Source organism: Erpetoichthys calabaricus, chromosome 6 (assembly GCF_900747795.2).
Source record: "Erpetoichthys calabaricus chromosome 6, fErpCal1.3, whole genome shotgun sequence".
Classification (NCBI taxonomy): Eukaryota; Metazoa; Chordata; class Cladistia; order Polypteriformes; family Polypteridae; genus Erpetoichthys; species Erpetoichthys calabaricus.
Window position 1 is genome coordinate 193,564,989 of NC_041399.2, and position 60,948 is coordinate 193,625,936.

Sequence of the window (60,948 nt, forward strand, 5' to 3'; positions counted from 1 at the left end):
TCCCTGAACTAGCCACACAGCCCCACAGCATGATGGAACCTCCACCAAATTTGACAGTAGGTAGCAGGTGTTTTTCTTGGAATGCGGTGTTCTTCTTCCGCCATGCAAAGCGCTTTTTGTTTTGACCAAATAACTCAATTTTTGTCTCATCATTCCAAAGCACTTTGTTCCAAATGAATCTGGTTTGTCTAAATGAGCATTGGCATACAACAAGCGACTCTGTTTTGTGGTGTGAGTGCAGAAAGGGCTTCTTTCTCATCACTCTGCCATACAGATGTTCTTTGTGCAAATTGTAGAATGATGTACAGATACACCATCTGCAGCAAGATGTTCTTGCAGGTCTTTGGAGGTGATCTGTGGGTTGTCTGTAACCATTCTCACAATCCTGCGCATATGCCGCTCCTGTATTTTTCTTGGCCTGCCAGACCTGCTGCATTTAACAGCAACTGTGCCTGTGGCCTTCCATTTCCTGATTCCATTCCTTACAGTTGAAACTGACAGTTTAAATCTCTGAGATAGCTTTTTGTAGCCTTCCCCTAAACCATGAGACTGGACAATCTTTGTTTTCAGATCTTTTGACAGTTGCTTTGAGGAACCCATGCTGTCACTCTTCCGAGGAGAGTCAAAGGGAAGCACAACTTGTAATTGACCACCTTAAATACCTTTATATCTCATGACTGGACACACCTGTCTATGAAGTTCAAGGCTTAATAAGCTAATCCAACCAATTTGGTGTTGCAAGTAATCAGCATTGAGCAGTGACAGGCATTCAAATCAGCAAAATTACAAGGGCACCCAAATTTTTTTCTCTGCCAGTTTTTCACATTTGACTTAATTTCATATAACTAAATACTGCTTCACTAAAAATTTTTGTTCGGAATACACCGCAGTACTCAGATGTTCCTAGGAAATGAAAGACATACAACTGTTATCTTTTTGTTGAAAGTAGAGTCAATTATTATGCAGAATGAGATGGGTTCCAAAACTTTTTCATATGACTGTACATCAATAGATCATTTTTAAGTAGTTAGGTTCAACCATAACCTCATTTGTTTGGAATTCAAAACACCCACGTATCCCAAGAGTGACCCTACAAAGACCTAAGGTGGAAGGTGGCATGGCTCTACCTAACTTTCAATTTTATTACTGGGTGGCAAATATTCAGGCTATAAATAGATAAAAGGTAACAACTGACATTTTTGTCTGTTAATCTACACTCTATAACATGTAATGACAAACTAGAAACATGGTTTCAGAAAGGTTCCCAACTTTTGTTTCTTTTTCTTCTGCCATCTTTGTTTTCCTAAGCCTCACCATTAATTGTTATGGCATTGCTGGGTGTGTTGTGTTGAGGTGATCATCACTATGAGGTAAAAGACTGGCACCATGTGCTTTCTGGCCACCCGAGTTAATGGATAAATCAAAAGGAATCTCTGTGTGTGATTTTGAGTATTCCTTTATTAGTGTAACAGACACCATTATTGGCTTTGACTTTGATATTTAGGTTTGGATGGAAGCAAGGACAGATTCTTGTTATCAACTATTTATTGGTTTTCTGACTGTTCTCCTCCTGGTCACCCTCCATTATTTGTAGTTTGCTTTGTCTTTCTTTTGGCAAACATAACAAATGCAATAAAAATAATAAAAAATGTAATTCTTGAAAAAACAAAATTAACAGAAGCTTAATATAAAATAATTAATCATCCTCAAACCCACTGTGATGGTCCAAGTTAGCTTCAGCTGCCTTATTCCTTGAACTTGGATGCATCAATAGTCATAAATTGAGATGAACCTGTGAAAGGGAGGGCTAATATCATAGCAATACTGAGCTGCAAAAAGTGCTAGTGCTTTTATTTCAAAACAGAGTACCCATCCATAATTAAAGAACATTGCAAATCTTCAACATAAATAAATAATCCACGATAAAAACAGGTATTCTTAAAATAAAACCAGTAATGAATAAGTAAAAAAAAATCCAATTATAAAACCATCCAGATATCGGGTTCTTATCTGTCAGCCCAGCACACCCTGCTGTCCCACTCTCCCTAGCTCACCCAACGTGCCTTGTCAGAGATGCCACCAGGTCTCGTCACGATTGCCACTGTCAGCGTTTGCCATGATGCTTGCAACTGGACCTCTATTTTCCTAACTGCATCCTTGGCATCTTCAACATCTCTAGGAGGCTTTTCCATCCCCCCAAATCCTTTAGGTTGTTCAACCACTGAGACGATCCAACCCTTGGAGAGTTGTTCACTTCACTCCCTCATGGGTCTACTGTTTGGTGTGTCCCTCTCAACTATACTTGGTGTCATTTGGTTTCGTTTTCTGATCTGATCTCTTCCTGTTTTTTTTTCTTTCTAACTCAGGCTCTCCTTTAAACCTCTGTGGGTGTAGCATGTTAATTACAACCTGAAAAAGTCAATGGAACCAACCACACAATGATGTGTAAGAACGATTAGCCCTAGTCTCACCATTAAACTTTCTGGGGCCACATGAGCACGCACACCCATGGAGCTTGAGCCACACCACTTTTATTTTTAAAAAAATCCACTGCCACAGACCTTAACATACGTCATCATACATGTATTATTGTAGTGAGCAGATTTGCTGTCATCTAATATGGGAGGATGATGGGGAGCATTATGGAGTTTGGTGTTTATAACAATTCCTATGTAAAGTTTTTTTTTCATAATTTCCAGTTCTGCTCTAAGAATATCAAATATTAGAATACACACCTCTGTCTTTCACTCACATAAACACTGGTCGCACTTACAAAAGCTTCCCAGAACTCAAAGGAGCCCCTGCATAGCACTCAGCATACAACAAAAAAATGAAGCAGACCACTTCATAGTACACACAGCACTAACCAGAAACTCTACAGATTCACATCAAGATAACCCAGACAGATTCTATTTATATCACGACTATCCAAGGGATGTTCCCAAATAGGTCCTGACTGACTGCTTTCATTAATTTGAGTTTAAGGCAAGTTACAGAAAGGAAGTCAGACTTAGCCAAAGTTAAAATACGATCACTCAAGTTATTAGACATAATGTGTACAAAGTCAGAAGGTTTAGGGCCTATAGTGCATTTATACTATCCTGTACAAACAATGATAACACAAACAGAGAGACACGCAAATTTCACTAAAACAAATCATTGTAGGGTTTTATCATGTTTTGGCAAAAAACATTTGACTTTTTGTTTGCTGCTAAATAATTAAATGGAGAGATATTAAAAATGAGTTTTTACCTTGTAAAGCCACAGGTCATTATGGGTGCAAGTAGAAGTAGTGTCAACAGAGACCATCGAACAAAAGCCCAGACCACCCAGAACTGCCAGCAGAAAGAATTCTTTGGAATACTAGGGAGAACAAGAGGAGAAAACAGAAACATATACATGAGGTAAACAAGAAACAAAACTTTTAAATTGTTTTTTGAGGTCTCTTCACAATATATATATATATATATATATATATATATATATATATATATATATATATATATATATATATATATATATATATAAAAAAATATGCATAGGTCTGATCACATCTGATAATTCCGTGGTCACCACTTGTGGTTGGTCGGATCATGTCTACGATCTTTTTCTCGCAACTGAGAGTATGGTGGATATCTGCTGACTGAACAACCAACCACAAGCATTACCTAGTAGGTAACCTCCCCAATAATCACATTGTGACACAGAGGAAGTGCTTCTCCTGTGCTAAAATCCTTTCGCCTGGATGTGTGGCTTATAGCGAATCTGCTTAACAATCCTGAAATGGTTTGGCTGTCAGTGTTACCTGGTAGGTGACCACCCAAATATCAGATATGATCAGACCTATGCATATAAGACTCCAATCTACATCTTGTTAAATAAGCGAACCAGCTGCCATGGCCATGGCCTAACATCTGAGGCTTTGCCTTGGGCACTGACCTTCAAGGTTCGATCCCTGCAAGGGGAAGCAAAACTATATACACCTGATGAGCCCCAATTAGGGCGAAACACATATTGTGTTTGGCAGGTACTACATATCATATATACACTATATATATGTATATACAATGATAATCAAAATTAGAAAACAACTTACACTTCCTAAATCACTGGTTATACCTATTTGAAGTTATCCTAACTGGAGTAGAAGGGCAGTTTTTAAAGCATATTTCATAATTTAAATAGATTCTGAAGCACAATTTAAAAATCTTAAACAAGAAATTTGAAGGAGAACTCTGATCAAAATTAGAGAACACTCTTTGAATACATTTTAGTTATTGGTGTTAATCTGGCACCTGGTGCTAGTTTCCTTACTGTACCTGTTCTAAATCCCCTGATCATATCACACCTATTCTCTCCCAACTTCACTGGCTCCCTGTGTACTACCGAATACAATACAAAATACTGTTCTTAACATTTAAAGCTCTCCACAACCTTCATAAATGTAAGATTTTTAGAAGAGGTACCTGATGGAGAGTTAAGATACAAGGAACCCTATAAGACTTGGCTGATGTTAAGAGTGGTGTTCCACAGGGGTCAGTGCTGGGACCACTGCCATTTTTAATACACATAAATGATTTGATGATAAGCAACACTCTGGTTAAGTTTGCAAATGATTCCAAGCTAAGTGGAATGTCAGAAAATCGAGAATCTGTTGAATCATCATAGAGGGACTTGGACAGCATAAAGGCTTGGGCAGATTTGTGGCAGATGAAATCTAATGTAAGTAAATGTAAAGTATTGCATGTAGGGACAGCAAAAAGTAAAAATGTTAGGTTTGAATACACAATGGGAGGTCTGAAAATCGAAAGTACACCTTATGAGAAGGATTTAGGAGTCATAGTGGACTCAACACTATCAACTTCCAGACAGTGTTCAGAAGCCGTTAAGAAGGCAAACAGAATGTTAGGTTATATAACATGATGTGTGGAGTACAAGTACAAGGAGGTTACACTCAAGCTTTATAATGCCCTGGTGAGGCCTCATCTGGAGTACTGTGTGGTCTTCAGGCTACATTAAGGACATGGCAGCGCTGAAAAAAGTCCAGAGAAGAGCGACTAGGCTGATTACAAGGCTACAGGGAATGAATTATGAGGAATGATTAAATGAGCTGAGCCTTTTCAGTTTAAGCAAAAGAAGATTTAAAGGAGACATGATTGAAGTGTTTAAAATTATGAAGGGAATTAGACCAGTTGATGGAGACTGTGACTTTAAAATGAGTTAATCAAGAACACGGTAACACAGCTGGAAACTTGTTAAGGGTAACACAAGTTAGAAAGTTTTTCTTTACATAGAGAACTACAGACATATTGAAAAAGCTACAAAGGAATGTGGTGGACAGTAGGACTTTTAAAACTAGACTTGATACTTTTTAGAGGAATTAACTCTTGGATTGGCAAGCTTTTTTTGGGCTGAATGGCCTGTTCTAGTCAAAATTGTACTTATGTTCTAAAGTGCTGAAGTCTCTCAACTATAGCTAACTACTTTTCCACCATATGTGTGACTCAATTGACATTTCAGTTGTTACTTGAGAACTCCATGAACAACCTAAAATAAATAATACTGTATATTTTATCCATTATCCATCCTTCAAGGGTGCTGAAGCCTAATGCAGAAACATTGGATATGAAGCAGATACCAACCCTCAAAAGGGTTCTAAGTCCATGGCAGGGCACACTCCTACATTTGCCCACACTTACTCATTCCAGTTCATTTTAGAATTGACCGTATCACAGTACCCATCTTTGGGTACCTGGGATGACCAGTCAGTGAGTTTTCAAACTCCTGGAGTTATGAGAGAGCATCACTGCATCACCATGTTTCTTATGAAATAAAAAGCTGTAAAAAATTCAGGAATTTATCAACATCCTGAACAGCCACCACTCCTCCATTAAGCTCAAATTCAGCCCAAGCCAAACTGAGATACATTTCTTGGACACTACAAAAGGTCCTTCTTTTGCATACGTGGGTAAACTGGACATCAAGGTCTATTTTAAGTAGACCGATACCCACGCTCTGCTCCACAAGGACAGTCACCATCCCAAACACACCTTCACTGGGATAGTGAAATCACAACTCTTGAGATATCAAAGAATCTGCATTGGATGAGAGGACTTTGAACAACGACTGCTATCTTGTTTAAAGCTTTCAGAACCAGGGATTCTTCCTGAGGAGGATTAGATAAACCTTTTTGAACAGAGGGTAAACGATGGAGCACAGCAATAAAAAGATCATACCGTTCATTTCCAGATACTTCCAGAACAGCATACATGCCAACAGGAAGATCAAATACAACATTCAAGAGACTCTGGGTGGCAATATGCTACAAGAGTATAAGGTGATGGCGGCGTACAGAAAGAACAAAAGTCTGGGAGATACCTTGGTGAGGAGCAAATTACAAACACCTGGGGACATTCAACCCCGAAAGTGGCCTACATTTTTTGAAAAAATGCTGATTTAAAAAACCCATGGCAATAACATTACATTCAGGGGGCAGCAAAACCTCTCCCTAGAGGACACAAACTGTATTTATATAATCAAAAGCCATAGGTGCAATCTCCTATATGTGGGGAAGTCCAAAAATGCAGTCAAGGTCAGGCTATCTCAACACCTCTACACCATAATGAACAGGAAAGAAGTACAGAGAAGGTTGGTGGCACATTTCTTATGCCATGGACTGGCTAATCTGAGAATCTGTCTGATTACACAGGACCAGAATTGGACAGATTGACAGAGAAGGCTGAAGGGAATGAATCAGAAAAGTGGGAACTGTCCATCCGATTGGTCTAAACATAAGAAACCGCGGCAGAATAACCAACGCGGCATAAAGTAACCTTTGTGGACTGATACACACAAAATAAAAAGTCCTGTTGTTAGAATTATCATGTAAAAAATGTTTTCTGTGATAATCTCCAGAACTGTGAAGATACCTACACCTGCATAAACTGCAAAGCACCCTGGAAGCCTAATTTGCATGGACCCACAAGGCCTCATGGGTGGCTAATTTTCATGGAAACAGCAGAGTATCATGGGAAGGAAGAATTTGCATAGAAAATGTAAAGCACCGTGGAAAATCGAGAAATACATAAGAAATGGGACTTTGCTGATGTTAGATTTTATTGCCAAAAAAAACCAAACATGTGTGACTCTATTGACATTTCAGTTGTTACCTGCGAACGCCATGAACAACCCAAAAAATATATAGATTAACTTATCCATTTTCCATCCTTCAAGGGTGCTGGAGCATAATCCAAAAACACTGGATATAAATAATAAGTCAAAGAAGACTTACCACTGTATTGTGCTGTTCTGTTTAACTGCGACATCTGCAAAAACATACATGACCATGAATATCTCTCAAAATGCATTATATGTAAATGCTAGTAGTGTACTGATGTAATCTGAAATAAATAAATAAATACAATCAGTAACACAAAACACAAGATTTCTGCATGAATTGAAATTCATCTTGTCATGCATGTCAAACTTTTCTCAGCTATATAATGCTACCTCAGGCCAACAGGGGGCGCTGCCGCTAACAACTTTGTCGTGTTCTTCATCCACAGTTCAGAGAAAATGACTGGTGAGGGCAATTAACCCTGTCCCTTCTGGTCCCAGGGCATAAAAAGGGACAACAACCCGAATAGAGATGTCTCTTGATCAGGGAAACGATCTGAAGACAGAATCTTCTTATTCTAACTTTACATCATCGGCACAAGCCTGACAATCAAGGCCATCTAACTACATGGCAGTGATTCTGTTGTATTCATGCCATTTTGCATTTTTTTTATTTATAAAGGATCTTTTACTAAACGGGGAGAGACGTTTTTGACTCACTGATTCTTCTTCAATCAACAACAATCTGTACTGCTGCAGAATGAAAACTGGCAGGCACTAGGGCAACAGAAAAGGACCGTGAGATGAAAACTTAAACCAAGACACAAGTGGGATTGATAACCAGATCATATAGAAGTCTGTAGTCACATGGTAAAGGCTTGAATAAAATATCCACAACAACTTGGACAAGTGCATACATGTAGCACCAGCTTAAATATTCATCACACTGATTGCGTCACTGCCTATGAAGAAAGGGGCAGGAATCCTTGTTGGTTCGTCAGAATCATGGTATGGATTTGCTTGATATTGTCATCTGTAGTGGGCAGCACGGCGGCGCAGTGGGTAGCGCTGCTGCCTCGCAGTTGGGAGACCTGGGGACCTGGGTTCGCTTCCCGGGTCCTCCCTGCGTGGAGTTTGCATGTTCTCCCCGTGTCTGCATGGGTTTCCTCCGGGCGCTCCGGTTTCCTCCCACAGTCCAAAGACATGCAGGTTAGGTGGATTGATGATTCTAAATTGGCCCTAGTGTGTGCTTGATGTGTGGGTGTGTGTGTCCTGCAGTGGGGTGGCACCCTGCCCAGGATTGGTTCCTGCCCTGTGTTGTCTGGGATTGGCTCCAGCAGACCCCCGTGACCCTGTGTTCGGATTCAGCGGGTTGGAATATGGTTGGTTGTTATCTGTAGTGGATGTGGATGAGCATCCCATTCTTTCTTCTTGCTTAACATTTGTCAAATCATTTTTGAACTTCTGAATCCATCTGTAAACATTCTGCCATTGTAAAAGATTGTCTCTATATTGTGCAGAAAGCCTTCTATGGATTTCTGCCCCACTATGGACAACAGAGCCATGTTTAGTTTGATATACATATATATATATCTTTTCATATATACATATATATATATCTTTTCATATGACCTTTGGTGGTCAGAGAACCCTGGTGCAATTTTCAGGTTAAGAGCCTTGCTCAAGTAGGGTCCCTAACACCAGTAACGGGATTTGAACCAGAAACCTTCCAGATACCGGCACAGATCCTTAGATATCCTAGACGCCAACAAAAGACTCACTGATCAACACTGAAACTTCACCATTGTGACCATAAACACACCATTTTTCCACATGTGTGCAGGAAATGCTGTACAGCCATCCCTAACAGTCATCGATTGTGGAGGGTCTGTGGCTGCCCTGCCTGGGATTTGTTCCTGCCTTGCGCTCTGTGCTGGCTGAGATTGGCTCCAGCAGACCCCCGTGACCCTGTGTTAATATATAGCGGGTTGGAAAATGGATGAATGGATGGATGGATGGATGGGTCTGTGGCTAATTATATCACATATCTCTTAAACATAAAAGTGCAGATCACAAAGTGCGGAAAATTTTTGACATATCCTCGTAATTTTTGGTTCCACCTTATCTCCTAGTCAAGTTACAAGAAAAATAAAAAATATCTTGTAAATGGAGTGTGATGTGTGTATTTAATTTATACCAACCACTAAAAGTTTTAAGGTTCCTCCATTTCTTCCAATGTTTCCTTTACCTTGACATAAACCTAAAAATGATTCAGTAAGGAATTAGATAAATGGTCACCTACCTTCAATTTTAATCTCCAAAGAAATCCCCACTTTAACTCCATACTGTTCAGCTGTACACCAGTACTGACCACTGTCACCCTCCTCCACATTGCTTATGTTCATAGTAAAGGTTCTGTGGATGAAATCGTCTGTCAATGATATGTTCTCTCCAGCTGGTACAACGACACAGGAGGACCATGATGTCCCCTTACACCAGGATTTCAAGTGATCTTTGTATTCTTGAATATAATAACAATGAGCGGTGACAGCTTCCCCTGCCTGCCCAATGATCAAAGAGTTATTTGTCCATAGACGAGATGGAGAAGCTGCAGACACAAAAGAAAGTTATTTTTCAATGTTTGTGAGTGCTGAAATCTGATCAGGCAATGGTCGGCAGTGCCACTTCTCAGAATCTATGAACTTATAAGTCCTGTATTCCAATAACATGTACACACCATTTCTCTGGTGTGAGTTACCATAACTCAAAAGATGTTTTTAGTCTTTTAAATGTGGACAGTGCAGAGACATATAAAAAGATACAGTAAATAGACTTTTGTAAACAGATGTAGGTCTAACAGTGAAGTGTCAGCATGGAGTCTGACTGGCAGCAGACTTCGTTTCACTGGTGTGTTTGCATCTGAAGGAAGAGCAGGCTGTTTATGCTGCCACTCCATTCACTGCAGATTTATGGACTGAAGTTCTAGCTATGCACTTTTCATTAAGGGCAAATAGGACACACTTAACAGATGGTACTGTTGTGCAATAATTTAAAGAGTTGCAAACATAGTGTTAAAACATTTGTAGCAAACTCAGCTTTGTCGTCATAGACAAACTTTTCTAAGATACGGTCAATGCAATTTCTTATCTAGAAAAAAGTTTTTTTGTGGAGTAAGTGAAATTTTCTTTGTGCCTGGCCCTACTTGCCTATGTCTGGGTTCTAACATTGAACCCTAGTCAAGTCAAGTCAAGTCAACTTTATTTATAAAGCACTTTACATACAACAGCCGCTGACCAAAGTGCTGAACATAGGCTAAAATAGATTTTAAACAAAAACAAAATAATAAATAAGTAAAATAAAATACAATAAATGAAACTAATTAAAACATAGTAAACACAAGTAAACAGAGTTAATACAGAGTAAAATCAACTGCTCACACAGGATCAAACGCCAAACCAAAGAGGTAAGTCTTAAGAGCAGACTTAAAAATGGGCAGTGAGGAGGCCTGTCTAATGTGGATCGGCAGTGAATTCCAGAGCCTTGGAGCCACAACGGAAAAAGCCCTATCCCCCCTGAGCTTTCGCTGAGTCCCAGGCACATCCAGAAGCAGCTGACCAGCTGATCTGAGTGAGCGGGAAGGAGAGTGCATATGCAGCAGCTCAGCGAGGTAGGGCGGAGCAAACCCATTTAAGGACTTAAAAACAAATAAAAGAATCTTAAAATGAACTCTAAACTGAACAGGCAGCCAGTGCAGTGAGGATAACACAGGTGTAATGTGCTCATTTTTTCACGTGCCAGTTAAAAGGCGTGCAGCAGCATTTTGCACCAGCTGGAGCCGAGACAGGGTGGACTGGCTAACACCAACATACAACGAATTACAATAGTCCAGCCGGGTTGTAATGAAAGCGTGGATTACTGTTGTAAATTGATCTTTGGAAAGAATGTTTTTTATCTTCGCCAAACGTCTCAGCTGAAAAAAACAAGATTTCACTACCGCGCTGATCTGACCATCCAGTCTAAAATCCTCATCTATTCTGAAACCCAGATTTGTAATGACAGGTGTACCATATTGTGCAAGGGGACCCAAATCCACAGGAGCAGAAGTAGAAATAGACCCACTGGTGCCCCCAGGACCAAAAACTATAACCTCTGTCTTATTTTCATTAAAATTTAAGAAGTTTACTGCCATCCAAGCTTTCACCTCTTCTAGGCACATAACCAAAGTTTGTATGGAGTAAGCATCCTTGCGTTTGAGGGGTACATAAACCTAAGTATCGTCTGCATAACAATGGAAAGCAATTTTATGCTTTCTAAGAATAGAGCCAAGAGGCAGGAGATACAAAGAAAATAGCAGAGGACCAAGTATGGAGCCTTGTGGAACCCCACATGAACCCTACAGGCAGAACATACAGTATCAGGTTCGTCTTGATCCTGTCCTGTCTCCTTTTCTCTTCACTCTGTACACCACAAACTATAAATATAACACCAGGTCAGGTCACTTGCAGAAATTCTCTGATGATTCTGCACTTATGGGATCTACTGATAAAGGGGGCTGAGAGAGAGGAGAGGAGTCAGGTGGAGAACTTTGTTTCTTAGTGAAAAGAGAATTGTCTGAATCATAACATCAGCAAAACCAAGGAATTGTTCATTGACTTTCAGTGCACCATGACGCCTCTATGTCTGATCACTATTCAAGGAGTGGATGTAGAGGCGGTGCACTCTGGCAAGTACTTAGGGGTCTACATTAATGGCAGGTTGGACTAGTCTTGGAACACAGAAGAATTATTTAAGAAAGGGCAGAACAGGCTCTTTTTCCTTAGGAGACTGTACTCCTTAATGTAGGAAATTACATCCTTCACATCTTCTACAGCTCTGTGATGGCCAGTGTGATTTTCTATACTGTGGTGTGCTGGGCTAGTAACATCACGTCAATGGAGGCCCACCAGATCAACAGGCTAATTAAAGGGCAGGCTCAGTCATGAGATGCACTCCGGGTCCCATGAAGGTTGTAGCAAAAGAGAGAATTAAAACAAAACTGAGCTCCATTATGAACAATGTTGCACATCCTCTCTCTGACATACTAACACTGAGGACTTTAAGCAAATGAATTATTCAGCAGAAGTGTGTCAAGAAATGCAGCGGAGGGCTCCTTTATACCAACAACAATACAGGATTTCTGCATAATGATTCACTGAGACAGCCAAGTCAGAACTTTTCTTTCTTTTGATTTTTCTTGCTTTATAGTCATTCTGGTGTGTGTTCAGATCGGAGAGTGTGTGTGTATATTTATTTATGTATGTATTTATTCATTTACACAGGTCAGGTGAGGTCAGGTTGGGGAGCATACACTGCACATGTACAGCATGTTGTTGCATCCACCACACGGCAAAACAGCTCGGGATCCTGGATGGCAACCCCCAAGGCAGACACGCGGTCCAGTCCCACCTTCCAGAAGGATTCTCTGAAGAGACACAGTACCAAAGCAGACCAGTCTTTGTCTCCGGTCACTGGATAGCATCCATATCTCGCAACGATATAGCAAGACAGGAAGCACCAGGACTCTAAAGACTTGGACCTTTGTCCTTTTGCATAGATATTGGCATCACCACAAACTCCTTTCCAGCGACCTCATGACCCCCCCATGCTCTCCCAATGCGTCTTTCTATCTATCTATCTATCTATCTATCTATCTATCTATCTATCTATCTATCTATCTATCTATCTATCTATCTATCTATCTATCTATCTATCTATCTATCTATCTATCTATCTATCTATTGTTATGTTATATTATTTTTCTTTAATAATAAGACAAAAAATACCAAACTTTGGGAAGTGTACAAAAGAGTTAATTCACAAAGTTTGATATGCAAGACTAGTTATTAACTTTAAAGCAAAAGAGCACTAGTAGTTAACTCAGTTAAAATAGTGTGCACTAACTGGAGAAACCAGATTACTAACATCTTACCATCGACCCTCAGCTCCACGTGCACTCCTTTAGATATTCCTTTCCTCTTGACAGAGCACCAGTAATCTCCATTGTCCTCAATCTCTAATCCATTGACACTGATAGTGAAGAATGTCTGCTTAATATTGTCAGCAAGCGTCACCTTCTCTCTGTCTGACCACCTTATGGTATCACAGGAGTTCCAATCAAACCCTTTGCACCAGCTTTTTACTTGGTCTTTGTAATCCTTGTGGTAATGGCACTGGAAGCTGACTGATCCACATTTTTGAAAGTGGATTAATGATTTATTTGTCCACAGGTAGGGAGAGGCTATAAATATGAAACAAAGAATGCTTTCATTACATATATACTGTGGACACAAACATAAATTGGTAAGTAAAAAATATATAATATTTATCTAATTTCTAAGCCTGCTTTATCCTGAACAGGATTGCGGGCAAGCATAGGGCACAAGGCAGGAAGAATCCCTGGACAGGACATCAGTACATCACAGGGTTAACACCACACACACACACACACGCACATGCACACGCACACACACACACACACACACACACACAATCATTGCATTTGCATGCACCTTGATAACCTGGTTAGCCACAGAAACCCAATGTGGTCTACAGTGATGGCTGTGAAAAATTCCTTTTGAAGAATAGAGATAATAAAGTTTTGAATAAAATGGAGACCTATGGTGACCAAAGCTGGACAACAGCAAGCAACATTAAAAACATCCATGAAAAAATCTCACATATTGCATAATTCATAGGTCAAGCCATCTAACTGTATGCTCACAGCATGTAAAATACATGCATTTTTTGCTAAAATATTGTTAAATAAGTAACTCCAGGAAATGAAAGCACTCCGCAAACAGGATGCTTCTTCACACTAGTTTGTGCTTTTTAATTAAAGTCCCACCTGTCCCTGTCATTCATTAGTTAAATGGCCTGTATTCAATTAAAAACCGCAATTCTCTGTGAAAGGGTTTCCTGTAAGCTGCCTTTGATAAAAATGTCAGCTAAACATATATAATAATAAATATATAACTTACCAAAAATCCTGAAGTCTATAGGTGTCCCTTTTTTAACCCCTCTTTTCTCAACAGCACACCAATAGTATCCAGAGTCTTTTATTTCCAGTTTACTCAGACTCACAGTGAAGACTCGCTCTTTCTTGTCATCTCTGAGGGCCACTTCCCCTTTAGAACTTTGAGCACCCGACTGCACCAGAATTTCACAGGAGCTCCATTCCATGCCTCTACATAAGAATTTTATATGATCTTCAAATTCAGGAGTATAGTAACACTGAATACTGACAGATCCTCCTTCTTGACCAGTGATGACTGTTTCATCTACCCACAAGTTAGATGGGGCTACAAACAATCAAGTAAACAAATTCAGCTTTTTGTATTACTTTGAAAAATTTACATGAAGTCATTTGAAATTATTTGAGATGTCCCAGCAATTATTATATTTCAAAGGATACTGTTGTGGAAAATACTCAATAAATAAAGAAGAGTCTTGAGCTATCATTACATATGAACTCTAAACATGGACCTTCTTTATTTACACCTACACGTGGATTCACAGATTGTATTGTTAACGCAGCTTGGCAGACTGAAGAAATCCAAAAGAAAGCTTCCTTTGATCAGTTAGGTTAATTTACATATAACAACTATGGAGCATTTCAAACAACTCAATCAACATACAGATAAATGGTATGGTCCAGAAACCCACCTCTGCTTTTAAGTATTATGTAAAGTCCCCAAACAGTTAATCATTTAGAGTCATAGCTGATACCTGGCTACAAAGAAATAAGGTTTCTTATATGTATATGTAGCCAAAGGTGTGCTACTTTGATCTTATAAGGCTTATTCCATAGACATTATTATATTTAAAATGGGTGGCCATAAATAAATATAGCTGAAGCCATGCAAACCATCTGACATGGAGAAAAAACTACTATAAAGTAAGAAACCTGACAGGGAAATGTGAAGAGACACATGGAAGCAACTCAGGCTATTAAAAAAGTGCTGAGGTGCTCCCTGTTTCGTGATGGCCAATACATGGTCAGGAGCTACTGTCTGCAATTTGTGGGCAAAGAATGAATCCCATGTTTAGCAAATGCATGTTCATGTTTTGGAAACAATGACTGTGAGAAAAATATGAAAAACTGGCAACTGCAATGGACATTAGATCTCACCTATGGATTGATAGAAGACATCACTCCTGCTTGTACCTAGGAAACAAACCTCCTCCACTCTCTTGAAGCAAGCCAGAGCTGCCTAAAGGTACTGCACACCTGTACTATTATGAGTGTGTAGCCAGTATTAAAAGAAGCTAAGTGTATCCTTTCTTTAGTGTTATTTTTTATTTTTTCATCATAGAATTTCCACTCTACCACTAGGAATATATAAATATATGGTGTCCCGACCAGAATTTATGTGGGATCCTTACCCAGACAGGATGCCAGTATTTACAGAAGGACAGGTGAAGACAGTATATTCAGCTTAATGTCTTCCCCTATACACTAGGTGGCAGCATCCTTGGGCTGCGATACCCATTCAGACACCCACAGGGAATGCAGGGAATTATAGTCCAGGGGTTCAGTAATGCTCCCACTTAGCGTATACAGGAAGACAATAAGCTGAAAACACTGCCTTCCCCTGTCCTTCTGTATTATTCGTGTCCCGTCCAGGTAAGGGACCCGCATTAATTCCGGTCAGGACCCCTGTCCATGTGTGTCATCCTTCTCATTGCTCCCACCTCAGCTGAGCCTTGTAAAACGAGGTGTTCCAGGGTATTCGAGGGGTATACTGTTCCTTAAGTATTTGCCACATGGTTTGCCAGTCCATGACATTGGCCTGTCACTTTGACCCAATGCTCCGGTTTTTCCCAGTACAGCATATGGGCAGCATATCCATCCATGTTCTGGATGCCGGCACTCATATCACCATGGCTTCCCCCTTGGTAGTCATGTCCTGTGGGTATGAAAAGAGGAGGGAAATTCTACTCAGGATGCTGGTCCCCTTGTGTCATCCTTCACTACATATATAGACTTTTGGTTTAGTAAAAGCTATACTTTCTAATGCACATGTTCCCAGGGAGCATGGGCCCCTGCTGGATGCAGTAAACTGTTACCAGAGAACAAAATATAAAATATACATGATATACATATTCATGATGTCAATATCAAATTTGAATATGCTGTGCTTGGTGTGTGGGTGTGTTTGTGTGTGTCCTGTGGTGGGTTGGCACCCTGCCCAGGATTGGTTCCTGCCTTGTGCCCTGTGTTGGCTGGGATTGGCTCCAGCAGACCCCCTTGACCCTGTAGTTAGGATTCAGTGGGTTGGAAAATGGATGGATGGATGGTATAAATATCAAGATGTCCTAATTAAATAGGCAGGCAGTTTCAAGAACATTGATTCATATCACTGGAGGTTGTACTCGTATTATACATTACTATTTGAAGAACATTTCTGCAATGTAAAAGGTTTCATTTATGTAACTTAAATATTACCTTATAGGTCATGTGTCTCATTTTGTTTGCAGGAAGGTGAAGTAATGTAGTATCAAGCATATAGAAGCTTACAGTATCAATCATGGGGGCCCAACTACTAGCAGTGTAACTGCACTGGGGCAACACTTAGAGACAATGTGCGGCCATCTTACTGATTCTGACCTCTCTAGAACCCCCCATCTTTTCCCATGTCTTTCTAGGAAGTGCTATCCAGGGATTGAGCGTTTGGAATATTTAAGCAGGAGTGCCACAAGAGTCAACAGGTCTGGTGTTTCAAGTGACAGGAGTTGATGACGGGAAGCAGCCTGAGGGAGGAGGACCTCCAAGTGGATGACAGAAACAATACAGAGGAGCCATGTTATTGCATGCTGTAGGGGTGGAGTAGGAGACAGGAGTTACGAGCCCAGATGCATGAAATTGCACTGTGAAGAGGTGGCCACCAGTTGGCAGGTGTGTGACTGAAGAAAAGCCAGGTGTTCATGCATGGTGTGCAGGCAGAGGGGACAATGCAAAGTGAGGCAAGAACTGTCCATGTGTTTAGTTGCGTATTTGTTGTTCTTGGATGGTGTTTCCCATGGCCCTTAATAACGGGGAAGTTTGCAGAGGCTTGTTAGGGTTTATCAAACTGTCTGTTCTTTGTTTTCATCGTAAACAATTAAAACACCTTTCTGTCTGAGGATTCAAACCTGAACATCCTGTGTGGTGTCTATCACCATGACTGTGGGTTTACCTGAGTCTTTGTTCCTGTGTTCGTTATAGTACTATAGCAAATATGCACAGTGGTCAAGAAATTTGTGACAACACCTTCACTATATTTCTGAGTAGGCGTAATGTTCCAATAAAAGACAGATGTTTAAGATTGGACTGACTCAGTGGAATAATTTACTGTGTGGGTGCCTTAGATGGCGGCAGAGATGACATTTTTCTGAAAAAAACTCCTTTGAGTTATACTTCAATACAAAATCTGTATTAGTTAACACAATATTTAATCATTGTAAGAGTGTTGGAATAGATAATACAATGGCTGATTGAGCAAGAAATGACTGACAATACAGAAATACATGATATTCATTCATTTTCCAACCCGCTGAATCTGAACACAGGGTCACGGGGGTCTGCTGGAGCCAATCCCAGCCAACACAGGGCACAAGGCAGGAACCAATCCCGGGCAGGGTGCCAACCCACCACAGGACACACACAAACACATCCACACACCAAGCACACACTAGGGGCCAATTTAGAATCGCCAATCCACCTAACCTGCATGCCTTTGGACTGTGGGATGAAACCCATGCAGACACGGGGAGAACATGCAAACTCCACGCAAGGAGGACCCGCAAAGCGAACCCGGGTCTCCTAACTGCGAAGCAGCAGCGCTACCACTGCGCCACCGTGCCGCCCAATACATGATATTGTAACTACCAATTCTATCTGTCATTTAATGCCTGAATGAAAATGATGTCAGCTACCTCAGCCAAGTATTTACAGTTCACTTCAAGAAGAATATGTTGTTCTAACAAAGACTGGTGACTGAATTTCTTCTGAAGAAGGAAATCCCTGTCACTGCCACAAAGGCATGGCTTTAAATACAGGAACACAGACATTGTAGATATTGTCAATCAGCTCTATGGCAGTCTAATTGAGCTCATCACAGGGAATCAATGCACGTCAATCAGAAAAGTGAGTCTGCCCAGGTAGCAGTGCATCATCGTCTGCACTCAAGTAAAATGAAGTTGCACCTGTATGGGGATCTTCAGACTTTTAGAATGGTGGCAAAATTTACATTTATCTAGATTGAATTTCACAGAAATGTAAAAAAAAAAGGTATGTAGGTTTTATTAGCATTTAGTAATTTCCTATTCACATACAGTATGTCTGTATAGCCTGCAACTTATAAATGTCAAAAATACCAATAAGCAAAGGCAGTAGTACTTGTAGTAGTCCTTTCAGAGCACAGTGACATTATAATCAGTCAGTATACTATCAGGGAGATGCTGGCAAGGATATGGCATTACCATTGGATAAAGAGTGAAAAGAAGACCCATGCCTACAATGACCCAACATCTCTGAATGCCTTGTAGCACAAGAGCCGGAGAAAAGTGTGACAGAATGGGATGGACTCCTGGCCAACTCAAACTAATGGAACTTTTGGGACCTTCAAAACATGAGTTGGCATCATTTTGAACAAATGAGGTGGGTAGGACTGATGAGGTTCCTTGGGCTGGATGGCCTGTTCTCATTATACATTTTCTAATGTTCTAACTATGACAGGCAGACCAGAAGCTGCTAGTTACACCTTTATCATAAAACACATCACTCAGCCCCTTCAAACTACTTGTCTAAATGCCATCATATACATCAATTCAGCAAATAAATAAGTATAATGTATAATAAAAGATAATGCTTAGATAGAACACTTCTTTGGCAACAGGGGGCAACACATTGTGCCAAATAATGAGAAGTCACTGCATGTTTCCTTTTTAAAAGTACGGACTGGTAGGGGGAATACCATGAGTCTCCAGTTTGATAATTAATAACACATGGTGTTGGATTGTAAAGATTTGAATCAGTGCCTCTGATTATTGAGACTACGTCATTTAAAAACAAAACTGAGGACACCAGAAGAAGCTCTGGCCTGATGTCTGTTATTGTTTCATACATACAGTAAATCAACATAAAATGTCTCTTGCTGTGCATGCTGTAGTTGATATCGGTGTCTGTTCACGGTTTCTGGCAGCAGCAGTTGCGTGGGGCAAGTGGTGGCAGTTGCAGCGCGACACAATCCGGTTTGTACCTCGTGTCATCGTAAGTGGTGGTCCTCCCAGGCGAACGTTGCTGTAAGCACATCAGCTACACAAACGTGTTCAGCACCACGATCAGCTGATGTTGGTACCTCACTTTCGTTTTCGATCTCCAACTCCAGATCACTTGCATCAAAATTGGAGTCTGAGAAGTCTGATTCAACGATAGTACGTAAACATCATCCACGGAGAATTTTGCTTTGACCATTCGCTTTGGTCTCTCACCAGATCTCTTCACTACTCATGCACGCACAGGGAATCAAGGTCAAATCACTGAAGCTAACTTTCTAGCAAAGAGAGTCAAATTAAAATAGAACAGAACAGTGAGTTTAGTCTCAGTTTACAGCTGATTCCCGTCCTCTACCCCTGAATTTCGACAAAAGTCTGCATCAGGACAAATATGGACGTCAATAAGCCTTGCTCTGTGGTAGCTTACAATAATCAAGGGGTGAGTCAATCATGTGATTCAGGCACCAACATTCTACTCTCTCATGTACAAGCAATGAAAAAAACATATCATAAGAAGAACGTGCCAAGAAACACACTTGTACTGTCCTGATTGTTTTTGTTACGCGTAATAACATTTTTTTCTTTTTGACAAAAAGAAATTCACTGTTTTTGCCTCATTTTTCCAGGGTTAAACATAATGCTAAGAAGGCTACAAACTCTGTTTGCAGCAATTTCACCAAAAATGTTTTGTTTGTGTTGCTTTAAATGTGGCAAAGTAGATTTCTCATAGCATTTAGAGCAAATTTTAAATTACTACTAATAGGATGACACCTTTATCCAAGATGGCTTACAATAATTGTTTTGTTTCTTTTGACTAATTAGAACACAGGCTGCTGAAGTGACTTGCTCAGGGTCACACAGTGTCAGTAGCAGGATCTGACCATACAACCTCAGGGTCTGAAGTCCAAAGCCTTAACCACTATACCACACTGCCTATCAAATTTCAGCAACTAACTTTGTTTAAGGCTTCAAAATCTTTACTTAATGTACACGAAACATCATTAAATCAACCATTGTCTTTCCATCTCATCCTGCTCTGCCACAATAAACTCATACCTGTGACTTTCAGCTGCAGGAAGGCCCCGTCTTCACTGATCTTGATGCCACACCAGTATGGGCCTGAATCTGCCTTTGTCAGACCACTGAAAGACACAACGAACACACTGCGGTCTTTATCATCTCGTATGGATATTCTGGTGTCACCTTTCTCCGGAGAATCACTTTGTTTTATAATTTTACAGGAGTGCCATTGCCATCCTTTGCACCAATATTTCACATGTCCTTTATCGCTGGGACTGTAGTGACATGGGATACTGAGTGACCCTCCTACCCAGCCAGACACTTCATTTTCTGTCTTCAAGCAGTGAGTGACTGAAAACAAAGCATACATTTGAAAGAAGTCAATTTCTCAATAATATACAAGACAAACTCTTAAAATATTGCCTAACTTTAAAAGCAAAAAACAGTTTTTTAAACACATGTAACAGTATTTTCAGCATGGACTTTATATTTTCAGAGCTGACTTTATATTATCAGAAATTCAATACATTTTTCTGTTTGGTTCCCCATAACATACATATACAGTATGTTATTGTTATATTATACATACATACATACATACATACAGTACATTTAAAAACATACAAAAATAGACGATTTCTTGATATTGTCTATTTGTGTACTTTTGTTTTATTGATTGTCATCAGATCTTTAAACAAAATGTAGTATTAGACAAATGGAAATGGAGAAAACATGTAACACTATAAGCTGTTGTGGAAAAGAGGACGGAGGTAAAATTGGATGCATCATAAAAAATCCCCTCCATTCCCTCCAGGAGGTGCTTTCTGAGAGCACTTTTAGTCTCAGGCTCATTCCACCACAGTGTGCTAAGATGTGCCTCTGGGGGTCTTTTCTGCCCACTGCTATCCAGCAGTACAGTACTTCCAACTGACTCACTTAAGTTTATTTCTATCTATCTATCTATCTATCTATCTATCTATCTATCTATCTATCTATCTATCTATCTATCTATCTATCTATCTATCTATCTATCTATCTATCTATCTATCTATCTATCTATCTATCTATCTATCTATCTATCTATTGATTGTCTGTATTATCTGTCCTGTTAGTTTGTATCTTTCTTTATGTTTGTGCTGCTTTATGCATCTGAATTTCTCCATGAGATTGATAAAGGTAATCTAATCTAATCTATTGAAGTAATAAATTTATGCAACACCTGCATTGCTCTATGAAAAGTGAATTGCCCCCTTAGTTAATCGTCAAACAGCCGACAAGCATTAACTCAGTGGTTCTCAAACTGTGAGGCGGGCCCCTCTAGGGGGGCGCGAAGTAACAAAAAGGGTGGCGCGAAGATGTGAAAAAAAGAAAACAAGAATTGAAAATATGAAAAATACATCTATTGAAACCAAAACATATTAACTTAAACTACATTCTGATACTAGGAAAATAAATATAGAGTTAGATAAATGTCGATAAAAGTTAAGTAGGTATAATAAAATATGCATCTATGATATATCATTAATTAAAAAGAACAAATTGGTATTAGTGGGCTCCTTTCAAAAAAACGTTAGGGGGTGGCGCAATTAAAACTGTTATGAAAACTCGGGTTGCAAATACTTAAAGGTTGAGAAACACTGCGTTAACTGATAATCAGACTCCACTGACTGAACACAGCCATACTTGAACACAGCCCAGGAGAGCCTCACGTATTGAGCCTTTCCACGAGAGTGAGTTGTCAGATCTCAGATCTCTTTATGTGTGCCGTGGCGTACAACCAATATTGAGAAAAGATGGTCCCTTGATCTTAGTGACAACAGTTCACCTGACTTCCTATAGACATATTCAGAATTTATTGTCTGTGCAGATCTTCATGCTGAAATTAAACACATAAGAGCCTGACTGCCCTCCTGATCATTTACATATAAGTACGCTTAAGCTGCATTTAGTCGCACACAAGTTTGGATTTCATTGTTAGTACATCTCTTTTTGGACAACAATCAAACAGTCCTTATTATATATAGTGCAATTAATTACTGTCCCCTCAACGGATGTTTTACAAAGTTTAAATACCTTGTCAATTCTACAATTGATGATTTTGGGTTATAAAATAAAAAATTAAATTCAAGCAAAATAAATTTCAGAAATGTAAAACATTTGAATGTAATTATGTTGTCAGTGTTCATTTCTCTTCTTTCTTTATTCATACTAATCATTCATCTACTGTGCATTCACTTTCCATTTTGCATATGAAGTTCACAGTTCGAGTGTGCATCTACTGAGCCTGCTTTTAGGTTTAATATGCTCATTATTAGTGTTTTAATAAATCATAGTAATACATAAAGTGTATATATAAAGTGGATTACTCTACGATAGGTGATTAGTAATTTTACAAATAGTACACATTAACACAGGTTAAAGCCATGATATACCCAAACAGCACTATTTTAACTGCGTTTACAGCATCAGTAACCAACTGGAGAAAAATGCTAATGTTTCATTCTATAACAACTAAAAAATACAATTTTAAACAGTTATTTACAAAATAACATTTAGCTGTTCATCAAGAGCACATTTTGGTTAACAAATGTTATTAATTGTGTGTGTCAAGAAACACGACTGGAGCTCCTTTATACCAACAGCATACGGCCTCTCTGGGACTGGAACTGTCAGGTCAGAAGTATTTTTTAAATATTTTTTTTCCTTTGTAGTCATTCTGCTCTGTGTTCAGCTCGTAATGTGTGTGTGTAAATAAATATCAGTCTATCCAGGCATTCATTATTTAAAGAGCTTCGGTAAAAAGCAAAATATGCCCCTGGGGACAAATAAAGATCTATCTATCTATCTATCTATCTATCTATCTATCTATCTATCTATCTATCTATCTATCTATCTATCTATCTATCTATCTATCTATCTATCTATCTATCTATCTATCTATCTATCTATCTATCTATCTATCTATCTATCTATCTATCATATAGTGCCTTTCATATCTATCTATCTATCTATCTATCTATCTATCTATCTATCTATCTATCTATCTATCTATCTATCTATCTATCTATCTATCTATCTATCTATCTATCTATCTATCTATCTATCCAATACAGTGCCTTTCATATCTATCTATCTATCTATCTATCTATCTATCTATCTATCTATCTATCTATCTATCTATCTATCTATCTATCTATCTATCTATCTATCTATCTATCTATCTATCTATCTATCTATCTATCTATCTATCATATAGTGCCTTTCATATCTATCTATCTATCTATCTATCTATCTATCTATCTATCTATCTATCTATCTATCTATCTATCTATCTATCTATCTATCTATCTATCTATCTATCATATAGTGCCTTTCATTTCTATCTATCTATCATTATGAATAGAAAACCTCATAAAACATCCAATAGGCACAGAAGATACACAGTGATGCAAGATAGACACTGATAGCCCACTGAAAAATGCTATATAAAATAATAATTAGCTACAATTTAACAATAATACGTTCATTTTAAATATATCACAAACACTTATGCATATCCTTTTTGCCTTTTTATACTTGAATGTTTTCTTTGCCTATCTACTACAGTTAGTATGCACTGTATAGTCTGATGTGACACTGCAGTTGCACCTTCAATAAAGTATCTATCTACTGTATATTTTATATAGTTCCTTTACTATCTATTTATTATATTGATTTTTCTTATCTATCTATCTATCTATCTATCTATCTATCTATCTATCTATCTATCTATCTATCTATCTATCTATCTATCTATCTATCTATCTGTTAAATAGTGCCTTTCAAATCTATCTATCTATCATATATCGCCTTTTCTTATATTTCTATATTTTATATAGTACTTTTATCATCCTTTTGTCAATACAGCCTTTCATATCTATCAATATGTAAGTAAAAACTATTTTTGCATAGATACAGCTTGTGGCACTAAATTAAAGATCTTACATGATTTTAAATAAAATACACACACATAAACTAAGTTAGCCCGAATCAAGGCACACAACACAATTATTTTGATATTAAATGTTTACGATTTGTCAGTAAAACAGTCTAAACACATTTAAAGTATCCTAGAGAAATATAATTATAAAAAAAAAAATGTGTCAAAATTCAAGCTAGTTAAAAATAAAAACATCTTTTTTACCTCTCCAGGCAGTTAGAAGAAGAATGTGAACACACCACATTGTGCGTTTACTGCCCTTTGTTTAATAACACCTTTAATTGCGTAGCTTTAATTGAGGCCTACATCTGGCGCTCATCACAGGTCTGTGGTTTCCTGTTCCAAACAGCTCAGGTCTAGTAGTGACAAGCAGATTTTTGCCTTAAAAGTATTTTTTATTTCAAAATTTAATATAAAAATGAAAGTCTGTCACTCTTGTACTGCTTCTTATTTGAGGTTTTCCCAGGATATTATTTATCCTTAAATACGGTCTACATATGGTCTAAATTAGTGCCCTTGGCAGTGCATTATTGTCAGTACATTATGCTGAGCTACAGTGACCGTATCACCATCAGCTACAGAAAGTCTGCTTTATCGCAGCGGTCCTCCAGTTCAGTCCTGGACCCTCACCCCCCAATGGCTGCAGGTTTTTGTTCCACCCAGTTCCCCAGTCAGTGAGTCATTTTTACCTTTCATTCATCTTGTAGTTTAATTAGCTGTGTTTTTACTTCTTCCCTCATTTTGCACTCAGAAAAGTGCATTAGTGTTAATCTTACATTTATAAGAAATGAAGAACAAATGGCCTGCAAAATGCTTACCCGAGTCATTTTCTTTTAATTATTTTTTTTGGTGGAGTTTGCCCTCTTAATTATATCTTAATACTGAAAATTAATGACTACACACAGCAGAGCAATTTTACCCAATTGTATGCTTATTAGTAAATAATGACATAAATAACCAGAAGACTAAAAAGAAGAAAATCCTAAAAAGTAAAAAAAAGAAATCCTTATATTCCAGTTTCATTCAGTAATAATACATTTTAATAATAATAATTAATTGCAATTATATTACAATTTTCTTGCTATTCAAAGTGCTTTACATAGACAGAGAGGATCCACTTCCCTCACCATTAATATACAGTACCCACCTGGATGATGCGACAGCAGCCATGTTTGCACCAGTACGCTCACCACACATTAGCTATTACGTGGTGAAGGGATGTGAGAGCAATTAGAGAAGGGGTGTGATTAGGGGGCCAGTACGACTAGGCCATGTTGGGTGATTTAGCCAGGACAACCCTACTGTTTTTGAAAGATGCCCAGGGATCTTTATGACCACAGAAAGTCAAACCTCAGTTTTATGTCTCATCTGAAGGATGGCACCATTTTTACAGCACAGTGTCCCCGTCACCACACTGGGGCATTGGGATCCACACACAGACCACAGGCTTCACCAACACCTCTTCCAGCAGCAACCCAAGCTACAAACCAAGTACTGGCCAGGCCTGAAAATGCTTTGCTTCAGGAGGATGATCTGTTCTGAATTGCAGGTAGTATGGTAATTTTGGATTTATACATAAAAGCCAAACTAGGTAGTAACAGCTTGCCTAATTAATGTAGGAGTCCAAGTAAAGATGAAAATGGTTGGGATGAAAAACAATAGTAGCGACGAGTGAAACAGGCAAGTTTCTATTCACACACATTTTCATGAAATTGACACAAAAATTTATTTTGCAGACAAGATTTCAACTGGAAGACACAAAACTCCACAAAGAGTTTTTTAGGGTTTTAAAAGTTTTGCGTTTTGGTGTAAAATAAGGGATTTTGCTTTGTAAAGCCTTTTTAACAGATTCATGTTTACTTGTGTTCCTTTCTGCAGCTGCATAAGGCATGTAATGCACACCAAAATGGTAAAAATCAATTCTATTTATCACTGTGAAGGAATGGAAAATATTTTCTTAAAAAAGTGACATGCTGAATATTATCCATTTGAAAATACACCAAAACACAATTTATAATAATAGTAATAATAAGGAACAAAAATAAATGGATATTAAATAAAATCTCAATTATTCATTTGCAAAAAGTTTGAGTGAGATTGGTGGTCAAAGATACATTGTCGCTAAAAATGTATAGTTCTAAACTTGTGTAGATGTGTTATGTGTAATTCTATTTCTTTCTTTCTTTCTTTCTTTCTTTCTTTCTTTCTTTCTTTCTTTCTTTCTTTCTTTCTTTCTTTCTTTCTTTCTTTCTTTCTTTTAGTTTTAATTCTTGCTGTTTCTTTTTTGTATCATCATTCCTAAAGAAGTAGGATTTTGAAAAAAAAAAAAACTTGTTCCATGACATCAGTTTCCTAATAATGAAGGCCACAATAGAAGAAGATAAGTTACAAAAAGAAAGCTATAAATATTCACCCATCCATTGAAGTCCAGTTCAGGATTTTGTCAAACTTCACCTTACCCTAGGAGCACAGAGCCTAAGGCAGAAAATAACATATAACAGGACACAGTGACAGTGTGCATAAAAATAAAATGAAGGTTTGTTTTTTCAGAATGCAGGTAGAAATCATCTCTATGTGTAAACAAAACTGCTGTGGTTTCTACTACACACTTTTTTTAATTAGATGCATGACAGAACATGTTGACCTGTGGTTTAGTGGTAATTGTTTGTACCGGAAAATTGGCCGTTAGATGGTGAAGCTATGAGACAGAAGCACTGCACTCATCCGGCTTCAGAAGAAATTACAATTTCACACAAGAAAATGAAAACTTGCAAGCCAAATGTAACCAAAATATGCAAAGTAAAATAACACGGACTATTAAAGTGTGTACTTTGTAGTTCTGAATTCTGTATTTTGCATGTCTGATAAAGTTATGTTAGCATGTTTAAAACTTAATATTAGAACAATCTAGACGAGAACAGGCCTTTCAGCCCAACAAAGCTCATCAGTCCTAATCACTCAAATAAAAACCCATCAAGTCGAGTTTTCAAAGTTCCTAAATTCTTACTGTCTAACATGCTACTTGGTCTTGTGTTCCAAGTGTCTGTGGTTTTCTGTGTAAAGAAAAACTTCCTAATCTTTTATGAAATTAAATGAGACAGAGGAGAGGACTCAGTTGGAAATGTTTGAGAAATGTCTGAACATTAACATCAGCAAAACCAAGGAGCTTGTTATTGACTTTTGCTGCACCAAAAAGCCTCTATGTCTGATCACTGTTTAGGCAGCAGATGTACAGGTGGTTCACAGCTACAAGTACATTGAGGTCTGCATTAATGACAGATTGGATTGTCTCAGAGCACAGAAGTATATAAGAAAGGGAACAACAAGCTCTTCTTCCTTAGGGGACTGAGCTCTTTTAATGTGGGTAGTAACATCCTTCACATCTTCTATAACTCTGTGATGGCCAGTGAGATTTTCTACACTGTGGTGTGCAGGGCTCGTAACATCACGTCAACAGAAGCCCACTGAATCAACCAGGTAGAGGTCGTAGCAAAAGAGACAATTAAAACAAAATTTAGTGCCATGATGAACAATGCTGCACGTCCTCTCTCTGACACACTAACACTCAGCACTAAGTTATTCAGCAGAAGTGTGTCAAGAAATGCAAACGGGGCTCTTTATATCAACAGCAATACACCTGCATAATGCCTCATTGTGATTGCACCTTGAAAGTGAGGAGGTGCAGGACAGAGCTGTTCAGAGGAGCCTGGTCAAGCACATTGACCACAGGTAGAAGTGGAAAAAGATGAAGAGGATGAAAATTAATGTTTTTAAAAAAACACATTTTTAATAAAGAAAAGAAATCAGGAATGCACAGTAAAAAAAACAAAAAAAAAAACAAATCAGGTTGGATGCTTTGGAATGGAATTAATTGGGAAATGTATTATACTAAATTAACATTTTTTAACAAATTAATTACTGGTTCTATCAGTTCAACTCTTTAACCAATGAACACAATGACAATGATGGGGTTCAGGGGCGATTCTGTCGGTGTTTGTGTGTGTGACTGGGTCCTACGATAGACAGGCACTCTGTCCAGGTGGTCTGCTGTTTTGTCAGGATAGGGCCTAGGCCAACCTCAAACTGGATTGGGTGTGGTGGAGTATATTCTGCTCATTAATGCTATTTTTGTGCACCCATTCAAGTGCAAGACTGTGGTTGGAGGCCCAATAGCAATAGGTGGACAAGAATTGGGAGTCCCAGGATGACAATGGTAATTTTTGCAGGGATCTTAAAGAAAGAATTATTCAGTTAACTCTTAGAAACGTGTCCCATTAACAAAAAGGTGAACTTCTGCAGAAAATTAAAATGATTATTCTTCCTGCTTATTATTGCTCTGCTGTTTTCTTCTTGCCTCTTCTTTCATCCCTGCCATATTCTTCCTTTGCCTTTTCCATTCTTCCTTGATTACTAGTCCTTGTTTGCCCATTCTCATGTAATCCCGTTTTTGAGTTTACTACTTATTCTTACATGTCTGCATTTCTTCTTTTGCTCTAATCAAAAGCATTTAAAGATAAGACTGAAATGCTTTCTTGAACTCATTGGGAAAACCATGTTTAAAATGATGAGGAAAGGAAATAAATATAAGTTCCAGCTTGGCTAAACCTGAGTCCGAGAAGGTCCTTTGTGATCATTTCCTGTACTTATCACACGTCTTTAAAGAGTCCAGACTTACAGAGATGTCTCGAAGACCAGCAACATTTCCTGGGGTCTGCTGGTTTTTCAACGGGCTCTGAAAAGCAGATGATATCAAGTATTAGAATTAATCAGTTAATTAACTCAGTAATCAATAGTTATCATCTGTAAGTTTAGTCAGTCAGTCAGTCATCGTCCAACACGCTATATCCTAACACAGGGTCACAGGGGTCTGCTGGAGCCAATCCTAGCCAGCACAGGGCGCAAGGCAGGAACAAATCCCAGGCAGGGTGCCAGGCCACCGCAGGGCACACACACAAACACCAAGCACACACTAGGGACAATTTAGGATTGCTAATGCACTTAACCTGCACCTAACCTAACCTAAACTGGAGCTCCCGGAGACTGGCTAAAACTTAGGAAGCACTGTCATCTTCCATCAACATCAACACAACACAATGTTTCCACTATTTCCAAATTAGAAACTTTGCTAAACGAAATCTGTCCAGTCTTCCTCACCTCCCACCTATTTCTATTCCAGAAGAGATATTGATCAGTCTTGGGGACTCAGGCAGCTTCCTTTTAAAGATCCCAGAGTACAGTGGGAAAAGGATCTCATACTCAATATTTCAGAAATGGAGTGGAAGGCAGCCACACACAGAATTCACTCTACCTACATTTGTGCAAAATATTCAGTTATTCAACTGTGACAGATAAGGGCGCTCTCGCTCCCTTGAACCCTCGGGCAATATGCCAGACACCGGATAAAAGTCCAAATATGATATTTATTATAATAATACTGTGCACAAAGCACCACCACTCCACAAATCTCCGATAAACCATACACAATAAACAAATCACAATAATCCTCCACTCCCAGACGCTTAGCCGCCCTGCCTCCCAACTCAGCTCAACGTCTGGGATCTCCTAAAGTCCTTTTATAGTCTGTGACCCGGAAGTGCTTCTGAACCCTCAGTCCATGTGACTTCTTAGCACTCTCCGGGTCAGATCAAAACTCTTCTTTTTCATCCCGGAAGCACGTCATTTCTTCTGCCCATGTGACTGGGATGTACTTCTGGGGTGTAGGGAAAATAGTCCTTACTCCTCCCTGCAGCATCCTCTGGCGGTCCCCATGGTATCCAGCAGGGCTGTGAATTAAAGGTCCACTGTCCATAATTCCCTGCTGGCATTCGGGGCACTTCCACGCTACAGGGAGGGCTCCACCTAGCGGCCTGGGGGTATTGGCCGGGATGAATGGCCGGCCATATCCCACATCAACTTAAAATCTTTTATCAAACACATTTGTGTCGTTTAAAATTGTCCAAAATGTTTCCAGGGCAAGACCCAACCTATAAACGTTGCAATCGAGCTCCAGCCTCATTGGGCCACATGTTTTGGGCCTGCACCAAATTAATTTCATTCTGGACAAAACTTTTTAAATGCCTTTCAGACAGCTTTGGTGTCAGAATCTCTCCTAATCCTCTAAGAGCTGTGTTTGGTGTTCTTCCAGATGGGCGTAAAGTGGAGAAGGACAAGCAAACTGTAGTTGGTTTTACTTCACTACTGGCACATAGACTTATCTTGCTCAACTGGAAGACTCCTGACCCACCTCTTTCAAGTCAATAGGTAGCTAATGTTATATATTATCTGAAATTGGAAGGATTTAGAGGATTTGTTCAAAACGTTTTAAAAACCTGGCAGGAACTAATCAATAACATTTTAGAATGAGAATTTATACTGGGGGGAAAGACTCTTTTCTCTCTTCACTACTCTCAACAGTTTTACTTTCTCTCTTAAGTATGACTTGATTGTATGGAATGTTATATACTTTTAATAAATTCAATAAAAGATCAAAAAAAAAAAAAGAAACTTAGGAAGCACTGTATTCTGTGCTTTATTGATTCATTACTCACCTTGTAAAATATGTTACTATGAGGATCGCAAAAAGAAATCCAGCAAACAAGAGCCAGCGAGCAATGCTATATGCTGTCCAGTACTGCCAGGCCAAACAGCATTCTTGACTAGAAAAAAGAAGACAACAACACTTATTTCTATACCACATTTTCATGCAAAAGATGTACCTCAAAGTGCTTTAAGACATGTCAAAGAAGTAGTTGCATGCTAAGAAAAACAAATTAAATTAAGATTAGAATAATGAGTAAATAGTACACAAAATATAAATAAATAATGCACATAATTTTATATCTTTCTTATGTAAGAGATTTAGAGTCCTTAAACATAGAATTTTTTTTAAGTTTCTAAATGACAGTCTGATTACAAGATTAGATGGCCAAGGTGAACAAAAAAAAAAAAAAAAAAAAAAACAGTTAAGCTGAAGTAAAAAACGAAATCTGCAGGGGTTTGAGGCCAAAAGACCACCCAGCTCCCACTGAGAATTCTGCCTAATATAAATTGTTCTAAGGAGTTCTTTATTTATTTATTTATTCAGGCTTTGTCTCAGAGGATTTAACACAGGGGGTCTCATGACAAGTTGGGGTATCTGCTTTCATTTAGACTTCACAGCCAGCTACATAGGACTTTGGTCAGAAGAGGAATCTCACACTTGGAAGAATGAAAAGGACTCTTGGAATTACGTAGTATTGAGTATCTTGCCAGCATTTCCAAAATAAATGTTTAATATATAATGTTAATTTAAAAAAATCCTGAAATGTATTTTGGTACGTTTCACTTTACAATCCGAATTTATCTAATGTAATATCATCCACCATTTTCAAACTCAGCTATCCAGTTCAGGCACAGCTGGTACCTATCCCAGATAGGATGCCAGTCTCTGTTAAGGGCGTACCCTCACCAGGCCAATCTAACATTCTGTCTCCACACAGGCAGTGAATAACCATGGATTTGAACCCAGGGCTCTGGAGTGCTGCGCCATTCATCTTAAAACTACCACTTTGTAAATGTTGTTAAACTGTTATCACTCATGACTGTGAAAACCTGCCTTTGCGTTGCTGTCTCTGCCTCTTGTGTTGCAAACGTTGACAGCTCCACTGTAGTAAATGCCATTGTACTTGTGGTTGTCACACATGATGTTGATGCTGTGAAAGATAAGACAGAACAGCAAGTATTTGGTAGTAGGTTGATATCAATGTTAAGTTTAAGCCTTTCAAATGACCAAAAATTGACCCTGGACTCTGATATTTTTAAATTAAGCCTTTTAAGTTCCATGGACTTTATGGTGGTAAAGAGGCATCCTCCTACTTATTTACTTACACTCTGCTATTGCAACTTCTTTCTTTCTCCACATAGTTTGGTTTCTTTTCACGTCTTAGAGGCATGCATTTTAAGTTAATCACTGATTTTAACTTAACTCAGCGTGAGTGAGTATGGATGTGTGCCTGAGCGTGACCTGCGACAAGCATTATAGGATGTGAGTGTAGAAAGTCTTTAAATGTAGTAGACAACAGTAATGGCTTCAGTTATAAACCGGGTAGTATGAGTAAAGGAGCTCAAAGACACAGAACAGACTCCACTAATCTGAAAGAGCTCGTCTGCTCCAGATCACTTTATTTCTGCTCATTCAGTTGTTGTCTTCTGTAAGTCCATCCCTGGCAACTGTAGACTCAACTGTCTGTGATAAAAACTCTGTTATGTGCTTGCATTTTGCCAAATGTTCAATTCACGGGTATACATTGGAAAAATTGCTTGGATTATTTCATGTGGTTTTTGTATATTTTTGGGTACTGAATTTAAAAATGAAAACTGTTTTTCTCTATCATGTAACATTTTTCACCAAGCACATTTTTTAGCTGTCATTTATAGTTTTTTTTTATTGGTTTTGCACTATAATTAAATGTCAATATTTTATTTTACTGATAATTAGGGAGTTCTGTCCCCTGCTTGCTTTGTTTGCCAACCCCTGGGGGGGGCACTACACGCTAGCCACTTCGCGGCTCTGCCGCTTGCATATGGGCAAGCAGATGTACAATTTAAACGGATTGGTATTTTCATGGGAATTCTTACATATACATAATACAACTATCCATCCATCCATTTTCCAACCTGCTGAATCCGAACACAGGATCATGGGGGTCTGCTGGAGCTAATCCCAGCCAACACAGGGCACAAGGCAGGAGGAAACCCGCGCAGACACGGGGAGAACATGCAGACTCCACGCAGGGAGGACCTGGGAAGCGAACCCGGGTCTCTTTACTGCGAGGCATAATACAACTAACTATTCTATATTACAGCGAGTAATTAACCATAGTAAAAAATAGCAAAACGTAATAAATTGAAAGAAAATTAAGAGGTATTCGTTGCATTATACATTTTCATTCTGTTTGGCTTTGAAATTAACACGCAAATACTTTTTAAACTTACACTTTTACTGTAAAACTTCAGTACAAACATTAACTTTTCGTCAACATCACATTGAATTTTGATTCCATGTTTGGACTTACATTATGACAACGCAACGTATAACTGCCCGTGAGTGAATATCATTTCTTTCTCTCTAATAAATAAACCAACTTTTTTGAATGTTTATCCCTGTGATTTGTTAATTGTCACAGCAAAAGCTATTCTAACGGGAAACCGTTTTAATACAAATGGCATATCAACATCTCCTTTGGTGTCTAATGTTATCCGTGGAAGATGTACTACGTTACCTTTCTTCTCTCCTGTTAAAATTTTACATGTCAGAATTGTTTGACCAATTTTGAATACAGTTAATCTTGTCCTATTGCATAGCCCATCACTCATAAATAAATTATGCAATAACATTACAATACACCCTTCTTTCAACAGTAATTCGGCCGGTGGAAGACAGGACGGTGTTAACAGTTGTAGTTATTCTTTGGGATATTGTAAGTTGATGTTTTTATCTTCTGCACCATCACCACCAACTGTTTCAGCATAGTCTACTGATACACATTTAACCAATCTGCCCCGTTAATTCGTTTGACTTCATTGTTTCTCGGTGCTAGGATTGCCCGTGTACTTTACTTATTTTTTCTTTTGATTACCCTTTGAGATGAAATTCTTCAATAAGATTTGGACATAATAAGTCTTCTTTTATTGGGAATTTAAAGTGAGGAAAACATAAAAATTTATAAGAGCTGAGAGCACAGGAACTGTGTCTGTCAAAAGCATTCACACGAATGAGAGATGAGAGGACTGTGGGTGTGGGCCATTAACCGGATATGGTTAAGAAGACGGCGGGACTTGAAAAAATCTTTTGGCAATAGTCTTGTCTCATCTCAAGATTTCCTTTTATAATAAAGGTTTGTTTGAATTTAATATTTGTTAATGTTAAAATCTACATTTAAAGCAAAGCAGTTATTTTATTTAACAACTAGACAAAGAGCCCGTTTCGACAACGTAAGAATAGTAATAAGTATAAGAACCACAAACCTTTTATAGGTGTATTGAATGAATGCGTAATTAGGCCTGGAGCTGTAGTCGAAATCACCTTTCAGGCCTCTAGAGCTTTAATCGAAGTCGCCTTTCTCTTTGAATTTTTGCGGCCATAAATCCGCCACCTTCCGCGATGTCGGTCTCGTAAGGTTTTCGGGCAGCTGCGCAGAAGGCGACTGCACATTCAGCTTTGGACGGACGTGAGTGAGTGAGTGAGTGAGTGAGTGAGTGAGTGAGTGAGTGAGTGAGTGAGTGAGTGAGTGAGTGAGTGAGTGAGTGAGTGAGTGAGTGAGTGAGTGAGTGAGTGAGCGAGCGAGGAGACTGGCAAATTATGTATTAAGATAAAGTCAGAATACAGCTGGAATTGAACACAGTGATGAGCAATGAGCAGTCAGGGCAGAAAAAATTCTCACCTGAGTGGGAGAGCAGAGCCAAGAATTTCCATTGGGTTCAGAAGGAATTGCCAGCTACAAAAAAGTTAGAGCTTGGTGCCAAAACATCAGCAGACCTAGCTTGGTGGATCCAAATAAAGTGTTGCTACTATCGTCTCAGATTAAAGCTTGGTTTAATGAAGTGGTTTGTCAAAGTCCTCTCTGATGACAGTGCTTGTTTTATGTAATCATGACAAACATTTCTAGGTTTGTCTGAGGCTAAGTTGAAAAAGATGGTATTTTTGCTGGACCTGTTATTAGAAAACTGACTAAACTGAGCTTCTTTTGTCTTAAGTTCGTTCCTCAGTTCAGTACACAAACTGATTCCTTCAGTGAACTAGTTCAGTGTACTGTACTGCGGGTCTCTTGTCTGTAGTTTGTGAACGCACTTGCAATGGTTGTCCAGATCAGTAGGGGACAGATTGCTTCATTCAGTCAGTCAGTGTACGTCAGAGTGAACCAATCAATGGAAGGTGCTTGGTGTTATCTACCAAGTCAGTCATTGGCTACTTGTCGTCATGGCCATTTTGCTGAAAGGGTTTACTGACAGGCTATTTCCAGAAGACTGCAGCCATTTAGGTGAAGTTAAAATGAGAGCTCCAGACTGTCGTGGAATGCAGTGTAAAACACAGCACACACTACGCATGCCTTGAAAAGAGTTGTTCTTTAATGTCTTTGTACCAGTACAAAAGAACTAGCTTGTTCTTTCATCGTACATCACTACTTTTTACAGATTTTCGGGCTACAGAGAACTGTTGAATTAGTGGAGCAGAGATAAGAGTGTTTTAAGTATTAGTGAGGACAGCTTACTTCATAATTTCAATATACTTTTGGGTGGAAGTAATCTGTGTTTGTATGTGCTCATTTTTTCATTATTGTCTTTATTTATATTGGTTAATCTTCTTGTATTGAACTGTATAAAATTGCAACACATTGCTGTAAACAGTTATTTTTGCCATCCCCTGGTTGTTCGGTTATGGCTCCAGGTGCCAGGAGTCTGAAATTGTGCAGCGGTGCCATCACACAAGGCTCCACAGACTGTCCGAGAATGAGATTCTGCTGTGTGTGACTCAGTATAAAGCATTGTGTCTGAGACTGAGGCCCTTCAAAGTATCATTTAAAAATAAGTAAACACTAAAATAATAAAACATAAAAACAGCTTTAATGAAAGAAGTGTGTCACACATGTGTGCATAGGAGGCAGGTGAAGGGCTTAGAGATGAATGATAATACATCTGCCAAGGGAAGGGGCGGGGTGCACTGATGCTCTTTCTAAGTTCCCTGAAGGCCTTTCCTGGGAAATCCCACCAGGAGCCACGACTCGGGACACATCACTTCCGGTCCCGGCCCCGAGGACGACATCACTTCCCCCAAACTTCCTATAAAGCCTCACACCTTTTCCCTGGAAGTCAGTTCTGTTTTGGACTCTGTCTTGTAAACTTGACTCAACTACAAATCATTTACTTTTGTAGCCAGAATACTGAATTATACGGGTGGCTGCCCCAGACCTTGCCATGTCTCTTGTCTCTTCTTCTCACAAGTGGTAACACTTCAGTTTAGGTATGGCAATAATGCATCTATTATTCATATACAGTAATGTAACAAGACCTTAACAAAGGCTACGTTTAGTCTTAATAAAACGTACAAAGCACCAGTAAGGTTATTATTCATCTCTGTGTAGTTTGGCACATAAAGAGCCTTTGATATGATGGTAAAATGACTTGGGAAGATGAGGAGGGCCTCAACTGGTCTTATTAAGCATTAATTAAGTATGCAACATTAAGAGAAATACAGTGTGGATCTGCTACCCTGTTAGTGATTAAGAAGAATTCCTTACTTAGCTGGGTCGATGTAATGGAAGGACCACTGCAGCAGAGACACAGCTTAGACAAGATGAACACCAATTGGTATCCAGGACATGTAATGGAGGGACTGAGGAAAATGGCTTTTTATGGACAATTTATCCCCTGGCACAAGAGGTGGCAGTGCTCCTCTGGCTGGCTCCCAATTCGAACACCTGCAGGGTTGCCTGGAAGTTGGAGTCTGAAGGGGCAACCCTGTAGGTGTTCTTGTTTGCCACTGGAGGGCACCATAGAAGAAGATCTTCCATGTTATCCAGAAGTGCTCCCGCAGGTTAATGTTTCAAACCAAAAGTTCTCATGGGTTCAAGATAAAGGGGAGCCATCTCACTGCATCAGGGAGCCAGAATTGGGAGGGAGTTGACAACACTCTAGGACCAGGGAAGGAAAGAGACGGAAAATAATAATGGGCTGTTTGATGATTGTTTGGAAGATTTAAGCCTGAAAAGGTACTGTTGTTAATAAATTACTGTTTAATTGGTCTTGGAACTGTCTGTGGTCGAGTTGTGTCTGGTATCAGGGCTCCGTGGCACCTCCTGGTTGTCACAAGAGATAATAAGCACTTTTTACAGATGCTTTGTAAGTGTAATTAAGCCCAAACAAAGCCTTTGCTGAGGTTTTGTTACGTATCAATATAAGATCAATAAATGCAGTTCTGTAGTAGCTAAAGTATTTACTAATGTAGTATAGCAGAAGACAGCTTCTGTAGCCGAGGATCGGACCACCAAGGTCCCCGCCTTCGGCCACTACCCAACTCACACTGCACCCGACCTCCTTGGCCCCTCCCATAGGTGGTGAGCCCATGGGAAGGGGGACCCACGTTGCCTGTTCGGGCTGTGCCCGGCCGAGCCCCATGGGTGCAGGCCTGGCCACCAGGTGCTCACCATCGAGCCCCACCTCCAGGCCTGGCTCCAGAGAGGGGCCCCGGTGACCCGCATCCGGGCGAGGTTGTGTTGAACCGCACCTAGGACCAGTTTGCCTTGGGTGGCCCTACCAGGGGCATAAAGCCCCGGACAACAGAGCTCCTAGGATCATTGGGACACGCAAACCCCTCCATCATGATAAGGTGGCAGTTCGAAGAAGGGTTCTATGTCGGGGTCTTGTTCACGAGTAAGGGAAGACTGGAGCGTGAGATCAACAGGCAGATCGGTGCGGCGTCCGCAGTGATGCGGACTCTGCATTGGTCTGTCGTGGTGAAAAAGGAGCTGAACCGTAAGGCAAAGCTCTCAATTTTCCAGTCGATTTATGTTCCTACCCTCACCTATGGTCATGAGCTATGGGTAGTGACCGAAAGAACGAGATCGCGAATACAAGCGGCTGAAATGAGTTTTCTCCGCAGCGTGTCTGGGCTCTCCCTTAAAGATAGGGTGAGAAGCTCAGTCATCTGGGAGGGGCTCAGAGTAGAGCCGCTGCTCCTCCGCATCGAGAGGAGTCAGATGAGGTGGCTCGGGCATCTGATCAGGATGCCTCCTGGACGCCTCCCTGGTGAGGTGTTCCGGGCATGTCCAACCGGGAGGAGGCTCCGTGGAAGACCCAGGACACACTGGAGGGACTATGTCTCCCGGCTGGCCTGGGAACGCCTCGAGATTCTCCCGGAAGAGCTAGAAGAAGTGGCCGGGAAGAGGGAAGTCTGGGCATCTCTGCTCAAGCTGCTGCCCCCGCGACCCGACCTCGGATAAGCGAAAGAGGATGGATGGATGGATCGATTGATGGAGTATAGCAGGAAAGCAAAACACACACTGGTTAAAAGTATCACTGGTTAAAAGTCTGACTAATGAGATTTATAAATTTGTTTTCGGAAAATGTCCTGAGCAAGGTGTCCTGATTTGGAGTACGAAAGAAAATGGAAGGAAACCAATATAGACACAGAAAGAAAGTGTAAACTCCACACAGAATACATGGGATTTAAATTGTGTAAGGATAATTTCAGCTTTGTTATATGAAATTGTAGAATTTCTGATGATGGGTAGGCAGATATGCTTAATGCAGAGTTAATAACTGGTAATATTGAGCATATATGGTGTGTAGCAGTTAAGGCTCTTGTCCACCTCTCGAACCCTCAGGTACCACTCCAGACACGAGGTAAAAGTATAACTAATATTTATTTTATAAATATACTGTGCACCAAGCACCCTTTCCACCACACTATTCATAAATCACAAACTCTCTCTAAAAACCAATACCTCCTCGCCCAGACACTTTGCCACCCTACCTCCCAGCTCAGCTCAGTGTTCTGGGTTTCCCACAATCCTTTTACAGCCCCTGACCCGGAAGTGGTTCCTGGCCAAACCCACAAGTCTGTTTTCCTTCCGGGTCAGGGCAAACAGTCTTCTTCATCCCGGGAGCACGTCGCTTCCTCCAGTCACGTGACTGTGACGCACTCCCGGGTTATAGGGCACGCAAGAGCCCTTTAGCCCCCTTACAGCGACTCCCGGTGGCCCCCAAGGTATCCAGCAGGGCTGTGTGTATAAACTATAGAGTCCATGAGGCCCTGCTGGAAGTCGGGGCACCATCATGCTGTCCGGAGGGCTCCTCATAGCGGCCTGGGGGTGGCGACCAAAGCTGGTCCATAGCTGGTCGTCCATCACAGGTGATAAATACATTATTTTATAGATTATCTTTATTTGTAAAATTTTCTTTATACTTTCATTTTAATTTTCATAAAGGAAGTTGTATAACCAGCTGTTGGTTACCAGCTCATATAAGACTTCTGCATGTGTTTAGCCCCTAGCTGCAAATAGCAAATCAGAACAAGTAGGAACTGACTGGTGAGGGCTGGTCTGTGGGTGTTGATGGCTCTGCATCAATCTGGCTGTAACTGATTGCACAAGAGTGCTTTGCTATAACCCACAAGCTGCTGCTTTGATACTCTATCTGTGACATCAGAAGCGTGGATTTAGTTGTACAGAGAAATTTTAAGAGCCTGGGGAAGAAGGATAAGTTTTAGATGCATGAGCACCCCTTCCCCTTGGAATGGAGCCTGAGCTGAGTCGCTGGAAAACATATGACATCCCATTGTTCCAAGCAAGTACATCAAAGAGGCCGGACAAACATAATTTCAGACAAACAAATGAGCTCAATGTCTCTGCTGCTCTATGTAGATTGCCATGCGCTGTCTCTGCTGTTCTATCCAGGGGCCATCCACCATACTAAAACAGAGAACCACTTGGTAGTCTAAGCATGCGAGATGAACTGTTTATTAAACAGGTTGTATTATTTTGTCATACTTATTGTATTCTTCTTCTATTTTGGGCATATTTTTTGATATACCTTTTTAATAGCTACCTTTTCACATGACCTTTGGGGGTCAGAGTGCAGGGTTAGCCATTGTCCAGTGCTCCTGAAGCAATTCCCAGGTTGAGGTTGACCCAACCAAGTAAGATCCCTTCTGGCTGTAACAGGCAACATGTGCTACCAGTGCAGATCCTTAGCCTCAGAGAGAGAGAGGGGTTAGGAGCATGCGCTGATAGCACGTTGCCGCACCCACCACATGACAGACCACCTGGATTGGGGCCCACACTGGAACAGTGTGAGGTATCTTATGGTGCCTGGAGTGTCAATCCTGCCACCGACCCCCAAGTTTTCCCTGACATTTGAAGGACCTGCTTGCAGGGCTGGATGCAGATTAACGTCAATTGCACATTAAGGGCCCAACGGAGTAGAGCTTCTTCTGCTGTTTACGGGATTCAAACCGGCAACCTTCCGATTGCCAACACAAATCCTTAGCCTCAGAGCCGCCACTCTGCCCCACAGAGCCTCAGAGCCACCACAATCTTCTCTCCTGTCTTTTCTGGTACTCTATTTATTGTATGGGGTTATAGATGTAAAAGACAGGAAAAAATATTTAACAACAATAGCAGTCAATCATGACAATGACCAGACTTTTAGGAATAATAATACAAGGGCTATAGAATTTAGGGCATTCTGTTCAAGTCTATGTAATAAAGATTAGTACACTCTAGGACCCTGCCCTAACCAAACAGACCATTTAACCAAAGTCATCAGATACGTTTACATTTTTTTAAGTACATTTTTGTCTAATAATACTTGTACTTGACAGGCATGTTGTAGAAGTCTTTCCACTTTCTGCTGATAACAGTAAATGTGCACATTAATAAAATGAGCTTTGCTGTGTATATGCTGAAGTGACCTTTTGTCTCATTCACTGGTAACTACTGTATTCGTTTGTGCACAGCGTAAATGAAAGGTCACATTTGACATCATGGAAACTACAGAAACTTTTTCTCCTTCTTTTTTTTAAATATCCTATATTTTTGAATGTCATTTTAGATTTCTGTTCGGATCAGTCCATAAGGTTTTATTTCAACAGTTGAGTGCTGCAGGGTCTCAATCAGACTATTATTAATATTAACAGCATCACTTCATAGTAGTAGCAGCAAACTCATCTATGAAATGACACTTTATGTGCATGCACCATGCCACAATGAACTGTTCCGGAAAGAACAAAGTAAATTCATCTTAATACAGCTGAGGGATGACAAAGAATGAACACCACCAGCTAGTCTGCAGGACTTTCTACATTTTGTTGGGTCAATGTATTGAAAAACTTAAGCTGTTCTGAGGGAAATGAGGGTAGAGCTCATTTCTAGGAAGGATGGTCTCCATGACTTAATGTGGTATCTTTAGAACAGGGAAGAGCAAACTTTTTGTCCTCATCGCCATACTAATCTCAAAAAAACTAAGGGATCAGATGATACATATGTGAAAAAATTATTAAAGCTTTGTCTATTCACAGCGCAATATGGACGTGAGAATATATTCACTCCTAAAACTGCAGATGAAATTGTTACAAACAGACTTGAAGAGTGGACTTGGATACAGAAAATGCTAAACTATATTGATTCTAACCTTATATCAATACTGGTATACTGGATATCAATTCAAAACTTCTAAATGACCTGCTCATCAAAGTAAGTTATTGGAAACTTGTGCTTTCTGAAACACAAAAAAGCATTAAAATACAGACTATTAATGGAAACATCATGTGAATGTGAAAGCAAATTTCCAACTAAAATAAATACCGTATTTTTCGCACCATAAGACGCACTTTTTTTCCCCAAAAGAAGGTTGGAAATATCTGTGCGTCTTATGGACCGAATATTGCATCACAGACCATGATGTGTATTACCTGACAAAAGTCGACATCCAGGGGTAGAGGGCGACAAAACTCACTGTTACGTTACAGGCATTCCCTCTGTGCTTGGAGGAATGTTAGACTCATTGACTCGGCATCCAATCCTTGCGTGTGCGTGAGTTGCGAAATGTAAACAAATGTAAACAAAGGCAAGATGGTATCGACATCTCACGAGGGAGCGAAGAGAGTGCAGAAAACAAATGTTTTGCGCATTATCACTGACTCGGACTTTTGTTGAGAGTGATCAGGAGATCAAACGAGAGAGTGAGGAACTGGCATCAGCTGATCGGGACACCAGCCGATGCCGCCCCAGCTGAGCGCATTCATGCAGCCGATGCACCTACGGCAAGGTTCGTGTGGGAGGAACACCTAGACATTGATCCGTGGGAGCCAAACTGGTTACCAGACTTCACAAGACAGTATGGCTTGCTGTTGGACTCGACAGATTACCAGCCGCTGGACTACTTCAGGCTGTTCTTTCCTGAAGCTGACTTTCAGCTACTATCAGACGAGACAAACAGGTATGCAGAGCAATTTTTTGAATCGAGGGCTGTGCTTGCACCGCATTCTCGTTTTTCAAACTGGAAACCCACAACAAAACACGAGATGAAGGGCTTTGTGGCATTACAAATATAGATGGGACTAGACTGGCGATATAACTTCAGGGAGCATTGGTCCAAATGTGTGTGATGATAGGTACGTGCTCCTGCAAAGTGATTGTGAACAACTGAGCTTCATAAATTCTGACACTAGCGATGAGGAGTTCTTGGGGCTTCCATAAAACTAGAAGAGTGCTTGAACCTTAAAGTCTCTCCTTATTTGTTAATGACAGTGATGATGTTTCTTAATACTGCTGTTGAATTTACATGGTTGAAATATTATTCTGCTATATTTTATTAAACATATTAGTACACCATTTAGTTCAGAATATTTTTTACTTGTTTTCCTCCTCTAAACCTAGGTGCATCTAATGGTCAGGTGCGTCTTATGGAGCAATAAATACGGTAATCAACAATTAGAGTCAATAAACTATTAAAAAATATTATTACAATTATTGTATTGTTATTGCTGTGATCAGGAGCAAATCTACCATCAAGGCATTCTGCGAGCACCCAGAAAGGTTTCTTTACACCAAAAACCCCAGGAGCTCTATTCATTAAATCACCCAGGGTCCTGTGGGCGTCTTAACCTGGGCTTGGCTATTATTTAACTTGATCCTTAATGTTTAAACTCTCATCCAGTGCAACTGGAAAATAAGTGATGTCATTTGCTTTCTTTCCATCTCATTGATAAACTTGGCCAACTGCATGATAAGCTGATTGTCTCCAATAGGCAAGCAGCCCATAAAGTCTTTTAAAACTGTGCTTTCCCAAATGATATGTCACGCTTAAAGGAATAATCCCCCAAAAATGGTATTTTTTAAAAAATATCTGACATACCCCATGTGATTTGTAGTGAGGAATGAGAAATAAATTTTATTCTTGTGTTTCATGGAGAACGGAAATAACAAACTTTCTGATAGAATAGGCATCTATGGAGACCAATGCTGAACCACAGCACACAATATAAAAACATCCATTAAAAATCTCAAGTTAGCCATGTCACATAATTCACACATCATGTCATCCAGTGCTCACAAGGAGAAAATGCATGAATTTCTTGCTAAAATATTGGTAAAACAAATACTTCTGGATAATCAGAGAAGATGCACTCACATGAGTTTGAGAATTTGAATTGAAGACCCACCTCTCCCTCATTCATTGGTCAAGATAGAATTGTGGGACGTGGAGATAGCGGGTGACATCATCCACTCCGCTGTCGCTAAACTACAAACACAGCACCCCGAGGCGCTTGTGCTAATCTCTGAAGATTTTAACCATGTGACGCTGGACAAAACATTATCAAAACAATACATATACATAACAGTATCATCTCCAGACAGAGGAGCAGCTTCAGCGAAAGACTGCTGTCACCGTCCTGCTCCACTGACAGACTGAGGGGATCGTTCCTCCCCCACACTATGCAACTCTTCAACTCCACCCGGGGGGGTAAACGTTAACATTATACAAAGTTGTTGTTTGTTATACCTGCATTGCACTCTCCACCTTGCACTTTTTAACTTGCACTGTGCTTTTATCACTCTTTAATTAATATTGTTTTTATCAGCATGCTGCTGCTGGAGTATGTGAATTACCCCTTGGGGATTAATAAAGTATCTATCTATCTATCTATCTATCTATCTATCTATCTATCTATCTATCTATCTATCTATCTATCTATCTATCTATCTATCTATCTATCTATCTATCTATCTATCTATCTATCTATCTATCTATCTATCTATCTATCTATCTATCTAATATGACTATGTGTTTGTGCTTATTTAATAAATAATTTCAAAGAGAAATAAAATTTAAAAAATGAATCTATCTAAGAGTCCTGTCTTTAACTCAAACACTCATTCCTTTGTGAATCTGTTTCTTTTTGAAGAAACACTAACACTACAGCACGAACAAGACCCTCTCATTACTACTGGGTATTTTGCACAATGGACATAACTTAATGTAAAACAGGTTCATAACTTACTTGTTTCGTACAGATGCGTAGTGGAGGCTGATGTTGGTCTCATAGTTGGTCCTGTAAATTTAAAAAAGAAGAAATACTGTTAATGTAAGACATTCCTTTAAATCATCAGCTCCCCCATTTTGCAGGTAAAATTCATCTCAGGTGTTTTAGGGACAGTGATGGAGACAAGAAGGTATGTTGTGAAGTCTGAAATTCAGTCATCCTACTGCAAATTGGTTAATTTGAACTGTTGAGGGATTAACATCAAGAACCTGCCTTGCATATACTGTAAAACAAACATTAGACGTATATAAAATACTTAAAAGCATGGGCTGCTTCTTGACCCCTGTTCTCCAAAGGTCAGACCATATGCTGTCCTCTTTGGGACAGGAGGTCTTTTAACCTCCCCAATCCATCCATGGCCTCACTCTGCATCTCTTGGATTGCCATCCTTCTACTGTCTAGAGTACACATAAAGGGTATCCAGTGTTTTTAGCATAAAATGTTTCAAAATGGCCCTGCTCTCTGATTATACGAGTTTGGATCTCTGAACAGATAACTTTTTTTCAATATTATTTTTGCAAAGTTAAAAGAGCCAGAGATCTAGAGGTCCAGAACTCCTCTTCTTGTGAATGACAAAGGAAATTCCATCCAAAATCAATAATGAGTACTGGAGACTTTTAAGAGACATGAAATTCTAATGGCACATTTTGCTTCATATGAGAAATATGAATCTAATATCACACTGTGTTCCTTTTCATGGGAAATATTTTACACACCAAAAATCAGTGATGTCTGTCTGCTTTTACAGAATGTGACATTAAATAGACAAAGCTTCGAAAACCCAAAAAGGCCATTGTCATGGTTTGTTCTACCCTGAGGTGAGTCTGAGGTTCTAATGGAGGGAAGAAAAGGGCGAGATAGCAGAACAGAAATAAAAAGCCCTGGTAATCGGCTTACGAGTTTTGGCAAGATGCACATTGTGGTGCAGCATGGGACAGGCTACAAACATCTGATCACCAGTAATTGACCAAGTAGGGCCTCTACTGAGAGAATGTACACCTTTCTTTCTTCTTATCAGTGCCCCTTAGTTATGTGACTTTGAGGTTGTATAGAATGGAGGATAACTGGAGAGGAAGGGACATTCCAAAGATTTCATTATAATACCTGCAATGTGACCTACTAACAAAACTTCACTTTGGAGTCATCTGAGGTGGCTTAACTGAGACACATTTCTCTTGATATTACATATTTAGTATAAGATCTCTGAATCCTTTATATCTGTTGGTGCTCAAAGTTATTATAGTTAAAGAAAACTAAAATCAAACCTGAAACTATTATTAAAAAAACATTTTCATAAAGTGAAATAAAATAATTAACAAAACCGAAATGAAAAACTAAAACTAAACGAAACTATTAAAGTAGCTGGAAAGACTAACTGAAATAAAATAATAATTTACTAAAATATTTTTAGTTTTCATTTTTGAATGAATATTCTTGCCATTAGTCTATAACCCTTGTAAGTTTTAACTCTAAAACAGAAATTCATCCACCACGAGCGGCCCACACATATTCATCTAGTGAACGGCTGCATCACACAGCATTTGCGGTGACAGAGCAAGCTGAATGCGGGTGCATAAAGCGTGTGAAATAGAAAGCTATTTATATGCCGCCTTTCTTTGTGCTTGTTGTATATCAAGATGTAATTCAAACGGCTGAAATTAGAATGTGCTGGTCAACAAAACGTTTACTATATGGACAGAAAAATCACGAGTGAGTAACGTTTCAGTTTATTTCTCAGGTGACTACTTTTTGTTGACAGCAATTCACCTGTCACTTCGCAAAGGAGAAATATGAAGTATAGAGAAAGTGTAGTAATCATGAAAAAATTCGACCTCGATATTTTGATGAATCTTGACGTTATAGACCTCCCAGAGTCCAAAAATACTGTTTTTTGGAATTGTGTGTGTGTGTGTGTGTGTGTGTGTGTGTGTAAACACGATAACTCAAAAACACAACTGGATAAATGTATGAAATTCGGCATGTGGTTGTTACACCACAATTGTAGATTTGTATTAACTTTTGGGCCAAATCCATCACCCAGAAGTAGTACTTTACCTGAACACATACTCGATTTATTTTTTTATTCATTCGGCTGCAGAGTTCAATTTATTCAACTTTACTTTTATAATAATTGTTAAATATATTATTAATTTGATTTGATTTGTTGTTGCTGGTTCCTTAATGTACATAATATAAAAATATAATCATTGTCTTGCGGTTTACTCCTCAAATATCCATCCCCATATCTGAGTATACAAGAAAGTTGAGGGGAGGCCACTCCCGGTTGTTGAAAATAAAACGGCGCTGATCGAGAGACTGACTAGGTCATCATATAAGATCAGCATATTGTTACTGATCAATCACTTTTGCTTTAAAAACATCGTTTAACAATGAAGGGATACAAACAAAGGTAGGTAGGCGAAGAGAGTCTGCTAAGTGATGAAAAACTAAACATACTAATGGGTTTTTGTATTTATTCAAAATTTATTAATTTATCTTTTTTAGTTCATATTCACAAATCATAATACCTGATATTGTGAAAGTAATCCATTAGCAGAATTATATTTTTAAATATTTGTCTCCCTTTTTTCAATGTTTTTTTCTCTCTCTCTCAAATTAGATAGTTGAAATATCATATTATTTTTGTTCTTAACATCAGCCTTATCATATATATTGCATACCAGGGATTTTTCCTGCCTTACATCCAAACCTGCTTGGGTAGGCTCCAGGTTTCCTGTAATCCTGGATAAATAGGTTTAGATAATGTATATATTGTTCTTAATCTCAGATGCTGTCTGTTGTTTTATGCCTGTCCGTACTCCTATTACCTGCTCTTGCTCTGCTCATTATGGGTTTACTGTCCTTTATGATGGGCTATTCAAGTCTCACTGCCCCTAACCTTCACACTACATGCTTGTTTTTCTTTGTTTCCCTCAATACAGCTAGGTGGGGTCTACACACTGATTCAAGTTTAAGAGCCTTGTTCTTCCTAAGCCCCCGTGATTTTCATGACAAAATATTTTAAAAATTATAAAATTGTGTAAAATTGTTCATATTCAGTATCTAGTTTTGATTATGCTTGTTTTTATCGGACAAAAACAAAACCAGATAGTAAACCATGTAGTGTAGTAAGCTTCCACTAACATTAAACTGGTATCCACGTTAAGTGTATAGTTCTGTCTGATTGTGACACAAAACTAAACTCCGTAGGAGTTCCATGCCATAATTACTAAAACTAAAACTGAAACTATCCATCCATCCATTTTCCAACCCGCTGAATCCGAACACAGGGTCACGGGGGTCTGCCGGAGCCAATCCCAGCCAACACAGGGCACAAGGCAGGGAACCAATCCTGGGCAGGGTGCCAACCCACCACAGGACACACACAAACACACCCACACACCAAGCACACACTAGGGCCAATTTAGAATCGCCAATCCACCTAACCTGCATGTCTTTGGACCGTGGGAGGAAACCGGAGCGCCCGGAGGAAACCCACGCAGACATGGGGAGAACATGCAAACTCCACGCAGGGAGGACCCGGGAAGCGAACCCAGGTCCCCAGATCTCCCAACTGCGAGGCAGCAGCGCTACCCACTGCGCCACCGTGCCACCCCGAAACTAATAGATATAAAAATAAAATAGAAATGTCTTTGTGAAATAAAAACTAAACTACATGATGAAGGAAAACTAAAACTAAACTGAATTTCCAAGTAATGTTAGAAAAAATATAGAAATAAAAACTAATATAAAATGTCAAAACTATAATATCCTTGTTGGTGCTAAACCAGGTTGAAATAAATCTATCTGTCTATTATATAGTGTTCTTCAGTTCATTCTATCTATCTATCTATCTATCTATCTATCTATCTATCTATCTATCTATCTATCTATCTATCTATCTATCTATCTATCTATCTATCTATCTATCTATCTATCTATCTATCTATCTATCTATCTATCTATTACAGTATATAGCGCTCTTCAGTTCTATCTATCTATCTATCTGAACAAAATCCCATCAGCACAATGAAGCTGGGACTGACTTAAGATGGTTTTCACGTTTTTATATGTACGGACATTGCCACTATATTGACAGCCTGTAGTTACAATCCTTTCATGTCTTTCACATGTTATTAAATGAAAAATGGATGTAATATAAATTAAGCAAATTGTATGTTTACTCCACAAATCTATACAGTAATTACAAATTCCTTGTTAAAAATTATATTTTCTATTTTTAAACAGCAAAAAACGTTAATTGTATGTTCAGAGGCAAATACTAAATTAATTTCTTGCACTACATTTTTAGTAAAAATGTTTTTTTAGAAGTCTAGCTATCAACATGTATCAACATATCTCTCAAAATGTAGTTTTCTATCAATAATCATTTTTATGAAGTAGCAAAGACAAATCACAAAGCTATTTAAAAATGGTGATAAGCCATCGATTCTTACCTGCAGTGACTGTCAGGAAAACAGAAGCCATGTCATCAATACCGGGTTCAATCTCAATACCACACCAGTACCAGTTGGTGTCCCCTCTCTTCAGGTTGCTGAGGACCACTCTGAAAAGCCCTTGCTTGTCATCATGTATCAGTACTCCAGGATCACCGTTTTGTGGATCATCAGATCGTTTTGTAATGGCGCAGGTTCTCCAATGATTGCCTTTACACCAGTATTTTACATGACGCCTGTAGCGCTGCTTATCATATCGGCAGAGAATGTTCAGCGTCATTCCTTCTGTGGCAGACATTTTGCTTTCTGTTGTCACGCTGTACTCAGCTAAAAAGAAATTTAGTAGAAGATATAACTTGTTAGAGTGTTTTCAGTATGTAAGTTATAACAGGATTTTCTTCATTAAATGAAAACTGAGATCTAGCATAGTGGTAGCACTGCTGCCTGGCATTAAGGAGATCATGGGGCCGTGTCCCTTGTGCTTCCTGCATGGAGAGAGCTTTGAGCAGTGAGAAAAGCACAACTTAAATGTAAAAAATTATTATTAAATTAAACTTGTATTCCACTTTTAACGGTATCCAGTAAAACTGTGAGATCAGGAACATCACTCACTTTCTAACAGAGGCATGGTGCAGGAGAGTACAGCCTGTCCGTATAACATCAGTTTTAAGGCAGGAACCAACAAACTGCACTCATAGCTATCCACATACAGAAACATACATAAGAAACATAAGAAATATGACAAAAAGAGGAGAGCATTAAGAACATCAAGCTCGATTGTTTAGCTAATAGCTAAGCTGTCCCAAACAGAAGGCAGTATAGAGTCACCAATCGTCCTGACAAAAACAATGTTCCTGTCTTTTGACTCTAGGAAGAATATGAAGTCGCCAAAGAAGGAGCTAGGATCTGAAGGAGTGGTGGCTCTGAGGCTAAGGCTCTGCGCTGGTATCCAGAAGGTTGCTGGTTCAAATTCCCGTCACTGCCAAAAGAGATCCTACTCTGCTGGGCCCTTGAGCAAGACCCTTAACCTGTAATTGCTCCAGGGGTGCTGTACAATGGCTAACCCTGTGCTCTGACCCCAAGGGGTATGCGAAAACTAACAAATTCCTAATATAAGAAATTGTATAAGGCGAAATAAAGAACAAAAAAAAACTGTTCCACATGGTAATTGAATTGCAGTGTTGCTTTCTTGGTCTTCATGCCTCCCAAGCAAACCAGAAAGTAGAAATTTATCATAATAATATTGGGTTTGAAAATATCGATTTTCTAGTGTAAACCCACCTGAAAATAGAAAGAAAAACATGGATACCACATTGAAAAATACCCCCCAGGAAAGTAGGACCCAAACACAGTGAGGTGCCAAAGTACAGTAGCTAATTCAGCTCTCATTGACGTGCAGGTTTCCTTAACTGGGTAAGTGAGTATGCCTGGCTATAAACTGGCATCCCATCCTTGGCTGGTCACTGCTTTGTACCAAATGCTGCCAGGATAAGCTTTAGGTCTGTGACTCATCTTGAAAATTAAGCAAATTGTTCAATTTCTGTCAATGATTTTTCAAACATATTAAGTGTGACAATAGTGTAGGCTTTCAATAACCTGAATTCTAATAACACCAGAGTTTTCTAAAGTCTGTCACATTACACCTTTGCAAGGTTCTTTAGAAGTTAACTAACCCAGAGTACAATACAAAGGAAGAAAAGATAAGGAATATAACAATGAGACTTAAAAAGATAATAAATGACAGGAGACGATGGGTGAGAGTATTTGCAGCTATTGTATGCATTTCTTATTTTTAATAAATCATTCAAGAGCCTGAATGTTACTGTAAGTATAAAGAACAAACAGCTAAGCAGATAACAAAACCTGATTAAGTAACTTAAATATTCAATACCTGATATGCTGGAGAGGAAAAGAACAAGAAGCAGCATGTCGAGTGACCATCGGGGGTCCTATAGAATAGCGCAGAGTCTACGGCGTCTCTGTGAGACTTTATTTGACACAGTGGTTTCAGTCTGTGGTTTTTTAGTTACTAATAATGGTTATTCCTGAGTATGACGTTAAAGTGCATCCGGTCCTGCAAGCGGTCCTCCATCTTGCAGGTAAATCATGGGGGTTGGTGTCAGGATTGGCACTTCACACAGCTCTGAGATGACAGACAGGTATTGGGCTTTGGTTTTGTTTTGCTTCATATCTTTTTTGTGTTTTGTTTTCTTTTTTGACATGCATCTCGTGGTTTTTGCTCAAAAATTTATCTTCCAGTTTGCTGACAAAACACATTAAACTTGAGTGCAGCATTTGAACCCACAGAACACAAGTATTCTTATAAATCACCTCAGTCAATTTGTGGGGCCCTCTGGCATCATCTTAAATTGGTTTCAATCTTACTGAAAATGTAGAAAATTCTTTGTTAGTTGTGGTGATTGTACCTCAGAGATACATGGTACTGTATATGGTGTACCATAATGATCTATTCTGGGTCCGCTGCTTTTTTCAATCTACATGCTTCCATTATGTCAGACTATCTCAAACACAGGTGGGCTACCACAGCATTGCAGACGACACACCGCTCTCTGATCCAATTTCTTAGCAGTAGTTCTGAACGGATGAGTAGTACATTTCATCAAACTAAATTAGGAAAAAACAGAAATCTTAGTGATTGGCAAACATGGATATAGCAAGGGTATTAGAAATAACAATTTAGGGGTAATCATCAATTCTGACCTAAACTTTAAATCGCATATTAACCAGATTACTAGGACTGCATTCTTTCACTTAAGGAATATAGCAAAGGCTAGACCTCTTATAACTTTACCAGACGCTGAAAAATTAATTCACACTTATGTTTTCAGTCGATTAGTTTACTGTAATGCATTCCTAACAGGACTACCTAAGAAAGACATCAAATGTCAGAGTGCAGCAGCCAGAATCTTAACTTGAAAAAGAGAATGTGAGCACATCACATCAGTTTTAGCATTTGTCACACACGTGCGAATAGGAGGCAGCTGAAGGACTTACAGAATACTGTTAACAAGTCCGCCATGGGGGCGGCAGGGTGCACTGACTCTCTTTCTAAGTCTCCTGCAGACCATTCCCTGGAATCCCACCAGTAACCGGTGCCTCAACTCAGAGCATGTCACTTCCGGTCCTGGCCCCAATGACAACATCAGGTGGAGTGGTGGCTCTGAGGCTAGGGATCTGCACTGGCAATCGGAAGGTTGCCAGTTCGAATCCCGTAAATGCCAAAAAGGGACTCTGCTCTGCTGGGCCCTTGAGCAAGGCCCTTAACCTGCAATTGCTGAGCGCTTTGAGTAGTGAGAAAAGCACTATATAAATGCAAAAAAATTATTATTAACATCACTTCCAGTCCTGAGGACGACATCACTTCCAATCCTGGCTCCAAGGACGACATCACTTCCCCCAGATTCCCTATAAAGCTTCTCTCCCCTCCTCTGGATTTCAGTTCTGTTTTGGACTCAGTCTTGTAAACTACTCTGGTCTTACAATTCTTTACTTTTGTAGCCAGGAACGTATCATACAGGTGGCTGCACCAAACCTTTGTCATGTCTGGAGTCTCGTTTTGTCACACATTGTTACACTGGTTATCTGTGTCATTCAGAATTGACTTTAAAATCAGGGGTGTGGAAATCCAACGCCCGACTCGTCCGACACGGGTAAATTGACCATCGGACAAGCGTGTTTTTCTGGTTTCAGTTGTCAGTGCAATTTTCTGGAGAAAAAAATATCATACGTGCTGTGCAGGGCACATTTTACCACTACTTTCACATTTTAAACATTTGGGTACGTACGTTGTGCGGAAACAGTGTACTTAGGCATATTCTTCATGTCTCAGATTGGTCTTCAATATTGTTTACAAAATGACGGCTGATTTTTCAAAGGGGAAGCACTCTTATGGTCTTACATAAGTATTTTACCCTAATATGTACACGCCTGGAGATGCGGTCATTTTTTCATGCCAATATTATGATGTAATCTGATGATTTTTCATTATAAATCGATAACTTTTATATATTACCAGTAACGGCACACTGCAAGATAACATGCAGTGAATACACTTGACTTGAGTTTTCATCCTCTTTCTCTGTATGTTTACCATTCATTTGCTCAGAGGTTGATGCGCTTGCTGCTTCCTGAGCAGCTCTTCTTTACTCCACCCTAGCAGCCCGCTGCTTCTCTTCTTTCGATGGCATCTTTTCACATTAAAACTGATTTAGTTTTTGTGTTGCAATTACTTAGTACGTTTTCTTTAATTTTTCACTTAAACTGGCACTTAAGTCTTCAATCTGCCTCAAGAATGATTAGCGAAGGTGGTGGGGAATGAGAACGGCTCCCATACGCATGCGCCGCCCTGCTGCGCGGTGCCGAGAGTTGATTCAACAATAAAATAAAATAAAAATAAAGAATAATACAAATCATCACCCCGAAAGCGGATAGTAGACGTCACGTAGTATACTGTATGTGTACCAAATTTCAAGTCAAAAGGTGAAATGGTTTGCGAGCTACAGGTGATTTAAAATCCTGGACAGACAAACAAACAGCCACGGTAGCGTATTATAGGAGAAGATTGATAAAATTCATTGTTTCTACATAAAAATGCAGTCATTTTACTTACAATACAAATGTTTTCACCACATAACAAAGCTTGTTAGGCAGTTAATCTTTCCTGAAATTTGCGATTTCGTGTAGGTTGTGATATATTGAGGAGTTAAGAAATTTATTGCGTGACATCAATTTTGATGAGCTGTCAATAGATCGTTTTTGATTAGCAAATATTTCATATAAAACAAGTTGGTTTCGTGCTGTCAGTTTAATAAAAATAAAGAAGAAAATATTCTAACGGTTTCCAAAGGTTATGAAATATCTATAAAAATCTTCACTGTAACTGTAGTATGTGAAACAGAACTAGTGTAGCTATAATGAAGGCATTGTTTATTAGTGAGTTAAAATGATAAGGGAATCTTTTATATAATGTTCTAGAGCAAGGTGGCAAAATACTACTCCCTGAAAGAACTTTGTTCAGTTTTAAAATGGAAGGCAGTTTTGGTATCAATAAAAGAGATCAGAAAAAATAAACTATTTTTCACTTTTGTTATTTGTTTATGGGTAATTGAATTTAACTGGCGGACAAGTGGATTTTCTAAGTTTACTTGTCCGTGGACAAGTAGAAAAAAATTTGATTTCCTCACCCCTGAAAATACTGTTAATGGTTTATAAAGGCTTAAATAATATGCTCCATTGTATATTTTGAAATGCTTGCTCCCCTACACTCCAAGACGTAAATTTAGATCTTCATATGGTTTAGGTTTAGGTTTCTTTATTTAGTCATGTTTACACAGGAAAACATGAAATTTGCCTTCTCGGTTGCATCTAATAACAGGTAACAGACAGAATGAAATAAAACAGACAAATAGAAATAAGAAAGGTTAAGGTAAGGCAGTTAGATAAAACATATTTATACCAAAAAAAAAAAAAGGTAACAGGATATATATCAAAACCTTAAACATTATCTCCGATATTTCTTATTGAAAAGTCGTATGGCACTAGGAAGAAAGGAGTTTCTGGAGCGATTTGTGTGGGTTTTCAAAGCAACTATCCTTCCTGATTTACTGATGTTTAGTTCTACATGTAATGGATGTCTGTCATCAATTGAGATGATTTCCAGTTTCTTTAGCATTGCCCTCTGACACACACTAGTCAAATCATCTACATCAGCCCCAATAACTTTAGCTGCATACTTCATAATCTGCTGGAGCTTTTTTGAGTTTTGGTTTGTCAGACTATTAAACCAGGCAATGAAACTGAAAGTGATCACGGACTGGATCATACTACGATTGAAGGACAACATGAGGTCCTTGTCTACTTTAAATAGTTTGAGTTTATGGAGGAGAAATAAGCGCTGGTTGCATTTAGAAAATAATTTTTTTGTATTTGTATTCCAGTTAAGATTGTTATCTAGGTAAGTTCCTAAGTATTTATATTTCACTATTTCTACCTCCTCTCCCAGAACTACAATAGGTGAACATACAGATTTCTGTCTCTTAAAATCAAATATCATTTCTTTGGTCTTTTTTACATTCAGAGTGAGAGAGTTTTTATTGCACCAGTTTACCATACAGTCCACTTGATTTAGATAGTGGCTTTCATCCTCCCCAGATATGCATCCTATGATCATGGTGTCATCCGTATACTTAATAATGGAGCAGTGGTCATTGTTCTGTCTCAGGTCACTTGTGTACAGAGTAAACAGTAATGGTGATAAGACACCCCTGAGGACTTCCTGTGTTTGAATGAATGGCTATTGAAAAAGTGTCCTGAACTTTAACTGTCTGTGAACGATTTAAAAGAAAGTTCTGAATCCATAGTATGATAAATGGCTTTACATTCATACTGTTTAATTTCCCAATCAGTATATGAGGCTGTATAGTATTGAACGCTGAAGAAAAATCCAAAAATAGTGCTCTGACATATGAACCAGGCTGATCAAGAAAGGTATAGATTTGATGTAAGATAACAAGCAGAGCATCTTCCACACTTCTTGAAAAGACTTTGTCTCTGTCATTAAAATGTTTTTCACCAAGTGTTCAAAGCATTTCATTGTAATAGATGTAAGTGCCACTGGTCTGTAGTCATTTAAACAGCTTGGCCTAGAAACCTTAGATACAGGGGTATGGAAGACTGCTTATAATTCAAATTTAAAAGAAGTGCTGAGGCGGCCTTTTACTGTTATGCACCTAAAATCTCAAATACTTTACCTATAGAAATTCGCCAGGCTAGTACTGTGGATCATTTTAAAAAACTGTTAAAAACCCATTTTTATAATATGATATCACACACGTGTGCTTAGGAGGCAGCCAACAAGCCCTAAGGTGATAAAGGGTTGATTGTGTGTACTAATGCCTCTCTCTCTCCTTCAACAGAACCAAAGAAGAAAAACAATCACAGCATCTATTTACCTACAATTCTTCCTAATCCCTTCCATCCTCATCACTCCCATTGCAAATCTTAGCATCTTTAACTCTGCCACCTCCAGCTCTGTCTCCCGTTTTTGCTCAGTGCCACCGTCTCCAACTCATATAACATGGCTGGTCTCACTACCGAAAACTTTGAAGTAATAAGTGTTAAATAAGATATCAACAATGGCATTGTTTTGGAGAAATTTGTGATGTTTGACCACTTAGGTGTAGCGGTCACACAGGGACTGCTGGGAGATGCAGTTCTTAACTAGCACTGCTACATAGGTAACATGTTGACTGCAGATAGAGGTGCAGGCAAAGCAGTGATAACCAGAGTTAGAGGTGTATGGAAGGAATTCCAGGAAATGTACCCCATTATGACTTTGAAATAGTCTCTCTGGAACTGAGGGGAAACATTTAATGAAAGCTGTTTGAGGAGTTGTGTGTTGTGTAGGAGTGAGACATTTCTGATGATGGTGGAACAATAGGGATGGAAATTTGCCTGGATGTGAGGAGAGTCACAGAGTGAAAAGAAGATGAATGCTAAGTTAAGAGAAAGACTTGGTGTGGAGGTGTTGTGCTGAGGAGAAACAAGCTGAGGTGGTTCGGGATGATAGAACGAAAGGCAGATGTTTCTCTAATAAAGAAATCCAAGAAAAAAATTTGCATGGACCTTGGAAGCACAAGAAGCTTTCAATAAGTTAATGTCCTTGTTCGCCAAAGCACCCTTTCTGAGACACCCTAATCCATTTACTAATTTATTCTTGTAGTGAGAAGTCAAACAAAATGACACCTTTTTTTGGCTAACTAAAAAGATTACAATATGCAAGCTTTCGAGGCAACTCAGGCCCCTTCTTCAGGCAAGATGTTTTTAGTTAGCCAAAAAAAGGTGTCATTTTGCAAGACTTCTCACTACATTCATAATGGCTAACATGGTACAACACCCTCCTACTACTAATTTTTTCTTGAAATTGATGTCTCTAATATTGGCGTAGGAGCTCTTTAATCACAAAAATATTCAGATAAACACAAAAGTTCATCCTTCGTGCCATGTTTTCAACCTAACTTTCTTCTGCAGAACAGAACTATGATGTTGAAAATGTAAATGTAAATTAGGCTTTGAGGAATTTAGGCATTGGTTTAAGATGGCAAATATTCATTCATGATTTATACAGATCATCAAAACTGAATGGATTTCAAATCAGCTAAGTGTCCCAATGTCCATCAAGCTTGTTGGGCTTTTTCAATTGGTTTAATTTAGTCTCTTAAAAGACTTTATGTCACATTTATGTTCCAGGTGAACCAAATTCCAAATGTATTATTCCCCCAGAAAAAAAATTGTAGATGATGTTTGGGTGAAAAGGTGAACCAAAATGGAGATAGTGGGAATTAGACCAAGAGGAATGTTGAAGAAGCTGTGGCAGGAAGTTGTGTCAGATGATATGAAAAAAAAAAACAGGTCCGAACCTGAATGATATCAAGAACTGAGGTGAGTGGAGAGAAAAAGATCTGGAGGTGTTGCAAGGCAAACAGATAACTCAGGTAAATCTGGAAAACGGCCTTTAAATCAGTGAAGAAGACAGCAATCAAAACTGAGCACAGGCTCAGAGCATCGATAGCAAAATGCTACACAATGCAATACTGTAGTGTAGGAGAAGAATGGACATCCTGTCCGGATCAGAGGCTGTTCCACTACCCAGACGGGAGGCTAGCATGTTGACGCAAGCAGATTTGCTGGCGGGGCAAAGAAATAAATTTGTACCTGGCCGGTATGTTTTAGTAATTGGACAAGCGGAAGCTGAAATTAGGGAGCTGGTCCATATGCCAGGAAGCAGTGGTCCTCATACAGCAATCCAGCCGAGACAACCGCAGGAGTTCTTGGAAGCTGGAGTTTGAAAATACAGCCCTGGGGGTGTCCCTACAGGCCGATAAAGAGCATTGTCTGGGGAGGACTTCCCTACTTTATTTTATGGCCTGGAAGTGCTTCCTGGAAGATACAGCATGACACCAGAAACATTCCCGCAGTTCACTTAAAAAGGAGCCCACTGCCAAATATAGAGCAGGGAGGCAGTGGGCAACACTCAACGGAGTTGGAGAAAAAGGAAGAAATGCATTATTGTGATTGTAATTGTATTGGTGGCTGATTACTGCTAAACAGAAGTGCCTTGTGGAATAAAATCTTTTATTTTATTCATAAATTTTGTGTTGTATTGCTGCATCTGTGGTTTGCAGCTCTCTGACACCCCCTTATGGTCACAATAGCTGCACACAAAATACTGTATTTTAAACATCCATCCATCCATCCATCCATCCATCCATCCATCCATCCATCCATCCATCCATTCTCTTCCGCTTATCCGAGGTCGGGTCGTGGGGGTAGCAGCTTGAGCAGAGATGCCCAGACTTCCCTCTCCCCGGCCACTTCTTCTAGCTCTTCCGGGAGAATCCCGAGGCGTTCCCAGGCCAGCCGGGAGACATAGTCCCTCCAGCGTCTCCTGGGTCTTCCCCAGGTCCTCCTCCCGGTTGGACGTGCCCGGAACACCTCACCAGGGAGGCGTCCAGGAGGCATCCTAATCAGATGCCCGAGCCACCTCATCTGACTCCTCTCGAAACGGAGGAGCAGCGGCTCTACTCTGAGACCCCCCCAGATGACTGAGCTTCTCACCCTATCTTTAAGGGAGAGCCCAGACACCCTGCGGAAGAAACTCATTTCAGCCGCTTGTATTAGCGATCTCGTTCTTTCGGTCACTACCCATAGCTCATGACCATAGGTGAGGGTAGGAACATAGATCGACTGGTAAATTGAGAGCTTTGCCTTATGGCTCAACAACAACAACATCAACAACAGACCGATGCAGAGCCTGCACCACTGCAGACGCTGCACCGATCCGCCTGTCGATCTCACGCTCCATTCTTCCCTCACTCGTGAACAAGACCCCAAGATACTTGAACTCCTCCACTTGAGGCAGGATCTCGCTCCCAACCCTGAGAGGGCACTCCACCCTTTTCCGGCTGAGGACCATGGTCTCGGATTTGGAAGTGCTGATTCCCATCCCAGCCGCTTCACACTCAGCTGCGAACCGATCCAGAGAGAGCTGAAGATCACGGCCTGATGAAGCAAACAGGACAACATCATCTGCAAAAAGCAGTGACCCAATCCTGAGTCCACCAAACCGGACCCCCTCAACACCCTGGCTGCGCCTAGAAATTCTGTCCATAAAAGTTATGAACAGAATCGGTGACAAAGGGCAGCCCTGGCGGAGTCCAACTCTCACTGGAAACGGGTTCGACTTACTGCCTGCAATGTGGAGCAAGCTCTGACACCGGTTGTACAGGGACCGAACCGCCCTTGTCAGGGGGTCCGGTACTCCATACTCCCGGAGCACCCCCCACAGGATTCCCCGAGGAACACGGTCGAACGCCTTTTCCAAGTCCACAAAACACATGTAGACTGGTTGGGCGAACTCCCATGCACCCTCCAGGACTCTGCTAAGGGTGTAGAGCTGGTCCACACACAGAAAAAATATTCAATATTGATTCTGAATATGTCATGCTTGACTTTATATATTCAAATATCTGAACACAAAATAATGTAAATGACACTTGGTTGTGTAAATATCTGGTGAAAACACTCAATTCAAACCTGACCTGAAGAATTTGAATAAAACAGAAGCACTCAAAAACACAGCATGGCATTCTCAATCCTATGAAATCCAGTTTAGGGAAGAGGGAGCTGGAGCCAATCTAGGCAGCATCAGGCACAAAGTAGGAACAAACCTGGACAAAGCGGCTGTCGACTACAGAACATCAAAATCATAGACAATGAGTTAATTCAAAATGTCTTGCTGGTAGCTAAAATTGCTTTTGCTTTGAAAAAGAAGCCTTTCTTGCATTCAAGTTCTTTGTTGGATGGTCAGTCATAGTAGAAGTTATGTTAAACATCTCAAACTCTCTTGAGGTTCAATGTGATGCCACCTGTAGGTGATAGAAGAGTGCAAAGAAGATAAAATGTGACTGCATGATAGATTGAAGAGTAAGTCAAGGTTATTCAGATAAATTCTAAAAGTCTTTGTCACAGAATAAAATGAGAAATTATTATTATTATAGTTTTAATGAAAATGAATAACTACATTGATTTGCATTGTCTGGTTTACAGTTTTTTTATCATAAAAGGGATCTCTATGACCAAAGAACTGAACTTCTGCACAAAAAGGAAACCACAGCTGTGCGGTCTGCCATTGTGTGCAAGTTAGAAGAAACAGAGCCTAATAATTTTACCTTGAAATTTTAATCATATGTTATTTATAGCAAACTATATACACTTTTTCTCACAGCTTCTTAAATGCCACCCCAATGTTCACTTGTGAGCATATAATCACACTGCATGTGTGTAGTGAGTCATTGAAAGCCCTGGACATCAGGAGAGAATATTCTGATATTTTACAGCCTTCATTGTTTCACTCAGACCGGGATGCTTATGATGTTCACTTCCAAGATAAACTTTACAGTTGAGGGTCTGGTGTGCTCAGATTCCCAGGGTTCAGCTTTTCTCTCTCTGAGGTTCTTGCTGGGACTGGTCCTTGTCCTGTGCCACCTTGGGAGTATCACTTCCCTGGCAATCCCTTGCCAGCTGAACCTCCTGCCTCTACAATATTTTTTACTTTTCCACATTGAATTTCAAAGTGAACACTGAGAAACAAGAAGATTTAAACATACAATATTACTGTATACAATAGTCAATACAATAGTATTAACATATTAAATGTATTAATAAATACAAGAGTATTAATTGTATTAATTAAATAGTAATTACTATTAATTAGTTTTAGTAGTATTAACTGTATTCATAAATACAATAGTATTTAGTCAACGTTAAAGGAAGGAAGATAGCTTGCTGGGTTTTCCTCCCACATCCTCAAAGCCATACACGTTAGGTGGACTGGCGACACTAAACTGTGAGGTTGTGTGCAGATGTAGACAACTTATTTTTTGTATAGCGCTCTTCATTGAGTCCAGGAGTAGAGCACTGTG

At 39.4% G+C, this 60,948-nt stretch overlaps 1 protein-coding gene across 1 annotated transcript; it reads right to left on the reverse strand.

Moving 5' to 3' along the window:
• Positions 1-31,948: 31,948 nt before the first annotated feature.
• LOC127528343 (CMRF35-like molecule 3) lies at positions 31,949-50,916 on the reverse strand. Its single transcript, XM_051928797.1, has 4 exons — positions 50,838-50,916; positions 48,947-49,273; positions 44,448-44,498; positions 31,949-32,100 (listed from the first exon to the last, which is right to left on the reverse strand). The coding sequence occupies exons 1-4, from the start codon at positions 50,872-50,874 to the stop codon at positions 31,949-31,951; spliced, it is 567 nt and encodes a 188-aa protein (XP_051784757.1). The 5' UTR covers positions 50,875-50,916.
• Positions 50,917-60,948: the final 10,032 nt, after the last annotated feature.

Excerpts from the sequence above, each read along its gene's own strand:
- LOC127528343 (XM_051928797.1), bottom strand. The coding sequence starts at position 50,874 with ATGCTGCTTCTTGTTCTTTTCCTCTCCAGCATATCAG. Across the intron at positions 44,499-48,946 it reads TTTCCTGACAGTCACTGCAG|GACCAACTATGAGACCAACA; the intron begins GTAAGAATCGAT and ends TTAAATTTACAG. Across the intron at positions 32,101-44,447 it reads TACGCATCTGTACGAAACAA|CATCAACATCATGTGTGACA; the intron begins GTAAGTTATGAA and ends TATCTTTCACAG.